Genomic DNA, 72,089 nt, shown 5'->3' on the forward strand with positions numbered 1-72,089 from the left:
TGAAAATCTCCACAATGGTTCTTGAGCGCAACTCAGTTAAAATATCTTTCAGTTAGAGATCATCCATGTTAGAATCTCACTTGGTTTCTAAGTTCAACGTAGTGTAAAAACTCAGTAGGTTAGAGATCAATCTGATTAAAATCTTGGTTCATTTTGTGGTTAGCCTGTGTAAAACATATTTTGGTTCGGAGGATATCGAACTCAAAACTACTTCTTGGTTTGAGACCAGCCTGTTCAAACTCTTTTCTAGGTTCAGAGACTAGCCGCTCTAATCCGTGTTTGCTGTTTGGTTTGGACACTAACCGATCTAGGCCATGTTTGTAGTTTGGTTAGAAGTTAGCCTGAAAACCTTATTTCCTTGTATAAGGGGGTTCATGGGCATATCCTTCTAAAAGCTCTCAAGTTTTAGTGGATATTCTAAACAACAAATCTTGGGGACAAGAGTAAGCCGCTTTAAGGTCAGACCTCTTCTCATCCCGAATTCAACCTTATGCTTCAAATTCATTTATCTAAATCGAGCATAGATAATTTCAGAGAACATTCAGAAGCAAGCAAGCCACGAAAAATAAAATTAAATGATGAACACGATCAATTAACAGCAGATAAGTTAGGGGAAAACATCAGAGAGTGAAGGACTACATTGTGGTAACTTGTTTGAGTTCAAATGGTGCTCAGAACTACCATGTCCTAATGGTGATCAGAAGTTGATGAAGCTCGATATGGTTAGAGAACTTCAGAAGGTCTCAGAGCTTGGGGATTATTGCAAAAGCTTCTGAGGATGCCGAAGATGCTAATAGAATCAAGAAATTGGGTTGAAATAAGCTGGAATTTAAAACACGATAGTTGAGTTTTTTGGGAAAATTTCAAGTTGCAACAGGGATTTCTTGGCTCAAAATCTTGGAAATGAATGCAGAAGCTTCCTCTATTTATAAGGAAAGTGTTTGGATCCAAATACGTGTGGAATGGTGCTGAATTTATGCAAAACAAATTTGATATGAGTGTGAGAAAAATGTGACTTGCAACTCATCAAAACTCAACCAAATGATGCATTTCAAAGGTCAATTAACTTCTGGAGACTTGGTTAAATATGTTTATGTCCAAAACACATGCTAATTTGGATAGGAATTGAGATTAGGGAAGTTCAAATTTCGGGCAATGGTAATTTCTTCAGTTCTAAGTCACCATGTTCAACCCAATGGGGCATCCTACTTAGAAGGCTTTTTGGTCCCATTCTTTTTGCAATGTGTTGACATCATAGCAAAGATTACAATGTGCCAAGAAAGGTTTCATTTGGATGATTGAGCACAAAGTTATGGCATGTTGAAGTTGGCATGAAAAACCGGTCATGTAACTTAGAAAAAATCAAGTGTTTAATCTCAGTAGGTTAGAGATCAATCTGATTAAAATCTTGGTTCATTTTGTGGTTAGCCTGTGTAAAACATATTTTGGTTCAGAGGATATCGAACTCAAAACTACTTCTTGGTTTGAGACCAGCCTGTTCAAACTCTTTTCTAGGTTCAGAGACTAGCCGCTCTAATCCGTGTTTGCTGTTTGGTTTGGACACTAACCGATCTAGGCCATGTTTGTAGTTTGGTTAGAAGTTAGCCTGAAAACCTTATTTCCTTGTATAAGGGGGTTCATGGGCATATCCTTCTAAAAGCTCTCAAGTTTTAGTGGATATTCTAAACAACAAATCTTGGGGACAAGAGTAAGCCGCTTTAAGGTCAGACCTCTTCTCATCCCGAATTCAACCTTATGCTTCAAATTCATTTATCTAAATCGAGCATAGATAATTTCAGAGAACATTCAGAAGCAAGCAAGCCACGAAAAATAAAATTAAATGATGAACACGATCAATTAACAGCAGATAAGTTAGGGGAAAACATCAGAGAGTGAAGGACTACATTGTGGTAACTTGTTTGAGTTCAAATGGTGCTCAGAACTACCATGTCCTAATGGTGATCAGAAGTTGATGAAGCTCGATATGGTTAGAGAACTTCAGAAGGTCTCAGAGCTTGGGGATTATTGCAAAAGCTTCTGAGGATGCCGAAGATGCTAATAGAATCAAGAAATTGGGTTGAAATAAGCTGGAATTTAAAACACGATAGTTGAGTTTTTTGGGAAAATTTCAAGTTGCAACAGGGATTTCTTGGCTCAAAATCTTGGAAATGAATGCAGAAGCTTCCTCTATTTATAAGGAAAGTGTTTGGATCCAAATACGTGTGGAATGGTGCTGAATTTATGCAAAACAAATTTGATATGAGTGTGAGAAAAATGTGACTTGCAACTCATCAAAACTCAACCAAATGATGCATTTCAAAGGTCAATTAACTTCTGGAGACTTGGTTAAATATGTTTATGTCCAAAACACATGCTAATTTGGATAGGAATTGAGATTAGGGAAGTTCAAATTTCGGGCAATGGTAATTTCTTCAGTTCTAAGTCACCATGTTCAACCCAATGGGGCATCCTACTTAGAAGGCTTTTTGGTCCCATTCTTTTTGCAATGTGTTGACATCATAGCAAAGATTACAATGTGCCAAGAAAGGTTTCATTTGGATGATTGAGCACAAAGTTATGGCATGTTGAAGTTGGCATGAAAAACCGGTCATGTAACTTAGAAAAAATCAAGTGTTTAATCTCAGTAGGTTAGAGATCAATCTGATTAAAATCTTGGTTCATTTTGTGGTTAGCCTGTGTAAAACATATTTTGGTTCGGAGGATATCGAACTCAAAACTACTTCTTGGTTTGAGACCAGCCTGTTCAAACTCTTTTCTAGGTTCAGAGACTAGCCGCTCTAATCCGTGTTTGCTGTTTGGTTTGGACACTAACCGATCTAGGCCATGTTTGTAGTTTGGTTAGAAGTTAGCCTGAAAACCTTATTTCCTTGTATAAGGGGGTTCATGGGCATATCCTTCTAAAAGCTCTCAAGTTTTAGTGGATATTCTAAACAACAAATCTTGGGGACAAGAGTAAGCCGCTTTAAGGTCAGACCTCTTCTCATCCCGAATTCAACCTTATGCTTCAAATTCATTTATCTAAATCGAGCATAGATAATTTCAGAGAACATTCAGAAGCAAGCAAGCCACGAAAAATAAAATTAAATGATGAACACGATCAATTAACAGCAGATAAGTTAGGGGAAAACATCAGAGAGTGAAGGACTACATTGTGGTAACTTGTTTGAGTTCAAATGGTGCTCAGAACTACCATGTCCTAATGGTGATCAGAAGTTGATGAAGCTCGATATGGTTAGAGAACTTCAGAAGGTCTCAGAGCTAGGGGATTATTGCAAAAGCTTCTGAGGATGCCGAAGATGCTAATAGAATCAAGAAATTGGGTTGAAATAAGCTGGAATTTAAAACACGATAGTTGAGTTTTTTGGGAAAATTTCAAGTTGCAACAGGGATTTCTTGGCTCAAAATCTTGGAAATGAATGCAGAAGCTTCCTCTATTTATAAGGAAAGTGTTTGGATCCAAATACGTGTGGAATGGTGCTGAATTTATGCAAAACAAATTTGATATGAGTGTGAGAAAAATGTGACTTGCAACTCATCAAAACTCAACCAAATGATGCATTTCAAAGGTCAATTAACTTCTGGAGACTTGGTTAAATATGTTTATGTCCAAAACACATGCTAATTTGGATAGGAATTGAGATTAGGGAAGTTCAAATTTCGGGCAATGGTAATTTCTTCAGTTCTAAGTCACCATGTTCAACCCAATGGGGCATCCTACTTAGAAGGCTTTTTGGTCCCATTCTTTTTGCAATGTGTTGACATCATAGCAAAGATTACAATGTGCCAAGAAAGGTTTCATTTGGATGATTGAGCACAAAGTTATGGCATGTTGAAGTTGGCATGAAAAACCGGTCATGTAACTTAGAAAAAATCAAGTGTTTAATGGCTGAAAATGACCTGTAATGTTTCAATAAATTCCATGGCCTTCCAAGCATAATTTGACTTTGATCATTGAAGCAAACTTGGACAGGGCATCATAAATGACATTGTACAAAAAGAATCAGCCTTAAATGTTGAAAGTTGAAGAAGTTATGAATCTTGAAAGTTGAGAAAAAGTCACTTGAAAATAGGTCAAATTTCACTAAGTCCACAAATGACCTATAATGTCTCCAAACTTTTGATGATCCTCCAAGCATAATTTGCTCTTGTCATGTAAAGAGAAGTTGTAGAGAATGTTTAGAATAGTCATATGTATGTGTGTGTGTGTGTGTGGTGGACATATGAAAAATAAAGCATAATTGAGCGAATTTCCCGTATCTTATTTCCATTACTGGTCTCCCCTTATCTTAGTGAAGTCCGTGTGCATGGAAGTTCATGCTTTAAAGGTAATATGTGAGGAAGGTCATGTTAATATCATGGATATGCCATCTCTCTGGTCCCTATAGAATGAACGATGTATCTTTTTTTTCCTTTCAAGGTCGACGCACAAAACAACTTGTTCTTCGGGAAGGTTATGGTATTTGAGTTTCAAGTGTACGGGAGAGGATACAACTTCCAACGCTACTATGAATGGCCTACCAAGAATGCAGTTGTAGAGGCTTCTATGTGGAGTGACCAAAAACTGGATGTTCATCGATCAATGGTCTCTTTCCTCTCCTACAGATACTATCTACTCCATATATCCCTAGGGACAAGTGGTTGTCCCGTTAAATGCTTGCAGATCTGAGCCTTCGTATGGTATTATACTTCCTTTATCGAGGCCCATTTTTTCAAACAACGATGAATATAGGTTGTCACACGAACTTCCTCCATCTATCAAAATTTGAGAGACGAAGAATTATCCTATGGTGGCTGTGATTACCAGGGGAAACAACTCATTAGAAATGCCCTTACTTTCTCAGAGTCCTAGAACCCTAGCATAAGTCATCCATGGATCTTGGATGCTGAACTACCTTCATTTTTATAGATGAACATAATCACAATAATTTTCCTTTTGACCGTCCTTTTGAAGGGATATTTTCCCAGGGTGCCCAGCCAATAATGACAACGATATACATGTGTTTGCCTTTGTTGGTTTCTCTTTTTTCACTAGTAGGAATGGCTTCAGAAACTCGGTAGAAGGCTTTACTTTCGGAGACAAACTCTTCCTAGTCTTGCTTTCCACCCTTGAAATAGTCGAACAGTTGGCCCTTCTTAATTTGTGTTTCAATTGGATGCTTAAGCTAGACACAATTGTTTGTGTTATGGTCGTTTCCTCTGTAAAAGTGGCCTTACTTTGATTTATCTATCTGGGTAGACTCCGGGACAAGGAAAAGAGGTCAAATTCTTGCTTTTCGAAACCCAGTGTTAGCGCACTCTCAATAAATCTTATCCGAGGAAGCATTCAAAGGTGTGTACTTGTCATTCCGACTATATGTCCCTCTATCAACATCTTCTTTATGCTGATGGGATTCCTTCCCAGATGGGAGGTCGCAGCTCATGTCTGCGGCTAAGGTCGGGTTATCAAAGCGAGTATTCAACTTCTCTTCCAGTATTATGTACGACTGAGCTAGGTTCAATATATCGTGATTTGTTTGTACCTTCTTTTTTCCTAGTTTGTTTCCGAAAGGATGGTTACGAAGGAGGCCATTTTTGAAGATTCAACATTAAAGGGATTCCTCGGTTCCCACTACTTCTATCGCATAATGAGTGAACCGATTGATATACGACCATAGGTGAAGGTGTGAAAAACACAAGAAAGGGGGAGGGGGGTTGAATTGGGTTTTACAAGCAAAAGCTTTTTCCAAAATAAAAACACCACTAACAAGTTAATAACTAAGATATAAAATCACAATGATTTTTATCCTGGTTCGCTTGAACTCAAAGCTAATCCAGTCCACCCGCCAAGGTGATTTTCCCTTATACACAAGGACTTAATCCACTATAATCAACAAATTACGATAAACACAAAGAATAAACTTCTTTGTCTTCTCAAGGATCCAACTAAATCTTAGTCTCCTTAAAGACTCAAAAATAACAACTTTCTTTATCTTCTCAAGGATAACCTCCTTAAGGACTCAAACAAATAGTTTTAAGAATATTTATGTGAAGACAATCTTCCTACAAGATTTTGATGAAGACAACATATCAAGCTCTCCATAACAAAAGAATGGAAAAAGAAGATCATTTCAACATTGCTCAAGTTTTTCATGGATCTAGTAAAGGTATGTGGAATTCTTGACAATATACTCCTAGTGCTCAAAAGTTTTATCATACATTAAAATGATCATTCTAAATCTTTTCTATCATGATTATTTATTTTAAAATAATGTTTAAAAATTGCATGTTCAAAAGTTTTTTAACTTAGAATTTTTTCAATATTTTGGTCATGTCAATCGATTGATGCCTTGCTACAATCGATTGATCAAACTTTTTGTTTTAGAATTTTTAGTTTTTAAAGCAGGACCAATTGATTGATTGATGTATGTCAATCAATTGATCTTAGTGTATTTTTTCAATTTTTTGGTTATGTCAATCGATTGATGCTGGAAATATTTTGAAAAATCTAAAAAAATATTTCACCATTCTTTGCACCATTTCATTATAACTTTTCATGGTAAAAGCTTGCATATTTTCATGATCAATTCTCTGGTTTCCATTCTAACCATTGTCATGTTATGATTGAAGGGATGCATTCATACTATAAATAATCCTTATATTTTCATTATAAAATTCACCTCTTTCAAATCAATTTGCAAAATCTCTATACATTCATTTTCATCTATTTCTCATATTAAGATACTTTTGAAAAATAATTTTCATATCATTTTCTTCAAAAGTACTCTTGAGCACTTAGAGATTATTTTTGTTTTGAACTTTCATATTGAAAGAGAAGAAGATTCTAATCAATTGATTAAAGTATTATCCAATACAATTATTCATATATTCATTCAATTACTTTGTAAAATCCGAAGTACCAAGGATTGTTTGGTTTTAGGTGTATTGCTTATGATCCAGGATTGTTGGATATAAGTGTCAAGAAAAGGAAGGATTGTTTTCTTTTCTTGTGAGTTAAGTTTTCAAGAGGATTATTCTTGATTACTTAGTTAGAGGCTTGCTTTAGGAGATCTAACAATAATAAAATCTCTTACACATTGTAAGGGGACTGGAGTACTCTCAAGTTGTGAGGGGAACCAGTATAATTCCTGGTGTTCTTTACTTTCTGCTCTTTATCACTTTCAACATCATACCAATCCAGAAAAGAAAAGAACCTTATCCACCAAATCCAAATAAATTTCTAAAAGTCATAATTCACCCCCCCCCCCCTCTTAGGCTCACTCCTAACTTACAATTTAGTGTGTTACACGATGCTTCTACACAAGCAGATTTTTACATAAATGAATAACAAACACTTAAAGAAAACTGTATACATAGAATGATAGCCTTTCACAAAGAAAAATAGCTTGTTAAAATGCTTGTGCAAATCAGTGTTTTTTTCAAGTCTCCAATGCATGCTTATATAGTGTAAGCATGTGACTGTTGGAGGGCAAAATGGGGAAATCTCCTTTGAGCGGTTGTCCATTATTGGATGGGAAAGGAATGATACCATGTATTGTACTTTCTCCCACAAATTCAGCGATAAGTGTGATGTATAGTACTTCCTTTTCCCATGAAATCAGGTAGTGGAAAGGTTGTTCAATTTGTACCATTTACTATTTGATCACGTCCCCATTTTGATCTTATCTTCAAATTCATTGGCTTTTGATGAAAGATGATGGAAGCATGAAGTGAAGAAGTAGAGATCTGGATTCAGAAACTTCAGAACCTTGGATCAGAACCTTGACCGCGTCAGTAATCTGGCTTGAGGTATTCAGTATCTTCAGAATCTTCAGAGTCTTCAGAATCGTTAGTCAGAACCTTGATAACTTCAATGGTCTGTCTTAAGATATTTAGAATCTTCAGCTTCATAACACAACTTCAGAATATTGCCATTCTTCAGAAGTTAGGTGATCAGAGTCACATCCAGAAGCAAGAACTAAGAGAACATTGCAGCAACAACATAGCGTCTCCTCAGAAGCTTCTGATGGGTGAAATAACATTGAAGCAGAAAGAATATTGCAACTATAATATTGATGTCTTTCAGAACTTCTAATGGTACGCACAGAAGCGTATTTGGAACGCAAAGTTCAGAAATTGATGATGTTGCACATCATATTGTAGCACCTCAAATTTGCACCTCCCATTTGTACATACATTTTCATTTTAGGTCATTAACATTGCATTTCATTTGCATAGTCCATCATGTCATCAGTCAGACTGGTCAGGAGATTCAGTTGTGCAAGCAAGCAAGTGCGTTTTCCTTGAGAACAAAGCCCTAGGGTTGGTATAATGAGTTCACATAATTCAAGGATCATTTTGAGGTGGTTTGGTCAAGCATTGGATGTTCAAAGCTCATCAGTCAATGATCAATTCATCTGAAACCCTAGAAAGTCAACAGAAGTCAATTGTCAAATCAATCATGGATTTGAAGGTGGGAGATGGTTAGAGATGCCTCATTCATGTCCATACAAGTCTCATTTGAAATTTCAAACATCAACATTGAAGGATTTGAGGTCAGATCAAAAATTGCCAAAAATAGTAAGTGACCTGTAATTTGGAATTGCCAAAAATGGAAAGGTTTTCTCCTCAAGATTACATCATCAAGAAAGCTTCAAATGAAATTTTGTCCAACATGAAAGTTGTAGATATTTTTCTTCCCTTTCCAAAAAGTCCAAGATCATGAATTTATCATGTGTGGTTGAAAAGATATGGATCAATCATGGCCAAGGGTGACTTGAACTTCAAACATGCATAACTTTCAAACCAAAAGGCCAAATGGAGTGGTTCTTTTTTGTACATTCATGTCTTGACATACACTATCCAAATTATGCATCACAGGCCATGCATTCTCATCACATATTTTTTTGGTTTTTCATTTGAATTTTGGAGGGAATTTTCAAATTAAAAAATAATGCATTGTTTGAACATGGCAACACTTGCATTTGGCTCCAAAAAGCATTTCAAGTGAAATTCAAACAAAATTCGTGCACTGTTCCATTGGTTTGCATGCATAAGGGTGAAATTGCAAATTGGCCAAAACACTCCATTCTCACTAATCCACTTACCACATGCTTAAGTATGATTAAGGATTGGATTAACAGGACCTATATAAACCTAATCATAACAGATTTTAGCAAAAACACAATCAGAATTCAGATCTAGATCTAGAATCAAAACTTTTGCTCTCACTTTTTTCTTCAATTTTCTTAAACAATTCGCATTGCCTTTGGTTGATTCATGCCTCTGGAGAGTTCTTGAGCAAGATTGAAGCAAGATCCATAGCATTTCGTGCAGTTTTGTTCACATTTGAAGCTTGAGCTCAACAATGGTGGATTCCAATTTTTGAAGATTCGTGCGCATCCAAGCCTCAATTCTTCATCTAATCATTCACATAAGCATTTTGGAAGACTCTTGGATCATTGCAAAGGCTCGAATCCAGCTAATTCCAGCACTACTCTACAAGAGGTCATAAAATCAACTTTCATAATCTTGCTTTTCATTGCCATAATGTTATAGATCCTTGAATGCTGAGTATCATGAGCTTTGAATCAATTATTTTCGTGCCAAATTGAGTGAATACTGGCTGTTTAAAGTTTTGATGATGATTTTTCTTTCATTCGATTCATGCATGTTGTGATGTTTTTGGATGAAATGCGTGTTGATTCTTATTGTATGATGTTAGATCTACATGTTGCCATGCTTAATTCGTGATTCTGGACATGTTGAATTTTTCTGGAATTTGAGGATGAAGATCTTGAAGATCTTCATCGTGTTCATAGCTTGCTGCACTTTTCCTGTGAATTTTCTTGCAACCTTCATAAGCTTTGCTGCGAATTTACCTGCGTGTTCATGCGTTTACCTGCGGATTCCATTTGGCCATGCATGCACGTGTGTTTAGGGTTTGGACACCAAACGGTGTCGTTTCATTTGGCGCGCCAGCCACATTTAAACTGTTCCTCCATTCGATTCTGGCTGATGACATTAATTCAAATTGCCTTGCATTATTTTCTTTTCCCTCCATAATCATGTACATGATCCACATGCATTTTTTTAATTTTTCTTCATCTTATAAAATCCATATCAAATTGATAAATGATCCAAAAAATATGGGAATTTTTGCATTGGATTCTATTTTCTGTCTATTATTTTTTGGTTATTTTTTCACAAATTGTGCATGGCCGAAAATTAATTGGTGCTAGGGATTGTGAACATACATGATTTTTGTACCTTGCTTGCCATATGCTTTGTGAAATAATGGTTGTTTATCCAATGCTCATGAAATTTCACATGCTTAAACTAGACTTCATGCTGGACATTTCTGTGTTGAGTTTGCATTTTTGTCATTTGTGGTTGCTGAGATATGATCATGTGAATGTAGGTGTGACAATGTGTGTCACACCTTTGCTTGTCCAATTTGATTAATTTGTTTGCCATGCCAAATGAATTCCAAATGATGTGATTTTTTGTATGATGCTTGATATGGAGGTTGGGATTGATCATGAATATTCTTGGAGTTTTTGGATTCATTTCTGATTTGTTTGAGATTTTTCATTCTGGATGGTCATTTGTGCACTTTTGAATGGTCTTGAATTTCAATCATTTGTGAAATGCTTGTGCTGTATCATATGGATGTGAAATTTTGCACATTGTTTCTAGGCATGTTTAAGTTTGCTTTGGCTTTGATTTGAGGTCTTTACCTTGTGCCATTTCTGTTTTAGGCTTGTGATAAGTTGGTGTAACATTTGGTGTCCTATTTGAGCTTGTTTTGATTGTCTTTCCTTATACAATTTGATTACCCTTCCTAATGTTGCTAAAATGCCTTGATTTTTGGTGTGTTGATCATGTTGTATGTTCTGTTTAGCCATGATTTTTCTTGAGATTAATTGAATCATTTTTGAATTAATGTGCATTTGTTCATTCTGTTGTCTCAATGTGCTTTAAACTTGCATACCTTGCCATGATTGGTTTGTGAAATGAATTTGGTGCATGCTAATGACATGAGACCTTTTGGATTGTGTTCTTAATTGATTGAGGTTGATTCATGTTGAAATTCATGTTCTGTTTTGAATTTTTTCTCCCTCTTTGACCCTAGGCCTTGCCCTAGTGGTTTGTTGCTTATGTTTGAGCTTTGTTTTCAGGTTAAGAAGCACATGGCTATGATTGGATTGATTCACTTGCTTGAGTTGACTAATTGGTTAATGTTGACTAATCTTGAGTTGTTTTGTAGGTGGATATTAGCTCATTTGAGTTGAGCTTGTGCCTTGCACACTATTGCCTTGCTTGTTTGACTGTGTACTGTTGACTGTTGACTATTGATTGTCTGTTTGACTTTTTGACTTGTATACTGACTGAGTTAGATTGTTTTCAGGTACATAAGTTGCTTAAGTTCTTTTGAACTTGCTTTTAGCTTTGCTTGGTTGCTTAACCATTTGAGGTATAACTTTCTGACTGCATGTAGTCTGGAAGACCTGTCCTGTTACTTGGGCAGGCACCTGTCTGAAGTCCTCCTTAAGAGGCAACGCTTGTGTTTGTTTATCTTTGTCCCCTGTACATATCAAAGACCTCCTAAGTGAAGAGCCATTGGCAGATACAAGAGATGTATAGTCCATCTCCTGCTAATCAGTGTGTCATCCACTTTTCTCACACACCTTGTGTTGATGCATTGTGGATAATAGCCCAAGATCTTTGTTGAGTCAGTCATATATGGAGAAGAGTTCCAACTTTCTGAACTCCCACACTTTCATTTGTCTGAAGCTCTCCCAGGCCAGGGATAAGAGCTGTGAAGTCTTATCTTCACTTCCCATTTCATCTGCTTCACCCTAACTCTCAATGTTAGGGTTAAGAGCTAACATCACCCTGTTACAGTGGCTTGTTTGTCGAGGTTGACATGACCCCTTGACTAAAGCCTAACCCTGTGTGACCCCACCTTGTTTGTATATAGTGTGTGCTAATTGTGTGTATGCTTGCTCTTGTGCTTTGCCTGTGCTGCTTAGGATAGCTTGCTCCCTGTGCAAGTTAGCTAGAAACCTTAACCTAGGACCATGGTGAATTTGCATGATAACTATTAGGCTCGAGTTAGTCTCCCTTCTAGTTTGTCATTTCCCAGTCTCTGGCTAGGTTAGAAGTTCTTTCCCTGCGTAGGGGAACTACGTCGCCCTGATCCTCATACCAGATGAGGTACGTAGGCAGGAGATGAGCTGATCTCTCCGGGCGCCCTTTTCTTTTTCAACCCCTTTGTGCTTTGTTGGAGTCTGACGTAAGTCCAGCGATTGGCAATCGGTTTCCTTTGTGTGTGTTTGTTGGTTCGGAGTCTGATGCAAGTCCAGCGATTGGCATTCGGTCTCCAGGTTTGCCTGTTTGTGTGGAGTCTGACGTAAGTCCAGCGATTGGCAGTCGGTTTCCTGTGTTGGTTTTGTTTGGCGTGCGTGAGCCGAGCTACGAGTGCTCTGATTCTTCTTTAGTCCGAGAAGATACGTATGCATAGGATGCGACATCCTAGCGAGCACGTTTCCCCCGTCCGAACTACGCTGACTCTGATGTCTGTGCTTGACAGACTACGTAGGCCCAAGATGCGATCTCCTGCCGAGTCAGTTTCTTTTGTTTTCTGTGTCTCTTTTCCGCCAGTGTTTGATGTCTGAGCAGTTTCTAGCAACCTTTATCCTTCCTTTTGTGCGTGGATCCCGTCGAGTACGACGGATGCGTAGGGGTGCTAATACCTTCCCTTCGCATAACCGACTCCTGATCCCATCTCTCTTTGGTCGCGAGACCATGTCTTTTCCAGGTTTACTTCGAGCGTTTCCTTTCCCTCCTTTGGGATAAATAACGCACGGTGGCGGCTCTGTTGTTTTCGTTTCCCGCCGGTTTTTCGCGTAATGCGACACATATGATCAGAATCATAACTGGTTGTTAAAGCTACACAATAACAAACCATTAGGGTACGAAAATTGTTCTCACACAAATACAATATTGTTATAATCAAAACTCAAGGTATAAATGCTGAGCCAAATCTTGTTCGAACAATCTTCCCCTTTTTTATGATGACAAAATGTGTATTTTAATGAACAATTTTGTACATGATAATCACAAAAGAATACATCTTACTGAAGCACAAAGCTCTGCCTGAGATGTATAATCCTATAAAGATAAAATCAGAATGAAAGAATACTTTTCTGATTTACCTTTTGAAGTACCGAAGCGAATATTCAGTCAGAATCTGATTTATCTTTAAAAGTTAGTTGATGTTGTCCGGAGCACGGGTTGATAACATCATCATTCTGATAAGATTTACTTCAGGATCTTTTCTTCTTTGAAGGATAAGGTTTTCAGAAACTTGACTTTTCAGAAGCATGATTTTCAGAAGTAGCACATTCAGAACCATTCTGATTCTTGAGAAATAATCCTATAAAAACACTTAACAAACTTTTCTCAAAGTATTTGTTAGCAGAAGCACTTAAGCAATGTTAGGTTTTTACTTAAGGAATTTAGATATCAAAATAAACACTTAATTCTTCCCTTTTAGAACGTTATGGTTTCTCCCCCTTTGTCATCAATCAAAAAGATAAAAGACAAAAATAAAATAAACAGAAACAAACATTTTTCATTAATAGAGTGCCAACAGGAAGTGTAGACTATAATGAAAAGAAGCAAAAGAAAATTTTAAGAAAGTTAAAGTAAATAAAATCTAGGGGTTCTGGGAATGAGGTGGAGGAGGAGGAAGTCTTGACAAAATCAACTGAAACATAAGATCTTGCTCATCTAGACGCTCGTTGACCTTTGCATTATCACTCTTGATCTGCTCGATTATTCTCAGAAGAGAAATCAGAATAGGCTGAGAAGCAGAAGCTTCTGAGACGATGATTTGATTAGGAGTTTCTTCCATAACAGAGTTTTGAGGTTCTGGAGCAGCAGGTTCTGGAGCAGATTCAATGTGTTGAACATTTTCTGTTTCCGGAGCAGCTTCTTCTTCTTCCATAGCTTCTGGAGAGGCTTCCTTGATCTCTGGCGTAGGAAGGCATGATTGGTAAATTATCAGCTTCCACAATTTCATTAAGGGAACGAACCCATAATGAAATTTTCTTTCAGCAAGAGTGTACCCAAGATCCTTCGTCTTGGAAATCTCGGAGTTCATCCAACTTCTATAAGCTTCCCAGGCTGAATCACTTGCAACACGATTGGAAGAAGAACGACTGACAGTCATTGATTTCTCCAACTGACTTTTAGATTCAGATTCAAAATCTGTCAGAGCCTTACCAAAGTCAGGGGAGGACTTTGTTAGTAGTTTTTGGTATTTTATTGTGAGGATGATTCTGGAATCATCAAAGTCAGGACAAAAAATAGAAGGATGTGTTGGTTAAATAATGGGAGGTGATTCTGGTGAGGTGATTTATGGTTCAAAGTCAAACATTCCTTCAGGAGTGTCGTCAGAAACATGTCTGTCAGAAACACTTCTTGGAGGAAATGTTCTAGGTGTTGTAAAGTTTGGATTAGTTGGTTGGGGAGAATTAACATTAGGTGGTGGTGAGATGGGTGAAATTTGTAACTGTGGATGAGATAATGGTGGTGGTATCTCTTATTATTCTAAAACAGGAGCAGAAACTAAAGGAGTTTCTGTGATTGGACTTTTTTGTAACTGGAGTTTCTATTATGGGATTTGATATTGGTGGTGGAATTTATATGATTGGGGTTGATATTTGTGGGTTTGATTCTGGTGTTGGAATTGGAATTGATTAAGAAATAGTGGATTGAGATGGAGGAGGATTGGTAAGATTCTAGAAGAGATTGAATCAAAATTTAAAGAAGTGTTATCATAAGGAAGCTTACCAGAAACTCTTGAATATTGGACGATCCCAGAAGTATCCTTCAGAATCATTACCTTCTGGCACTCACTTAGAGGCACCTCATCTTCGTCCTGAAAGATGACAATATTCTTCTTCTTCTGAGCCCTAGAAGATCCTTCGCCTCTGAACTCCTTCTTTCTCTTTCCATGGACATCGGGGTAAGTTTCTAGAAGGTTAAACGGATCCACCAGAGTTTCAATTCCATCCTTCAGACATCTTTCTAAGTAAGCCATCAGAACCTGTAGAGGGTTAATTTTGGTGAATAAAGGAAATTTATCAAGGGAATTTCTTGTACCACATATATCATCCTTAGTCAGCATGACATTTGGTCTTTGAAATCTGGAGATAAGATCATACTCTTTAGATTCTTCCCCCATAAGACTTTACCAGCATTCTTCACTAGCTCTTTTGTCAAACCACTGACCAGAAGGTCATCCACCAGACTGCTTTCCACCAAAATATCTGAAATCAATCTACCATTGGGAATGAATTTTCTTCTAGCCTTCTTGGATGATCCACCAGTTCTAGATTCTCTAATAGAATATCTTATGAACTTAAATAAAAGTGACTGAAGTCCCAGCTTGACACCCTTTTCCAGAAGAAATAACATGATTTTTTGACGAGTGTTGATGTAGTCAGAACTATTTGTACTTGGCATGTGGTTGATGTAACCCAAAATGATCTTTAACCAAACCCTTAGGTTCCTTGTTAAGTCCTTATCACTAGGACCCTTTTCATCAGTGAAATTGGTTTCTTCCTTAAGGATGACAGGAGAAATATCAACATCTCTCTGAGCAGTGATGGTTGCACTATGAACCCTCTTTCCTTTACCATCATGACCAATAAGGTCCGCTATGGACTTCTTAGTCATGACTGTCTTCCTATTCATGACATAAGAAGTTATGGTTTCCTTCTCAGTAGTTACATGAACCCAAAAGTGCTTTACTAACACAGGGTAAACCGGGTCTGTGAGTCTCTCGAAGAAGGTGTTCCATCCTTGAACATTCAATGTTTCAGTGAAATCAAAACTGTTATCCTTTAGGTTTTTTAAATCAACGATGGTTTCACACATCGCTGTTAACTCATTAACTGGAGTGTGAAGGGTTAACTCAAGAATTCCTTCTAACATATTGTTGCTTTCGGTTGACATTGAAGATTGTTTTTGTTCAGCCATTTGATTTGAAGAAGATGAAGATGAAGAATAGTTGTAGAGAGAGAGAGAGAGAGAGAGATAGAGATAGAGAGAGAGAGAGAGAAAGAGGTTATTTAAAGTTTGACAACTTGAAAGTGTGGGAGAATTGTGCGCGTAGTGTGAAAATGTGAGTGAAGTGAGTTTAAATAGAAAATTTTGCAATGATGACAAAAAGGAGTGTGCAGTCACAGAGGGAGTGTAAAGGTTTAGACCTAATTCCAAGAATTGTTAAACCCAATGTGTCACACTTTTATCACACATGCTCAGAAAGTGGGACAATTGTCGCCATTAAGAACCACATGAAATCAAATGACAAGATAACCATTTAATGTAGCAACTGTTCAGAATCAGGAAGACAAATCGGTAAGATTTCTTCTGATCAAAACCTTTATGATTCATGAAAACTTCCTTACTTCTGAAAGCTCATGTTCAGAGTCATAAAGAAAACAATCTCTGAATCTAATCCATAGTTCTGAAGACTTTTACATTCTGAAAAACATCTTTTCATTCTGGATATAATTTTATAAATAAGTTTTCTAGAATGAACACGAATCTATCTTTATCAAGGGGTTTTGTAAAGATATCAACCCATTGATGGTCTGTATTGTAACACCTCAAAATTTGCCCTCCTCTCTTGGGACTAGCATTATCATTGTACATATCATTTTTAGGTCATTAGGCATTGCATATTGCATATCATGTGGTTACATTGTGCAAGTCATCCTCTCAAGTCTTGTTCAGAAGATGAGGAAGTCAAAGTGCAAGCCTAGGGTTTATTGACTGATCATTGGCCATCTGAGGATTGGGCTATGAATTAGGGTTTTGTGATTCTCAAAGGAGATTGAAGCTCATTCCTTGAGATTAGGGTTTTGACCACTGGTCAACCCTAATCAGTTGCATTGGGCCAGTCAGGGCATAATCAGGAGATGGGGTCTATGATGGCTATGGGGTTCATTATTTGATTATATGGAGATTATTGAGGCTAGGGTTTCACCCTTGAGCCATTTCAGTTGAAGATTGGGGCTCAGTTTGATCTATGCATTGCCAGATTCATCTGTCAGATGAAAAAGTCAACTGTGGTCAACTGTACATGGTTTGATGGATTTGGAGGTGGAAATGAGTTGGATACACTTCATTCATGTTGGAACAAGTGTTATATGACATCTCAAAGCTTAAGAATCAAGAAAATCAAGTCAGGACAAAAACTGCCAAAAATAGAAAGTGACTTGTAATGGAAGTTTCCAAAAATGGAAAGTTTTTGACCTCAAGACCACGTGTCCAAGGAAGCTTCAAATGAAAATTTGTTCAACATGAAAGTTGTAGATCTTGTTCTCACCTTTCCAAAAAGTCCAAGAACTTGAAAATCCCATGTATGGTTGGAAAATTATGGCTCAGTGAATTTCAGAAATGACCCATAATCAGGAGGCCATAATGTCCACATGGAGTGTCCAAATTGGAAGTTCTTTATATGCACAAACTCCATTTGACATGTACTTTCATGGTGCATAATTGGATTTCTTCAAAAATGGTCAATGCAAAAAGTCAAATTTCAACTGGACAGTTAAATGAACCAGGGGCAAAATTGTCCAACTTGTGAAATAATTGGAATTTTTGAGTGGGGATTTTTGCAACACCTCATAAATGGTATTTGAAACTTGTTGGAATCATCATTACATGCCTAGGCCTTGTGGTTTGGAATTTGACTTGTAAAATGAAATGGCAAAATTGGATGCATAACCATTCACATGTGATTTTCCAAAATACACATCCAATGAGAGTGAAACAAGTTGCAATAGCTCATGACAGGTATTTGGAAGTTGTATGAGCTGTCAAAGAGGTGGCAATGAGCTGGCTTATGAAATTCCATTTTTGCCCTCACTTGAAAATTAACATTTTCACTAACAAATGCAATTTGGTTAATTAGCATGGTTAATCATGGTTTAAGCACACATATATATTCCTAATCACATGATAATCATAACAGAAATACACATTCACCAAATCAGATCAAAAAACTCTCCCAATTCTCAAAAATTCTTCAAGAACACAAAACCAAAAAATTCATCAAACTTCCTCAATTCTTGCTCAATTTTCGAAGTTCTTCTTGCTGCAAACTCCTCTCATCATCATCTTCATCTGTTTTGGAACATTGGATGGAAAGGAGCTGTGAATCGTGACTGTCCAGTTTGAATGCATCAATGGTGGATCAAAGTTTCGAGCACTAGGAGCAACATCAACTGAATTCAAGTACTCTACTCACCTTCCACAAGCTTCTACTCTATCTGTTTGAGGCTTACACGTGCAAAAAACTCCAGTTCTAACATTGCCATAGCAGGTATTCCAAAATTCGAATGTCACGATTTGCTCGATTGTTATATGCTTTGTATAGTGCGCTTCATGTAGATCATCGTGGTACTGTTGGTTTTAGGAATGGATAACTGTAGGCTGAGATATCTTGATTCAAAGTTTCGATGCAAAACCCTAACTCGATTGATCCGTGAGATAGAGGAACATTTAGGTTAAAATAGGTTGATATTCGGATTGTGTGTTCTTAGACGAGTTCAACGGTTATCCATTTGTTCATTTTTGTTAAGATTGATGGATCATGTGTTCTTCGTGTGCCTGGGTTGGAGAAGACGAAATTCTGGGAAATTTGAGTGTTAGATCTTTAGTTTCATTTGAAAATTCAAATTTGGCGTTTCCCTCCCCCGCGCCAATTAATTACCAGAATGCCATTACTAATTCATTTTAATCATTTTAATTGTTAAAAAATTCATAACACCTTAGAAAATTCACCAAAAATCATAGAAAATTCAGAAAAATATGAGAATTGTTTTTTTGACTTCCTTGTTGACTGTAGATGTTTTTTGACCTATTGGTCAAAGTTGTGCATGGTGGAAATTGTGTTTGACTTAGGGTTCTTTCACATGTATGTAAATTTGATACACTTTGCCATTTTGTTCATGAAATTCTCATAGTTGCAAATAAATTCTTGAAATTTTTTGTGATGATTGTGGACTGGTTGATGCTTATTTACATGTAAATTTCATGAATTTTTGATTCCTGGTCATTGAGATACAAATTTTTGAACTTAGGTGTGACAATGTGTGTCACACCTCATTATGTCAACTTGCTGGATTTTTTTTAGTGACTTATACTTGTTGGATTAATGTGAAACTTTGCATGATGATTGATTAACATGTTAGGATGCTATGTGATTTTTTGTGGAATTTTATGTGGCATTTTCAATTTGATTGCTATTTTTCATATCTATTGGTCAATTGTGCAAGCTTGTGTGACATAGGTTGGTAGATTTAATGTGAAATGCTCATATGGTATTGAATGACCATGAAATTTGATATGCTGGTAATAGACACATGATAGAACATCCCTGTTTTGGTCCCATTCATTTCTTTATTGTTTTCATTGAGTTATGAATTTTTGAAGTGGAAGCATGTGTTGATGTTGTGATTTGGAGCATGTAATTGTGTCTGTTTTTCTTGATTTTCATTGACATAGTTCCTTTTGTCCAAATGAGCTAAAATTTGACATGCTAGACCTTGAATATCCCCTGTTTAGGTTTAAATTATTTGAGGATTTTTGGAATTGTTTTGATATGGATTTGAATGTAATAGTTCTGTTTGGATGTTTGATGTTTCATTTGAACTAGTTTGGATTGTTTTGTGCATAAAAGGAACATGATGAATGATATGGACATGGGACTAATTGTGTTGGCTTTTGTTTGACATTAATTTGACTTTGGTTGGATATCCCTTGCTGTTTAGGAATTTTTCTTGCCTTTGGACCCTAGGCTTGGCCTAGTGGTCTAGTTTCTAACATTTGATTGAGTTTTCAGGATGAAAAGGTGCAATGCTTATGGAGAATGATCCAAGTCAATTCAATTGATGTTGTTTGATGTTTGTAGACTAACACAACTTTGTTTTGTAGGTTGTGAAGTTTGAGTTTGAGCTCATAGCTTGCCTTTGTTGTGCATTAGTTTGTATAGTCTGACTGATTAATACTTGCTGTTTATTTTTGTCTGTCTGAGTACTAACTGTGTTTGACTGTTTCCAGGTACTTTTAGTTGCTCAGTTCCTTGTGAAATTTTGCTTTGCTTTGCTTAAGAAACTTGCATTAAGGTATAACTTCCTAACTTCATGTAGTCTGGAGACCCGGTCTGTTATTTGGCCGGGCAAATAAATGTCTGAAGTCCTCCTTAAGAGGCGATGATTGTGATTGTTTAATATTGTGCCTAAGCAGGTAAAGTCCTTAATCAAGGCAATTGGTGGAAGGTAGGGATATGCAATCTATCCCCCACTATTCAGTTGAGTCTTCTCCTTGCTCCCATTACATGGTTGTAGCATTGAGATCACAAGCCCAAGATCTTGTGCAGTGCACATTGTGTCAGAGTCTCTGAGTATAGAAGGGTTCCCCCATTCTGGACCCATGCTCATTTGTCAGAAGCTCTCCCTGGTCAGGGATAAGAGCTGTGAGGTCTGATCCTCACTTCACCTTTTCATCTGCTTCACCTTAGCCTCGTAATGGCAAGGTTAAGAGAAAACACAGCCCGTACAGATGACTTGCTGAGGCAGTCAAACCTATTGTGTGAGCCCACTTGTTTGGTTATAGTGCGTGCTATGTGGATATCTGTTTGAGATGCTTGTTCTCATTTGATGTATGCTTATATTTTGTATGCTTGTATGCTTGCTTCTTTTCTGGATAGGAGTAGTTTGCTTATGCAAGTAGGATAGAAAACTGAACTTAGGGTAACGATGCATGACAACACTAGGCTCGAGTCCAGCTCCCTGGTAGTGTGTCTTCCCCTGGTTTCTGGCTAGTAATTCAGTCCCTTGAGGGGGAACTACATCGCCCTGATCCTTGTTCCAGACAAGGTATGTAGGCAGGAGGTCGTGCGAGACCTCTCCGGGCACTTTCTTTTCTTTTGTGTGTGTTTGTTTGTTATCTGATTGTGTGTTTTGGTTCGGATGCCGACGTAAGCCCAGTGATTGGCTGTCGGGCTCCATGTTTGCCGTTTTGATTGTGTTTTGGTTCGGATGCTGACGTAATTCCATCGAGTGGTTGTTGGGCTCCATGTTTGCCATCTGTTTGTGTGTTTTGTGTTGTTTGGCGTGCGTAAGCCGAACTACAGTGGCTCTGATTCTCGTTCCAGACGAGATATGTAGGCATAGGATGCGATGTCCTATCGAGCTCCCTTCTGTTAACCCCACCTGCGTTCCCTATGTGTGTGTGTGATGTTTAGCAACCTTTTCTTTATTTTAGAACGTGGATCCCGTCGAGTACGACGGACGTGAGGGGTGCTAATACCTTCCCCTTGCGTAACCGACTCCCTTACCCTTTCTCTTTGGTCGCAAGACCATGCTTTTTCCAGGTTTCTCTGAGCGTTTCCTTTCCCTATTTTGGGATAAATAACGCGCAGTGGCGGCTCTGTGTTGTGATTTATATGAGCTCCGCCGGTTGTTTTTTCGCAGGATGCGACAGCTGGCGACTTTGCTGGGGACAACGCCGATGTAGACCTGTGCTGGTCCATCTTCCCTAAGCGAGTCCTTCCTAGCGTTCTAGGATAGTTTAGGTTGCTTGTCTTGCTTTATTTATGGCATTTATTATCCTAACCAGTGTATATATTTGCATTAAATATTTGCATGCATCATACTATCATGTTGCCGTCCTCTGTGCAGGTGGTTCTTCTGTTTGGGGTGGGGGTTCCGAGTGGGGCTAAAACCCAGGCCCGAGTATACACCTAGGATTAGTGTGGTCTCGCGTTCCTCATTTGCTTTATCAGCATATTGTTGCAACGTGACATACCACAAGCCAGACGAGGTTCATTTGATAGTGCTTTCCTCTGTGGGGTACTCCACTTTGGTTGAGTTACTTCATCTGAACTGTTGACTCTGGTGACCGATCATTTCCCGGATCTTTGGTTTAGACGATCTTAAGGGAGCTACAATGGCACACCCGAAAGGGCAAACCCATTGAGTATCTCCGCCCGATTGTCGAGACTATTATCCGCCTTAGGATGACCTGATTAGAATTTACCTGTGAGGGGAGGGTGATTCTGTCAGATGCATAATCAGATGGGCTCAGATGGTGACTTTTGTTCCGTGGGTCTTATTTATAAGTCGGATTTATGGCCGTTTATTTCAGAGACACCGGAGTGCTGTCCGTGATTTATCAGTGGGGATCCGTTTATTTCAGGATTCCCCGGGCCGAGATATTTATCAGTGGGGATCCGTTTATTTCAGGATTCCCCGGGCCGATTCAGAGGGTTGTGAATGTCTGCTCAGAGATTGATGGTGATGATGATGATGTATCCTTCTTCCGTTTATTTCGGAACCCGTGGGTCTGATTGATGATTGTACACTCCTCAGATGGTTATGATCAGTTCAGAGACCAGATTTAGTGCAGATGATCAGATGGCTTGGAGGATGGCAACGCATTGCATTCATTCATCAACATCATTACATTTTGCATTAATTGCATCTAACACATGTTTACCCATATGCAGGGACATTTTTGATCGAGATCCTGGTTGAGAGATTTGTTTGCTCAGAGATGAGGACCGGTTTGAAGCCCGATGTTGTCTACAGTTTCTTCGATCCTGAGATTGGTGTGCTGAAGGAGATGATAGCATTGATTACTCCCGACCATGTGGGGATGTTCAGAGAGGCATATGGTAGTATCCTGAAGATGGCTTTCAGACTCAGTGATAGTGACAGAAGCGCCATTCATACTCTTCTCCAGTTTTATGACCCGGGGCTGAGGTGTTTCGTATTTCCAGATTATCTGTTGGGACCTCTGATGGAGGACTATGCTAGCATCCTGGGTATTCAGATCCGTGATCAGATTCCTTTCCACGTCACTAGATCAGAGCCAGATGTCCTTGGAATTTCACGTACTCTTTATTTGAGTCCGGAAATGGTCAAGGAAGGATTGAAGGAAAAGGGGAAGCTACCAGGGTTTCATTTGAGTTTCTTGGAGGCTAATGCCAAGGAACATGTTGCTATGGGTAACTGGAAGACTGTTTGTGCTCTGATTGCTGTGAGCATTTATGGGATTGTTCTGTTTCCTAATCAGAAGAATTTTGTGGACCATAATGCTATCAAATTGTTCATGCAGAGAAACCCTATTCCTACTCTGGTCGGAGATGTTTACTACTCGGTGCATAACGGGAATGAGAAGAGGCGTGGTGGCTTGATCAGATGCTGTTCTCAGTTGCTCTTCCGATGGTTTATGGGGTATTTGCCTTCTCGAGGTGCCTTTGTTCAGATCGATCCCAGTGTCAAGTGGTCCTTCAGGTTGATGGGTTTGCGGGCTGATGATATTGCTTGGACTCATAATGGTTTGGCTGGAAGAGATTTTATATGCAGTTGTGGGAGTTTACCTAATGTGCCTTTGGTGGGAGTTCAGGGTTGCATTAATTACAACCCAATGCTTCTCAGGAGACAGATGGGGTTTGCTGTAGAGGATCCTCCTCTCGGGCGAGAGATTCAGGAGTCCTTCTATTTCCCGATTGATGGTAACCAAACCAAGCTGAGGCAGGTATTGGATGAGTGGCGAGATATTCAGAGGAAGGGTAAGGTTCCTTATGGTAAGGTCAATAGTCGGTATTTTCCTTTGTTTGATGACTGGTTGCGGAAGAGGATTGAGGTTACATTTCTACCATTTCCGGGAGGTGATCCTGTGTGTCCTATGATTGAGGGTCCAAGTGCTTCTGTCAGCATGGAGGAATTCCTTGAGATGAAAAGGGCTAGAGATCAGTTACTTACAGAGAAAGTGGAATTGGAGATAAGTGTTGCTCGGTTTCAGGCAGCTAATCAGGAAATCAAAACAAAGATGGAAGAGCAAGACAAGCGACATGCCTTGGCAGCCAAGCGCTTTGAGATGGATACAGTTTACTATGGGAAGATCAGCCAAGCTTTAGCATCATCCAACCGGGAGCACGACATCACTAAGGATAAGCTGTTCAGAGCGTCGAAGGTTATTGAGGATGAGAAGAGAAGGCAAATCGTGGTGAAGGATCAGAGAGACGACAGAGTCCGAGGTCTCATTGCTGAGTGGGAGGCAAAGCTGAAGGTTAAGGAGTCAGAGAATCTGAAGATCACCGCTGAGAGAGATCACTACATGGAAGAAAGAGACCACTACTTCAGGCAGATGAAGATTCATCAGAAAGAAGTGGGGAGATTGCAGCAGGAGAACACCGAGCTCAGGTTCGCCGCAGAGTTCGCGAGGATGGAAGATGAGATAGGGCCATCTGTGGGACCCTCATCGGGCTAGATCTTTCATTTGTGTTGGATTACCGTCAGGCTTGTTGACGGAATTCACTTGTCTGTATTTCTTTCCCTATGTTGGAGGATTGTATTTGATTTTGTCTGGTTGATGTATGACTATGGCACTGTTTGTGCATTTTGGTTATGTGATGGTGATTTTTCATTCAGTGATTGGTTTTCAAGCTTTATTTGCTTTGCCGTATGCACTCACACAAGCACACACATGGTTGGGGGTATCATGCTAAATCACATATCTCCGATCTGCACGATGGAATCAAATGTTGAATATCAGAATATTGATGCCGGATTATTATCTGTCTCAGTGATGCCAGGATCGAGAGACGAAGTGTCCTTCATATGGATAGACACTGCATTCATGCATAATCATAATAACTGTGCTTTATTTTGCAGGTGTTTGTTACTAACGTGCTTGATTGTTACAGGAATCATTGCTCGCGCTCGAAGAACAGTACCTTTGCACTCAACACGCCCTCACAGATATTACACCAGAAGAAATACTCCCAGACTCATGGAGCTTCCCAGTGCAGATATGCTTGAGCTAAAGGATAAAATGAATGAGCTGATCAACATAATGCAAGGCTTCGCAGTTGGTCAGAAGGCTCTGGCAGATAAAGTTGAGAAGCTCGAGCGGGCTTCTGCAGCAAACAGTGGGGTAAACCTGGATGGAGTCTCCAACCAGGGGCAAGGATCCCGAGACGGTGGAAAGAGGACGACTGTGGGTCTCGTGAATAATGCTGGCGGTCTTGGTGGTGCTGGTGGCCAACCGGGTCAGAATATGAAAGATAATTTTGTGCCTCCGTTTTATGGGTTCGACGAAGATCAGGAGGAAGACAGGGAGGCTGACCAGTTCTCGATGCAGAACGAGCCGTTTGTGCCGTATAATGCTCCACCTCAGAATAAGGAGATTCAGCTGCTGGCTGAGAAAATTAAGGTGCTCGAGAGTTATGCCACTCCCGGAGTGGTGAATATGTCTAACATGGGGCTGGTAGAGGGGATCGTTATTCCGCAGAAATTCAAAGCCCCTGCTTTTGACCGATACAACGGGAGTTCTTGCCCAGAGACTCACCTTCAAGCATTCGTCCGCAAGATCTCTGCGTATACGACGGATCAGAAATTGTGGATGTATTTTTTCCAGGACAGCCTGTCTGGAGGCTCCCTGGAGTGGTACACTAAGTTGAAATCGTCTGATATAAAGAGCTGGCAGGATCTTGGGGACGCTTTCTTCAAGCAGTACCAGTTCAATGCTGATATGGCCCCGAGTCGTACCCAGCTGCAGGGTATGTCTCAGAAGAACAATGAGGGGTTTAAAGAGTATGCTCAAAGATGGAGAGAACTGGCTGCGAGGGTGCAACCTCCTCTGGTGGATCGTGAAATGTCTGACTTGTTTATGGGGACCCTGCAGGGGCCGTTTGCGGAAAGGATGGTGGGTTGTCCTGTCACCAACTTTTCTGATATTGTGGTGGCCGGTGAAAGGATTGAGAGCTGGTTAAAGCTTGGTAAAATTCAGGGTGCTGTTTCTTCTTCGTCGTCTGGGTCGAAGAAGCCATTCGGTAATGGTGGCCAGAGGAAAAAAGAGGGCGATACCAGCGCCGTGTATGCTCAACGTGGACCCAGTAGGGATCGTTACTTCCAGCACACTGCTGCAGTAACTATTCCTGCTGAACATCAGCCTGCACCGCAACAACAGCAGCAACAGCAACAGAGACAACCCTTCCAGCAGAGGCCTCAAAGGGCTGGTTATCAGATGAGAGGTAAAGCAGTGGACAGACAATTTGATAGGCCTCCGGTGACCTATTCCTTCCTGTTTAAGAAATTGACAGATTTGGGGCTTGTGCAGACAAGGACCCTGGCACCTTTGAGACCTGATCAAAGGCCAGCCAGCTATGACGAGAATGCAAAGTGTGAATTCCACTCGGGTGCGCCCGGGCATAACATTGAAAACTGTAAAGCTTTTAAGCACACAGTTCAAGACCTGGTGGATTCAAAGGCAATCAACTTCGCACCATCTCCCAATGTAAATGCTAATCCCATGCCTGCGCATGGTCAGAGGGGGGTGAATGCAATCTCCGAGGAGAATAGAGTTGGGTTGTCTGATGTTGATCAGCTGAGGACGCCTCTGACTGAGGTCAAGAGGTAGTTGTTAAAGAATGGGGTTTATCCGGGCTGCGGCTACGAGTGTGCTGAGTGCACTACTTCTGTGAATGGTTGTGAGCTTCTGCGGAAGTGTGTCCAAGGGCTGATGGACGAAGGGGTTATCTTGGTTGAGAGGGCTGACAAGGAAGCGAAGGAAGAGGTCTCCACCATAACCATTTATTACGACCCGGTGGATTTGTCTAACCTTGTGGAGGAGGCTCCAGTTACCATCACGGTACCTGGGCCGATTCCCTATGACAAAGATGATGCCGTGCCGTGGCATTATGGTGGGGAGGTGTACTATAATGGGGAGAAGTGGGAAGAGCAATCTGCAAGTGAAACCACCGTGCTAAAGGTGGATAATGCCGGTCCCAGCGGTTTCACTCGCAGCGGTAGGCTGTTTGCTCCTGATGCATTGAGAAGAGGGGAGGAAGAAAAAGATAAAAAAGAAAAGGCCGAGGCTTTAGCCAGGGCAAAGGGAAAGTCTGTGGTGGATAATGGTGGTACTCCTGTGGTGACACCGGCGCCTGCGGGGTCGGACAACAAATTTGATGATGAAGCTGAAGAGTTCTTAAGAATCATCAAAAAGTCGGAGTATAAACTGGTTGATCACTTGCAGCAAACTCCGTCCAAGATCTCGATTCTTTCATTGTTGCTGAGCTCAGAAGGGCATAGGGAGGCCTTATTGAAAATTCTGAAAAAGGCTTATGTTCCTCAGGAGATCACCATCAATCAGCTGGAGACGGTCGTATCCAATGTGCATGCTAGCCATGGGTTGGGCTTTACGGATATGGACCTGACAGTGGACGGCAGGAACCACAACAGGGCACTACACATAGCTATGGAGTGTAAAGGAGCCGTGCTTTCGCATGTGCTGGTTGATACCGGCTCCTCCTTAAATGTGTTGCCAAAGAAGGCCCTGGCTAAGCTAAACTGTGATGGGTTGATTTTGACCCCGACTGATTTGATTGTGCGGGCATTTGATGGGTCAAAACGAGCCGTATTTGGGGAAGTTGAACTGCCGGTGAAGATTGGACCTGAGGTGTTCAAGTCGACTTTCTATGTCATGGACATTCAGCCGGCATACAGTTGCCTGTTGGGTCGCCCATGGATCCACGCTGCGGGAGCAGTCACATCGACTTTGCACCAGAAGTTAAAGTATATCTGGGAGGGCCAAGTCGTTACCGTCTGCGGAGAGGAGGACATTTTTGTCAGCCACCTGTCTTCGTTCAAATACGTGGAGATGGATGGTGAAATCTGGGAGACGCCTAGCCAGGCTTTCGAAACCGTTAAGGTGGAGAATGCTCTGTTCGCAAAGCAGGAAGAAGAGAAACCATCCATCGCTTCCTACAAGCAGGCTGCTGAGGTAGTCAAGAATGGAGAAGCTCCTGGCTGGGGGAGAATGATGATGGTCCCCGAGAAGAAAGATCGTTTTGGGGTTGGATATCAACCGGGCCGAGGCTCCGGACGAGGAAGAGGACGTCGTACGTCAGTAACCTTCACAAGCGCCGGAATGCTGGATCCGGATCACATCTGCATGATGAGTGAAGATGCTGATAGTGACTGCGACATCGACCAATGGATAAAGCCGTGCGTACCAGGGATGGAAATCCAGAACTGGAAGGCCGAAGAAATCATCCGGGTCACTCTCCTCGAAGAGTAATATTTTTCTTGTTTTCTTTCTTATTTGCATGAAAGCCATGCGTGTTGCCCGACACGTAATGGTCCATTGTAAGGGCCGCCTCATGTTTAAATTTGCAAGATTTTTGCATCATTAATAAAGGATGTTTTTCAGTTAAAAGCGGTGTTCCTTGTTTTTCATTTATTTTTGCAGTTTAAAATAATAAAAACAAAATAAAAATGGCAATGTTTTCATTTTTCTTTTTCAATTTCTCACACCGGTTCTAAAGCAATACATGAATCAACATTCATGCAGATGCGATTCCTCTCCGGATCTTATTGATAACAATCCTGTTACACCCTTGTATGACTTCGACAATCCGATCTATCTTGCTGAAGAAGAAGACGAAGAAGATTGTGAACTGCCAGGGGAATTAGTCAGGTTGTTAAAACAAGAGGAGAAGGTGATTCAGCCGCACGAGGAACATATTGAAGTGGTGAATCTGGGTACCGACGAGATGAAGAAAGAAGTGAAAATCGGGGCTGCTTTGGAGGAAAGTGTCAAGAGCAGAATGGTAGTATTGTTGAAAGAGTATGTCGACATCTTTGCCTGGTCTTATCAAGATATGCCAGGGTTGGATACCGATATTGTCGTGCACAAGCTACCGTTGAGAACAGATTGTCCTTCAGTGAAGCAGAAGTTGCGCAGAACTCGACCTGACATGGCGATGAAGATTAAAGAAGAAGTGCAAAAGCAGTGGGATGCTGGTTTCCTTGCTGTCACTAATTATCCGCCATGGGTTGCGAACATCGTGCCAGTCCCGAAGAAGGATGGGAAAGTGAGAATGTGTGTGGACTACCGGGATCTGAATAGAGCTAGTCCGAAAGATGATTTTCCGCTACCTCACATTGATGTATTGGTAGATAATACAGCTCAGTTCTCGGTGTTTTCCTTCATGGATGGCTTTTCTGGCTATAATCAAATCAAAATGTCGCCAGATGATATGGAGAAAACAACGTTCATCACACCGTGGGGTACCTTTTGTTACAAGGTGATGCCATTCGGTCTCAAGAACGCCGGTGCTACTTATCAAAGGGCCATGGTGACTTTGTTTCATGATATGATTCATCATGAAATAGAATGCTATGTTGATGACATGATAGCAAAGTCCCAAACAGAAGAGGGGCATTTGGTTGATCTGGCCAAGTTGTTTGACCGGCTGAGACAGTTCAGACTGAGGTTGAATCCGAATAAGTGCACGTTCGGAGTGCGGTCCGGTAAATTGCTGGGGTTTATTGTAAGCGAGAAAGGAATCGAGGTTGATCCTGCAAAAGTAAAAGCAATAAAAGAAATGCCTGAACCGAGAACGGAGAAGGAGGTTCGTGGTTTCTTAGGTAGATTGAACTACATTTCACGGTTCATATCTCATCTAACAGCTACGTGTGAACCAATATTCAAGTTGTTAAGAAAAGATCAAACGGTCAGGTGGAATGATGATTGCCAAGCGGCATTTGAAAAGATAAAAGAATATTTGCAGGAGCCTCCGATTCTGATGCCTCCTGTGGAGGGAAGACCATTAATTCTGTACCTGACAGTCCTCAAGGGGTCTATGGGGTGCGTATTGGGGCAGCATGACGAGTCTGGTCGAAAAGAGCATGCCATATACTACCTTAGCAAAAATTTTACCGACTGTGAAACAAGATATTCACTGCTTGAGAAAACTTGCTGTGCTTTGGTCTGGGCTGCTCGCCGACTAAGGCAGTACATGCTGGTTCATACCACTTTATTGATTTCCAAGATGGATCCGATCAAGTACATTTTTGAAAAGCCAGCATTGACCGGACGGGTTGCGAGATGGCAAATGATTTTGACGGAATATGATATTCAGTACACCCCTCAAAAGGCAATTAAGGGGAGTGTATTGTCTGATTACCTCGCCCAGCAACCCATTGATGATTATCAACCGATGAAGTTTGAATTCCCTGATGAGGACATCATGTTTCTCAAATCGAAAGATTGCGAGGAACCAATCCCGGAGGAGGGGCCTGACCCTGAATCCGAATGGATTCTGATGTTTGATGGGGCCGTTAACGTGAATGGAAGCGGTGTTGGTGCTGTTTTGGTTACGCCGAAAGGATCCCATATTCCTTTTGCTGCCCGGCTAACATTTGAATGCACCAACAACGTAGCTGAATATGAAGCTTGTATATTGGGGATTGAGGAGGCGATTGATTTGAGAATCAAGAACCTTGTCATATATGGAGATTCAGCTCTGGTGATAAATCAGGTTAACGGGAAATGGTATACGCATCAATCTCATTTGGTTCCGTATCGAGATTATACGAGGAGGTTGTTGACGTTTTTCACCAAGGTGAAGATGCATCATGTGCCCAGAGAGGAGAATCCTTTGGCAGATGCTTTGGCTACTCTGGCTGCCTTGATTAAGGTGCAGAGGTGGAATCAGTTCCCCAGTGTCGAAGTTGGACGTCTGGATAGGCCGGCTTATGTGTTTGCTGTTGATACAACACCTGATGATGAGAAGCCGTGGTATTTCGATATCAAGCGCTATCTTGAGACGCAGGAGTATCCTGAGGGAGCATCTAAGAAGGACCGGAAGACTCTGCGGAGGTTAGCCATGGTGTTCTACCTGAATAAGGATGGGGTTTTATATAAAAGAAATTTTGATTGGGTCTTGCTCAGATGTGTTGATGAGGCAGAAGCAAGCCAATTAATGAAAGAGGTTCACGAGGGATCGTTCGGTACCCATGCCAGTGGGAATGCAATGGTGAAGAAGCTGCTGAGAGCAGGTTATTATTGGATGACAATGGAGGCCCAATGTTTCAATTTCGTGCGGAAGTGTCATAAATGCCAGATTTATGCAGACAAGGTGCACGTGCCTCCAAATCCGTTGAGCTTGATGTCGTCTCCGTGGCCGTTTGCTATGTGGGGCATTGATATGATAGGAAAGATTGAGCCTACAGCTTCGAATGGGCACAGATTCATATTAGTGGCTATTGATTACTTCACCAAGTGGGTTGAAGCAGCCTCTTATACGAATGTGACGAAGCAGGTTGTTGCCAGATTTCTCAAGAGAGACATCATTTGCCGATATGGGGTTCCCGAGAGAATCGTTACTGATAATGGTTCTAATTTGAATAATAAGATGATGGCAGAGCTGTGCCGGGAATTCAAAATCGAGCATCACAATTCTTCTCCCTATCGTCCGAAGATGAATGGGGCGGTTGAGGCAGCTAACAAGAATATAAAGAAGATTGTGCAGAAAATGGTGGTAACCTACAAAGATTGGCATGAGATGTTGCCGTTCGCATTGCATGGGTATCGAACGTCGGTACGTACATCTACTGGGGCAACTCCTTTCTCATTGGTATATGGGATGGAGGCTGTGCTACCTGTTGAGGTTCAGATTCCCTCTTTGAGAGTCCTGATGGACGTGAAGTTGCAAGAGGCTGAATGGGTAAGGACCCGGTATGAAGAGTTGAGCCTAATTGAAGAAAAGAGGCTAGCAGCCATCTGTCATGGGCAGTTGTATCAGCAGAGGATGAAGCGTGCTTTTGACAAGAAGGTGCGACCTCGGGTATATCATGTAGGTGATATGGTGCTGAAAAGGATCCTTCCTCCTCAAAACGATCGTAGGGGCAAATGGACACCGAATTATGAAGGTCCATTCGTGGTCAAGAAGGTTTTCTCTGGCGGAGCCTTGTTGTTGACGACCATGGATGGTGAGGATTTTCCATCCCCTGTGAATGCGGACGCAGTTAAAAAATACTTCGTATAAAAAGACCCGCTGGACGAAAAGAATAAAATAGTCCAGGCAAAAAGGGGCATCCTGGCGAACCAAAAACAGAAGAAAGGTTCGGGCAAAAATTAGGGATAAAAATGAAAAAAACTGTACACCCGGCAGGTCGAAAACCTGAAAAGGCGACTTGGGCAAAAATGGGTATCCCGGTGGACTGAAAACCCGAAAGGGCGGTCCAGGCAAAAGAGGGATTGAAACGAACAACTGCGTCCAGCATGATCGTTTGCGCTTTGGTTAAAGCATCCTGGATAATACCCGGTAGGGATCAGTCATAATCGTCTTGTTCAGAAGGCAGAAAGCATGGAGAGTCTGAGGACATATGGGGTGTAACCGAGTTGGAACTCGATGAGATCACGGGTTTCACATTGCCATTAGGATAGATTTTCCTTTTGTGCGCAATTACCTCTTTTCAGGAATTGCTTCCTTTTGTATTGCTCCTTTGAGCCACACTTTTCCAATAAATAAAATGCATATTCAGTCAAATAATTTTGTTTTTGTTTTCATTACCGCTTTGATTGCAAAAACATCCGATTGTTTTGATAAAGAATATTGCATTTTAAGACATACAGGTTCCTTCCAATGCATGTTTATAAGATGGAAAGCTTGAAATCTTATTTGGAAGGTTGAGTGACCCAAGTGTTGAAATCTTGACACGCCTGGGGGCACGGTTTTATCTGACGATCTGTTTTGCAGGAACTGTTAGATATTTTCACTCACTTGCAGGTTGTGATGCGGAAGCTTTGTAATAGATCCCCAGAGAGTCCGACCAGGGACGAATGGATATGAAAGAATGACGAAGACGTTGAGACGTACGACGTTCCTTGATGATAATCAAGAAGACTCTTCAAAGTCGGAAGATTGGAAAGTATGTAATTCCCCGCAGAGCCCGATCAGGGACGAGTGCATGAAGAAAGGACGGAGAGACGACGAGACGTCCGATGACCCTTGAAATTAATCAAGAAGACTCTTCAAAATCGAGAAGTTGAAATTTCTGTATAATTCCAGGAGTACGTTCTCGTCGAGCGCGGAACGATTTGGAATACAAGATGATGGAGCAGAAAAGGTCCAGACGAGTCTGGGAATTCTCAAAAGTGGAAAGCCGATGCGAGTATTGGAGGTGGATACCATGGTTCGATGAGTCGACGAGTGTTCTGTACCTACTTTTCTCATGTCCCAGCTAGGTCCCCAAGCAGAATCATAGGACTAGCTCCCCAGCATATACAAGGTCTGTGGACTTCTCCAGCCGAGTCAGGATGGTTGTCCCCGGCGGGTTTACGATGGTGTTTCCTCAGCGGCCAGGTCTGAAGGTTGTTATCCCCGAGTGGAGCGGGTTTCAATGAAATATATCTCCAGCAGTGTTCATCCTACCAGTGGATTGAACAAAGTCCCGTAGCGGACGGATTTTTGCATCACCAGCTGAGTTGATTCTACCTATGGGTTGCGCGGGTTGTCCCCAGCGGAGTAGTATTCGTTTCTCTAGCAGGGTCAGGATGGTTGCCCAGCAGGTGATAGAGTGATGCATCCCCAGATGAGTCTGGAGATTGCTATTTCCCCAGCGGAGTATCTGTGAGCATTTCCCCAGTGAAGTCAGCAGGTATCTGTGAGGGTTTTCCCGAAGCGGAGTCAGGATTGATATCCCTAGCAAGTCAAGACTGTTGTATCCCCGCAGAGCGTTGGTGGTAATTATCCCCAGCGGTTTCTCGAGTGGATTGGGTGCAAAGGAGGTTCTTCCCCAGCAAGGGTTGCCTTATCCCTAGCAGCAGTTATTCCCCAGCATGGTGGAAATCGGAGCGGTGACGAGTTCCTCAGCGGAGTGTCTCGTACTCCCCAGAGGAGTCCCTTGAGGGGGATACTTTTTTATGCATTCATCATGAAAAAAATAACATGGCATATTGCATAGAAAAATAAATAATCGCGTAGCATTTCCATAAGTATGGAGCATTACGCAGAAAAAAAATCGATCATTCATCATTGCAAGCATAAGCTAGTCTCAAACCGTGGTTACTGTTCGAGAAGTGGTTTTGCCCAAAGGTGAAGAGGTGTTACTCCGAGGAGTTCAGCATCGTGATTGAATCGAAGATATTCCCCAGTAGTGCGATACTGGAGGAGTATTTGTTTTCCGTCAAGCCGAGATGGGAAATGTTTGGCGTTCAGCGCAATTCAAGCCGTGGTTACCGCTTGGAGTCTTTATTTCGCCTGAGGGTGAAGGTGTTACTCTGAGGAGTTTAGCATCATGACGTCAGATCAACAGTGTTCCCCAGTAGTGCGATATTGGAGGAAATTTTTCCGTCGAGCAGAGATGGAAATAAAATCAGAGGACGTTACGCGATCAGCGCGATTTCGGGGTTCAAATGGAGAAAAGGAAATGCTGAGGTATTTTCTGGGGTTCAAATGGAGATGGAGTTGAAGATTATATCCGGGATGAGGTCCTTAGGATTATCTTCTGTTCATGTGTCACCTTAGACTCAGGCTGAGGCCAATGGAGGTCGTTATAGGTGTCTTCGGAAGAAGAGATGCACATGTTACCTTCCTTTTGTGAAGGTGTACCCTCTGACATGTCGCCCTCAGAGTGGTTTGGTGTTATTTCCGACGTTGCCAGCGGAATTATCACGAGAGATTGGAGAAAAGGATATGCTGAGGCATTTTCCGGGGTTCAAATGGAGAAAAGAAGATGTTGAGGCATTTTCTGGAGACGGGGTTCAAACGGAGAAAAGGAGATGTTGCGGCATTTTCTGGAGAATGGGGTTCATATTGGCGATCGCGAGTTATCGTCAGGCGACTGGGGTTCAAACTGGAGATTGGGGTTCATTATTTTGGCAAAAAGGAGTGCTGCGGCATTTTCTGGGGTTCAAATGCAGAGATCCGAGGGTCGTTTGCGCAGAGAAAATTTCGGGGTTCAAGAAAATGAAAAAAAGAGCAGAGAAAAGTTTCGGGGTTCAAGAAAAAGTAAAAAAGGGAAAGGAATGATAATCCCGAGTGGATGTGTGGTGATCAGGCCATGGTTATCCCTGCGTTACCATTTATTTTGGTATCCAGGTCGACGATTTCAGAGTTTGTTTCTTCGCCGATTCTGACAGGCGTTGTTAATTATTTTTCCCATCAGAGTGCAAATTGTTCGTTTGTTCTTGGTATTCAATCACTCTTCATCCTGATCATCCGAAAGCCGAGGCTATTTCGTATCGACAGGTTCACAGTGGATTGAATAGGGGCAGCTGTAACACCTCAAAATTTGCCCTCCTCTCTTGGGACTAGCATTATCATTGTACATATCATTTTTAGGTCATTAGGCATTGCATATTGCATATCATGTGGTTACATTGTGCAAGTCATCCTCTCAAGTCTTGTTCAGAAGATGAGGAAGTCAAAGTGCAAGCCTAGGGTTTATTGACTGATCATTGGCCATCTGAGGATTGGGCTATGAATTAGGGTTTTGTGATTCTCAAAGGAGATTGAAGCTCATTCCTTGAGATTAGGGTTTTGACCACTGGTCAACCCTAATCAGTTGCATTGGGCCAGTCAGGGCATAATCAGGAGATGGGGTCTATGATGGCTATGGGGTTCATTATTTGATTATATGGAGATTATTGAGGCTAGGGTTTCACCCTTGAGCCATTTCAGTTGAAGATTGGGGCTCAGTTTGATCTATGCATTGCCAGATTCATCTGTCAGATGAAAAAGTCAACTATGGTCAACTGTACATGGTTTGATGGATTTGGAGGTGGAAATGAGTTGGATACACTTCATTCATGTTGGAACAAGTGTTATATGACATCTCAAAGCTTAAGAATCAAGAAAATCAAGTCAGGACAAAAACTGCCAAAAATAGAAAGTGACTTGTAATGGAAGTTTCCAAAAATGGAAAGTTTTTGACCTCAAGACCACGTGTCCAAGGAAGCTTCAAATGAAAATTTGTTCAACATGAAAGTTGTAGATCTTGTTCTCACCTTTCCAAAAAGTCCAAGAACTTGAAAATCCCATGTATGGTTGGAAAATTATGGCTCAGTGAATTTCAGAAATGACCCATAATCAGGAGGCCATAATGTCCACATGGAGTGTCCAAATTGGAAGTTCTTTATATGCACAAACTCCATTTGACATGTACTTTCATGGTGCATAATTGGATTTCTTCAAAAATGGTCAATGCAAAAAGTCAAATTTCAACTGGACAGTTAAATGAACCAGGGGCAAAATTGTCCAACTTGTGAAATAATTGGAATTTTTGAGTGGGGATTTTTGCAACACCTCATAAATGGTATTTGAAACTTGTTGGAATCATCATTACATGCCTAGGCCTTGTGGTTTGGAATTTGACTTGTAAAATGAAATGGCAAAATTGGATGCATAACCATTCACATGTGATTTTCCAAAATACACATCCAATGAGAGTGAAACAAGTTGCAATAGCTCATGACAGGTATTTGGAAGTTGTATGAGCTATCAAAGAGGTGGCAATGAGCTGGCTTATGAAATTCCATTTTTGCCCTCACTTGAAAATTAACATTTTCACTAACAAATGCAATTTGGTTAATTAGCATGGTTAATCATGGTTTAAGCACACATATATATTCCTAATCACATGATAATCATAACAGAAATACACATTCACCAAATCAGATCAAAAAACTCTCCCAATTCTCAAAAATTCTTCAAGAACACAAAACCAAAAAATTCATCAAACTTCCTCAATTCTTGCTCAATTTTCGAAGTTCTTCTTGCTGCAAACTCCTCTCATCATCATCTTCATCTGTTTTGGAACATTGGATGGAAAGGAGCTGTGAATCGTGACTGTCCAGTTTGAATGCATCAATGGTGGATCAAAGTTTCGAGCACTAGGAGCAACATCAACTGAATTCAAGTACTCTACTCACCTTCCACAAGCTTCTACTCTATCTGTTTGAGGCTTACACGTGCAAAAAACTCCAGTTCTAACATTGCCATAGCAGGTATTCCAAAATTCGAATGTCACGATTTGCTCGATTGTTATATGCTTTGTATAGTGCGCTTCATGTAGATCATCGTGGTACTGTTGGTTTTAGGAATGGATAACTGTAGGCTGAGATATCTTGATTCAAAGTTTCGATGCAAAACCCTAACTCGATCGATCCGTGAGATAGAGGAACATTTAGGTTAAAATAGGTTGATATTCGGATTGTGTGTTCTTAGACGAGTTCAACGGTTATCCATTTGTTCATTTTTGTTAAGATTGATGGATCATGTGTTCTTCGTGTGCCTGGGTTGGAGAAGACGAAATTCTGGGAAATTTGAGTGTTAGATCTTTAGTTTCATTTGAAAATTCAAATTTGGCGTTTCCCTCCCCCGCGCCAATTAATTACCAGAATGCCATTACTAATTCATTTTAATCATTTTAATTGTTAAAAAATTCATAACACCTTAGAAAATTCACCAAAAATCATAGAAAATTCAGAAAAATATGAGAATTGTTTTTTTGACTTCCTTGTTGATTGTAGATGTTTTTTGACCTATTGGTCAAAGTTGTGCATGGTGGAAATTGTGTTTGACTTAGGGTTCTTTCACATGTATGTAAATTTGATACACTTTGCCATTTTGTTCATGAAATTCTCATAGTTGCAAATAAATTCTTGAAATTTTTTGTGATGATTGTGGACTGGTTGATGCTTATTTACATGTAAATTTCATGAATTTTTGATTCCTGGTCATTGAGATACAAATTTTTGAACTTAGGTGTGACAATGTGTGTCACACCTCATTATGTCAACTTGCTGGATTTTTTTTAGTGACTTATACTTGTTGGATTAATGTGAAACTTTGCATGATGATTGACTAACATGTTAGGATGCTATGTTATTTTTTATGGAATTTTATGTGGCATTTTCAATTTGATTGATATTTTTCATCTCTGTTGGTCAATTGTGCAAGCTTGTGTGACATAGGTTGGTAGATTTAATGTGAAATGCTCATATGGTATTGAATGACCATGAAATTTGATATGCTGGTAATAGACACATGATAGAACATCCTTGTTTTGGTCCCATTCATTTCTTTATTGTTTTCATTGAGTTATGAATTTTTGAAGTGGAAGCATGTGTTGATGTTGTGATTTGGAGCATGTAACTGTGTCTGTTTTTCTTGATTTTCATTGATATAGTTCCTTTTGTCCAAATGAGCTAAAATTTGACATGCTAGACCTTGAATATCCCCTGTTTAGGTTTAAATTATTTGAGGATTTTTGGAATTGTTTTGATATGGATTTGAATGTAATAGTTCTGTTTGGATGTTTGATGTTTCATTTGAACTAGTTTGGATTGTTTTGTGCATAAAAGGAACATGATGAATGATATGGACATGGGACTAATTGTGTTGGCTTTTGTTTGACATTAATTTGACTTTGGTTGGATATCCCTTGCTGTTTAGGAATTTTTCTTGCCTTTGGACCCTAGGCTTGGCCTAGTGGTCTAGTTTCTAACATTTGATTGAGTTTTCAGGATGAAAAGGTGCAATGCTTATGGAGAATGATCCAAGTCAATTCAATTGATGTTGTTTGATGTTTGTAGACTAACACAACTTTGTTTTGTAGGTTGTGAAGTTTGGGCTTGAGCTCATAGCTTGCCTTTGTTGTGCATTAGTTTGTATAGTCTGACTGATTAATACTTGCTGTTTATTTTTGTCTGTCTGAGTACTAACTGTGTTTGACTGTTTCCAGGTACTTTTAGTTGCTCAGTTCCTTGTGAACTTTTGCTTTGCTTTGCTTAAGAAACTTGCATTAAGGTATAACTTCCTAACTTCATGTAGTCTGGAGACCCGGTCTGTTATTTGGCCGGGCAAATAAATGTCTGAAGTCCTCCTTAAGAGGCGATGATTGTGATTGTTTAATATTGTGCCTAAGCAGGTAAAGTCCTTAATCAAGGCAATTGGTGGAAGGTAGGGATATGCAATCTATCCCCCACTATTCAGTTGAGTCTTCTCCTTGCTCCCATTACATGGTTGTAGCATTGAGATCACAAGCCCAAGATCTTGTGCAGTGCACATTGTGTCAGAGTCTCTGAGTATAGAAGGGTTCCCCCATTCTGGACCTATGCTCATTTGTCAGAAGCTCTCCCTGGTCAGGGATAAGAGCTGTGAGGTCTGATCCTCACTTCACCTTTTCATCTGCTTCACCTTAGCCTCGTAATGGCAAGGTTAAGAGCAAACACAGCCCGTACAGATGACTTGCTGAGGCAGTCAAACCTATTGTGTGAGCCCACTTGTTTGGTTATAGTGCGTGCTATGTGGATATCTGTTTGAGATGCTTGTTCTCATTTGATGTATGCTTATATTTTGTATGCTTGTATGCTTGCTTCTTTCCTGGATAGGAGTAGTTTGCTTATGCAAGTAGGATAGAAAACTGAACTTAGGGTAACGATGCATGACAACACTAGGCTCGAGTCCAGCTCCCTGGTAGTGTGTCTTCCCCTGGTTTCTGGCTAGTAATTCAGTCCCTTGAGGGGGAACTACATCGCCCTGATCCTTGTTCCAGACAAGGTATGTAGGCAGGAGGTCGTGCGAGACCTCTCCGGGCACTTTCTTTTCTTTTGTGTGTGTTTGTTTGTTATCTGATTGTGTGTTTTGGTTCGGATGCCGACGTAAGCCCAGTGATTGGCTGTCGGGCTCCATGTTTGCCGTTTTGATTGTGTTTTGGTTCGGATGCTGACGTAATTCCATCGAGTGGTTGTTGGGCTCCATGTTTGCCATCTGTTTGTGTGTTTTGTGTTGTTTGGCGTGCGTAAGCCGAACTACAGTGGCTCTGATTCTCGTTCCAGACGAGATATGTAGGCATAGGATGCGATGTCCTATCGAGCTCCCTTCTGTTAACCCCACCTGCGTTCCCTATGTGTGTGTGTGATGTTTAGCAACCTTTTCTTTATTTTAGAACGTGGATCCCGTCGAGTACGACGGACGTGAGGGGTGCTAATACCTTCCCCTTGCGTAACCGACTCCCTTACCCTTTCTCTTTGGTCGCAAGACCATGCTTTTTCCAGGTTTCTCTGAGCGTTTCCTTTCCCTATTTTGGGATAAATAACGCGCAGTGGCGGCTCTGTGTTGTGATTTATATGAGCTCCGCCGGTTGTTTTTTCCCAGGATGCGACATGTATCAATAAATTTTAAGTGAAAAATTCCCTTATGAACATAGTCACGTAAAAAATGATATTTCATTTCAATATGTTTAGCCCTAGAATGCAAGATAGGATTCTTAGATAAACAGATAGCAGAAGTATTATCACAGAGAATAAGAATGTTACTCTAAGATATCTGATAATCTTCCAGCTGACTCTTCATCCAAAGTATCAAAGTGCTGCATCCAAAAGCTGCAATGTATTCAGCTTTAGCTATTGAGAGTGCAACTGTTGACTGTCTCTTGCTGAACCATGAGATCAAGTTATCTCCCAAAAATTGGCAACTTCCAGAAGTACTTTTCTTTCAATTCTATCTCCAGCATAGTCAGCATCATAATAGCTTACTAATTTATACTCGATTTTCTATAAAATAAACCAAGGTTAGTAGTACCTTTCAAATACCTAAAGGTTCTCTTAACAACAATTAAGTGAGTTTCCCTAGGATTTGATTGGAAGCGTGCATATAAGCAGACACTAAATAATATATCAGGTCTAGAAGCGATTAGATATAGAAGAGAACCTATCATACCTCTGAGTAGCTTTTGATTTACCTTACTGCTTACCTCTTCTTTCTCCAGAATGCATGTAGGATGCATTGGAGTCTTTGCTAGCTTGCATTTTGATAAGTTGAATTTCTTCATAAGTTCCTTTCTATATTTTATTTGATGAATATAAGTTCCTTCTGATCATTGATCAATCTGGATTCCCATAAAGAACTTAAGTTCTCCCATCAGACTCATTTTGAGTTCTGCCTGCATAGACTTAGCAAAATTCTTGCACAACGACACATTAGCAGAATAAAAAATAATATCATCAACATATATTTGCACAAGCATAATGTCATTCTTGATGGTTTTTCAAAATAGAGTTGTGTCCATTTTCCCTCTGGTAAAATCATTTTCCAACAGAAAGTTGCTTAGTATATCATACCAAGCTCTGGGAGCTTGCTTCATACCATACAATTTTTTTTTAATATAAAAACAAAATCAGGATTTTGAGAACTTTCAAAACCGGGAGGTTGATGCACATATACTTTTTCAGTAATATATCCATTCAGGAATGCATTCTTAAAATCCATCTGATAAAGGATGATGTTATGATTGACTGCAAAATAAATTAAAAGACGAATATACTCTAACCTGACAACTGGAGCAAAGGTTTCTGTATAGTCTATACCTTCTTGCTGATTATAACCTTGTGCTATCGGTCGAGCTTTGTTTCTGACAACTTCTCCTTTCTCATTCAACCTGTTTCTGAAGACCCATCCGGTTCCAATGACATGAAAACCTTTTGGTTTCTGAACAAGATCCCATACATCGTTTCTGGTGAATTAATTCAATTCTTCTCCCATAGCCATAATCCATTCATTATCCAGAAGAGCTTCATCAATAGATGTTAGTTCTATCAGAGACACCAAACCAAGAAGAGGTTACTCAGAAGGTCTGAATGAAGATCAGGTTTTGACTAGAGCATTCTTGTTTCCTATAATCAATTCTTCAGAATGAGAAGTTCTTAATCTGTTCTTCTTCTGATGAGTTGGATAAGCTATTTCTTCTGGTTGAGTCATTTCTTCAGATTCTTTGGTTTTTCCTTCTGAGTCTTTTTCTCCAAAGATAGAGTCTTTGGATTCTAAAAGATTGATCTTCAGATCTGCAAATTTCTCAACTAGCTTTGACTTTTCAAGGTCAAGCTTATCATTTAATTTAACATGAATTGATTCCTCAACAATTCATGTTTCTGTGTTAAAGATTATGTAGCCTTTAGAGCATTCAAAATATCCTAACAGTAAACACTTATGCACCTTAGAGTCAAACTTGCCAAGATTCTCTTTAGTGTTTAACATAAAACATTCACATCCAAAAGGATGAAAGTAAGAAATATTGGGCTTTTTGTTTTTCCACAATTCATAAGGAGTCTTACCCAAAATAGGTAGGATAGAAATCATGTTCTGAATATATCACATTGTGTTGACTACTTCTACCCAGAAATGCTTAGCCATATCAGTTTCTTGGATCATGGTGCAAGCCATTTCTTGCAAAGTCCTATTCTTCCTTTCTACAACTCCATTTTGTTGTGGAATTCTAGGACAGAAGAAATCATGGGAAATACCATTTGAATCAAAAAGATTTTCAAAATGTTTATTTTCAAATTCGCCACCATGATCACTTCTGACTTTGACTATTTTGCAATTCATTTCTATTTGCACTAGTGAGCAGAAGGTAGAAAACATATAATGTGACTCATCCTTGTGTTTCAAGAACTTTAGCCATGTCCATCGATTGTAGTCATCAACTATGACTAATACATACTTCTTTCCATTGAGAGAAGTAGTTTTCACCGGTCCAAACAAATCAATGTGCAGAAGTTCTAACGGTCTAGAGATAGAAACAACAATTTTTGCTTTGAAAGAAGTTTTAGAAAACTTGCCTTTCTGACATGCTTCACAAAGAGCGTCTGAAGCAAACTTCAGTTTGGGTAGACCTCTGACTAATTCAAGCTTATTTAGCTGAGAAATCCTTCTCATGCTAACATGGCCCAAACGTCTATGCTAGACCTATTGCTCCTTTTTAATAGACATTAAAGATTTTGAATTTTGATCTTCAAGCTCAGAAAGTCTAATTTTATAAATGTTGTTTTTCCTCTTTCCGTTAAAAAGGATTGTACCATCTTTATGACATATAGCCTTATTAGACATTTGCTTAAAGATGATATCATAACCATTGTCACTAAGTTGGCTAATAAACAATAGGTTATGCATCAGACCATCAAGTAAAAGAACATTAGTAATAGAAGGAAGTTTATCGTTACCAATGGTTCCAGAGCCAATGATCTTTCCTTGCTGGTTTCCTCTGAAACCAATGAAGCCTCCAGGCTTAAGCTCCAAATCCTTGAACATAGACCTTCTTCCCGTTATGTGTCGCGAGCATCCATTGTCCAGGTACCATGATTGGTGTCTCAACTGAACTGTTAAGGATATCTGCAACAAAAATTATTTTATCCTTAGGTACCCACTTTTTGGGTCCCCTTTTGTTAGTTTTCCTAGCGTTTCTTACAACTTTGGGTCTTTTAGTAGAAGGATAATCATGAGAGATTTATGTATGATACTTAGGTTTCAGAATATAGTTCTTATTCTTAGTATGCTTCTGTGTCTGTGCAGAAGTATCAAGCTCAGTGTCAGCAGGCACGAAATGCACATAGAGAGCTTTTGGTTTGACCTTTTGACTTTTGTCAGGTTTTATAGATTCTATACAACCCAAACCTTTCCTGCCATTTTTGATAACTCCGTAGATTAAGGAAGCCATTTTTCTTCTATCTATGCTTTTAGCCAGAAAGTACTAGAATGCTCTGTCATATCTGATGATGCAATTAGTACCAGAAGCTTATAAAGTTATTTCCTCCTCTAGTTTTGAAATTTTGCTTTTCAAAGCAGAGTTGTTACTTTCTAAAGAAAACACTTTTTTGTTTAGAGAGGAGATATCTTTCTCAAGCTCTTTCTGAGTTTCAGAAGCAGTTACTTAGATTTGTTTAAGGTCCTGGTATTTACTCTAAAGACTATGGTACTTTTCCAACACTTCATAGAGGCATAATTCAATATCAGAACGAGATAGATTAGAGAATACCTCTTCAAAATCGGAGTCGGATTCTGATTCTGATAATACATTGTCTTCTGGTTCCTTAGAGGTTATGGCATCCTCAGTAGTTTCCATCAGTGCAACATTGGCTTTTTCTTCGTCAGAATCTTCTTCTTCAGATTCTGAGTCATCCCAGGTAGCCATCAGCCCCTTCTTGACTTTGGAGAAGTTCTTCTTGGGCCTTCTGTCCTTCTTCATCTTAGGACAATCATTTTTGTAGTAGCCTGGCTCCTTGCACTTGAAGCAGATAACTTCTTTTCCAGAAGTTTTCTTCTTTTGCCCAGATGAAGATTTAAAGCGACCAACAGTCCTTCTGACTCTTTTAAATTTCCCTTAACCAATTTGCCTGTGTTTCCAGAGTCTGTTGGCTCTCTTTGAGATTAAAGATAACTCATCATCATCTTTTGAGTCTTCATCAGATCCTTCTGATTCTTCCTCAGCTTGATATGCTCTAGTTTTCTCAGGCTTGGATTCTAGAGCTACATATTCACCTCTCTTTTGAGGTTCATCTTCTTCTAGCTCAATTTCATGAATTCTTAATGAACTAATAAGTTCTTCAAGACTGAAGATGTTGAGATCCTTAGCCAGCTTCAAGGCAGTTACCATAGGTCTCCATTTTTTGGTAAGACTTCTGATAATTTTCTTGACATGATCAGCTGTAGAATACCCTTGAGAACATAGTTTCAACTTTTTCATCATCTTCCATTTTGAAAGCCTTATGTTTCTGGATTAAGGTCAAGGCCTTTGTCTCCTTTACTTGAGCATTTCCCTCATGAGTCATTATTAGAGAGTCAAAGATGGATTTGGGAGAATCCATGTTTGTTATCTTCTCATACTCCATATAAGAGATATCATTAAGCAATATGGTTCTGGCCTTATGATGATTTTTGAAGTCTTTCTTCTGTTGATCAGACATAACACTTCTTGCTAAATATTTCCTTCAACATTTACTGGGTGAACATATCCATCGACTACGAGATCCCAGAGATCAACATCGTAACTAAGAAAGTAACTTTCTATTATTTCTTTCTAGTAGTCAAACTTCTCACAATCAAAGATATGAGGTTTTGCATTGTAATTATCTCTATAATTATTATTAACAACATTAGCAGCGTTAACAACACCTATTGTTTCTCACATAACTGGATTGGTACTGAACACTGTGAGGTGTTGATAAAGCTTTTTATCACAATCAGAATCGGAGCTCTTATGCCAATTGAAGGTGTGAAAACACAAGAAATGGGGGGGTTTGAATTGGGTTTTATAAGCAAAAGCTTTTTCCAAAACAAAAATACCACTAACAAGTTAATAACTAAGAGATAAAATCACAATGATTTTTATCACGGTTCGCTTGAACTCAAAGCTAATCTAGTCCATCCACCAAGGTGATTTTGCCCTATACAGAAGGACTTAATCCACTATAATGAACATATTACGATAAACACAAAGAATAACCTTCTTTGTCTTTTCAAGGATCCAACTAAACTTTAGTCTCCTTAAGTACTCATCAAGAACAACTTTTTTTGTCTTCTCAAGGATAACCTCCTTAAGGACTCAAAAAAATAGTTTGAAGAATATTTAGTGTGTTACAAGATGCTTCTACATAAGCAGATTTTTACACAAATGAATAACAAACACTTAAAGAAAACTGTATACAAAGAATGATAACTTTTGACAAAGAAAAATAGCTTGTCAAAATGCCAGTGTAAATCAGAGTTTACTTCAAGTCTCCAATGCATGCTTATATAGTGTAAGCATGTGACCGTTGGAGGGCAAAGTTGGGGAAGCTCCTTTGAGCGCTGGTTCATTGTTGGATGGGAAAGGAATGATACCGTGTACTGTCCTTTCGCACACAAATTCAGTGATAGGTGTGATGTATAGTACTGTCCTTGCCCACACAATCAGGTAGTGGAAAGGTTATTAGATTTGTACCATGTACTATTTGATCACGTTCCTATTTTGATCTTATCTTCAAATTCATTGGCTTCTGATGAAAGATGATTGAAGCATGAAGTGAATAAGTAGAGAGATGGATTCAAAAACTTCAGAACCTCGGGTCAGAACCTTGACCGTGTCAGTAGTCTGGCTTGGGGTCTTCAGTATTCCTCTGAATATTCAGAGTCTTCAGAATCCTCAGTCAGAACCTTGATAACTTCAATTGTCTGTCTTGAGATCTTCAGAATCCTCAGCTTCATAACACAACTTCAAAAGCTTTCCATTCTTCAAAAGTTAGGTAATCAGAGTCACATCCAGAAGCAGGAACTGAGAGAATATTGCAGCAACAACATAGTGTCTCCTCAGAAGCTTCTGATGGGTGAAATAATACAGAAGCAGAAAGAACTTTGCAACAACAACATTGATGTTTTTTTAGAAGTTCTAACGGTAGGCGCAAAAGAGGATTTGGAACGCAAAGTTCAGAAACTGATGATGTTACACATCATATGATCAGAATCAGAACTGGTTTTTAAAGCTACACAATAACAAACCATTATGGTACTAAAATTGTTCTCACATAAATACGTTATTGTTATCATCAAAACTCAAGGTATAAATGCATAACCAAATATTATTCTAACAATAGGCTCTCATTCACTCTTTGAATGATATTGCTCACGACAACTATAGTAACCAGTTGTCTCTTCCGGATAATACAATGTGTGGTGAGTGTAACACCCTAAAATCCCACGACTCTTATTTACCTTGAAACATGCCAATAATACGTAGTTGAAACACAAAGGTATCACATATCTCTTTCAAAACAAACATGTTTCTCAAAAACATTTTCAAAAATACGCAACGGATAATTATCAAAACATGAATAATTGAATATCTCAAGATAAAATAGTTCAAACTCAAGCAAAAGAGAATTAGTCCCACAAATCTCAGAAAAACAATGCAACATTCAAATGATTTTGTCCCAATGTTACCTATCAGAGTGACACCACAAAACTAAATAGAACTCGGAAATTAAATAAAGAAGAAGACAACATGCACCATTCCTTAACACGACAGGTACTACTCACTACATATATGTGCAACATAGGCATAATAAGCCACACAATAACATAAAAGGGGTGAAAATAACTTTACAAATGTTAATAGTTAAGTTAAACAGCAGGATAGTTACAACAACATATAAAATCATTCTCACATATAGTTCACAAACAAAAACAATAATTATAATGCAAATGCATAATGCATCATACTCCTCCTTCAGTATGTATTTGGTACCGTATTTTTGGCATCAGAGGTGTGTCACTGATTTATCAATGTCTTCGGTTCCTCTCTAAACCATATTCCTCTCTGAACATGAGACTATAGTGGTTCCTCTCTAAACCTGAACTCACTAGACCAAAGTCTTACCTAACTCCAATATACATGTATGCATGAACATGGAACATAATTCACAAAATTCAAAACAACAGAAAATATACTCAAAACTCATACTCAAGATTTCTCTCTGAATCATAATTTCGCCAATAGGAAGCCAACACTGTAATTCCTCTTTGAATTACTCATCTCAAGATTCGTAATTCCTCTATGAATTACTCATCTCAATAATTATATCAATAATCATAAGTAGTTCAACAACAGAGTAAAAATATATTATTACTCAGCTACTCAATTAACTCATCAACTCAAATTGTTCATCAACTCAAAAAATTGCTCAAAACATATCAATTAAGTAATAATTAGTTTTTGTATGGTAACAACTCATCAAAAGGGTAAAAAACTCTCGTCTTTTACTCAACAGAGTTCTCAAGGTAAACTCTAAATAACTCTAAAACAATCTCTTCAATTCTAAAGTAACTCTGAATGACTCTAGAGTACTATAAAGTACTCAGTTGACAACTCTTGCATGATTGATGATGACTCAAATTAAACTCTGTTGACTCGCAGCCTGACTCTAGTAATAATCAAAACCATTATCTTTAAACTCATCAGAAATAACGAAAAGTCACTGAAATAACCAACTACTCAAAACTCAACCTTCTTGATTCGACTTGATCACTTACACGATCAAAACTCTAAAACAGAATGTATGACTTCAAAATAGCACCAAAACGTACAAACTTATGATAAAATTATTAAACTCTCTAGTTTGAAAGATCATTAAACTCTCTTTCTAACACAATTGACGACACCCAAAACAGACCTGCGAAACTCAAGTTATGCCTGAAACATGATGACCAACACATGATTGAAATTGACTATGCATCTTGTATAAAAACCAGATAACTTCTACTGTTATAGAATTCTTAGACTTAATTTCCCCATTTTAAAATAAGGATTATTGCATTAGCTTTCTAACGCAACTGACGACGCCTCAAACAGACTTATGAAACTCAAGTTATGCATGAAATAAGACGATAAATCCCATCTACCTGATATTTTCTACGTTTTTATCCATATTGAACAGATTCGAAACTCGTCTGTCTCTCCTCTTTGAGTTCTGATTATAGGAGAATAGCGATCCAAAACACGGCGGAATTTAAAAAAAAATCTCCTTTAGTGATCCTTACGAATGGACATGATCAGTGATATAATAGTTACATCTTGTGGCGATTGAAAACTTTGATGCAGATCTATGGAGCGATCACGACCATTGAACGGTGACAACGCCTCTACTCAGTCCACATGAACGGATTCCTTCAATCTTAGTGCTAGCTGCTACGAATGAAGGCTTTGAGTGAGTGAGAGAGAGAAACAAAATTACAACTACACAAATGCTTCTGCGCAAGGGTTCTATTTATTGAACCACTTATGTGGGCTGCAAGCTAAAAAGCACACTTAAGTGTATGTGGCTCATATCTTATAATATGCCAAAATCACTTAAGCGCATGGTACCTTACCATATTTCATATTCTACTTAAGTACATTGTACCTTACGATGTTCTACAATTCACTTAAGTGAATCGTACCTTACGGTGTTCCTTAGTTACTATATCTCTTATCAATCCGTCCTTTTGTGTGTGACCCTGTAGGTTTTCGTGGCATTGACAATTATATTAAATCACGTATTTAACATAATAAAAAGTGAGCGGTATCTAGCAACACATCACTGCTACCCAAGACACGAAAATGTCATATGATCTGACAAATCCTTTTGTGATAATACTTATGTGTACAATTATCCTTTTTCCCTTATGTCTATATTGAACATAAGGCATAGACCGTGTCATCCTTGTCCAATTCAATATTGGGCCCGTAGACATTTATCCTATTACGCAGGATGAAAAAATTCCATCTAGGTCACTCATGTCCCTTAGCATGCTTCGTGGAGTACCCATCAACTGTCTTTATGGTCATCTAGTTACGGATAACGTTTGATCAGCAATAAGGCACTCGACTCTACATCTAGGGTCCATAGTGGTTTCATGTCGAAGGGTGGTATACACCATTATCACCATGAGAATAACTTATGACACTTTGCATAATATTCTATATAGTATTCTCATAGCGGGTCAATCCAGTATAAATATTACTCTTAATATTCATACCCATGTTTAAAACTTGATAACTCCTTATCCATGATCCATGAGATGTGATCATCAGTCTATATACATAATAACCTTAATGCTTTAATGTTATCCCATTTCACAATAAAGCTCGACTACGTATACTTTAAGAATAGTGTCCTTATGTTTAATGGGATCTCATTATTAAGTCACACTTGATACATTAAACAGACTAGCTATTCTAGGGGCTTTATTAAACAAACATAATAAATAAAAAGCCTTTTATTATTAATAAATAATTCAATACAAATACCAAAAGTATTGACCTCTAGGGCTTACACCAACAATCTCCCACTAGCCCTAGGGCAAATCATGCATACCCCTAATGCCCATAGATCTAGTATGGCCATCATGCTTCTACTGCGCAAGAGGCTTTGTCAGTGGGTCAACAATATTATCAAGTGTAGGTACTCTGCATATTTTCACATCTCCTCTATCTATTATCTCTCAAATGAGGTGATAACGCCTAAGTATGTGTTTGCATCGTTGGTGAGATCTAGGCTCCTTAGCTTGTGCGATAGCACCATTGTTATCACAATAGAGATCAATGTAATCCACAATGCTAGGAACTATGCCAAGTTCACTAATGAACTTTTTGATCTAAACAACTTCCTTTGCTGCACTTGAGGCAGCAATATACTCGGTGTCGATTGTAGAATCAACAAATGTGTCTTGCTTTGAACTTTTCCAGCTCACAGCGCCACCGTTTAAGCAAAACACATAACCAGATTGCGATCTAAAGTCATCCTTATCTGTCTGGAAGCTAGCATCGGTGTATACAATTACAACAAGCTCTTCCTGACCTCCATATATCAAGAATGAGTTCTTAGTCCTTCTCAAATACTTAAGTATATTCTTGACAGCTACTCAATGAGCATCATCAGGATCAGATTGGTACCTACTCGTTGCACTTAAAGCATACGAGACATCTGGTCGAGTACATAACATGGCATACATGATAGATCCTATTGCAGATGCATATGGAATCTTATTCATGCGATCCCTTTCTTCCTTAGTTGAAGGGGATTGTGTTTTTGATAGACACAAGCCATGTTGCGTAGGTATGAATCCGTTCTTGGAATCATGCATATTAAAGCGTCTCAACACTTTGTCAATGTATGTACTCTGACTTAGGCCAAGCAGTTTTTGTGACCTATCTCTATAGATCCTGATTCCTAATATATAGGCTGTTTCACCCAGGTCCTTCATAGAAAAGCATTTCCCCAACCAAGACTTTACTTGTTGTAGGGTAGGGACATCATTTCCAATGAGTAATATGTCATCTACATATAATACCAGGAAGACGATCATGCTCCCACTAACCTTCTTGTAGACACAAGGCTCATCTTCATTCTTGATGAATCCATATTGTTTTACTGTTTCATCAAAACGAAGATTCCAGCTTCTGGAAGCTTGCTTCAATCCATAGATTGATCTTTGTAACTTACATATCTTTTGGACTTCTTCTGGTATATCAAATCCTTCAGGTTGTGTCATGTACACATCCTCAAGAAGATTCCCATTAAGGAAAGCAGTTTTGATATCCATCTGCCATATTTCATAATCATGATATGCAGCGATAGCAAGTAAAATCCGAACAGATTTAAGCATTGCAGCTGGTGAAAAGGTTTCATCATAGTCAACCCCATGAATTTGTTTATATCCTTTTGCAACCAGTCTTGCCTTATAGGTATGTATCTTACCATCCATTCCAGTTTTCTTTTTGAAGACCCACTAGCATCCTATAGGGTTAACTCCTATAGGAGGCTCTACCAAGGTCCAAACCTGGTTTGTGTACATGGAATCCATTTCAGATTTCATGGCTTCTAGCCACTTCTCAGACTCGGGACCAGTTATGGCCTCTTGGTAGGTCACAGGCTCATCTTGATCCATGGGTAATACATCACCTTGATCAGTTATGAGATATCCATATCTCTCAGGTAGGTAATGTATCCTGCTTGACCTATGCTGGTCTTGTTCTACTTGATCAGGTTGCTCTTCCACAACTACTTGTGTTTCCTGCTCTAATTCCTCCATAGGTGTATCAATGCTTTGTGATTCTTGAATTTCTTCAAGCTCTACTTTCCTCCCACTGATTCCTTTGGAAATAAAATCCTTTTCTAGGAAAACTCCAGTTCGAGCGACAAACACTTTGCCCTCAGAAGGATTGTAGAAGTAATACCCTCTTGTTTCTTTAGGATACCCCAAAAATAAGCATTTGTCAGATTTGGGCTCAAGCTTAGCTGAAATTTGTCGTTTCACATAAACTTCGCAACCCCAAATCTTCATGTAAGACATATGTGGTTTCTTACCACTCCATATCTCATATGGTGTCTTCTCGACCTTTTTCGATGGAACACGGTTAAGTGTGTAAGCTGATGTCAATAGTGCATGTCCCCGGAAGGAGTTTGGAAGATCAGCGTGACTTATCATGGATCGGACCATGTATAACAAGGTTCGATTTCTTATCTCAGATACACCGTTCCATTGGGGTGTTCCAGGAGGAGTAAGTTACAATAGGATCCCACACTTTTTCAGATGGTCATCAAACTCTAGGCTTAAATACTTACCACCTCGATCTGATCGAAGAGTTTTAATATTCTTACCTAGTTGGTTTTGTACTTCATTCTTGAATTCCTTGAACTTTTCAAAGGACTCTGATCTGTGTTTCCTTAAATACACATAACCATATCTACTGAAATCATCAGTAAATGTGATGAAGTACTGAAAACCTCCTCTGGCTGGTATGTTCAGTGGTCCACATACATCAGTATGTATGAGGGCCAAAATATCATTAGCTCTTTCACCTTTTCATGTGAATGGAGACTTTGTCATCTTTCCAATTTAAACAAGATCTGCATGTCTCATATGATTCGTAATCAAAAGAGTCCAAGAGTCCATCTTTATGGAGTTTGGAAATGCGTTTTTCATTTATGTGGCCTAATCGACAATGCCAAAGATAAGTTGGATTTAACTCATTAGGTTTCATCCTTTTAGTATTAATGTTATAAATAGGCATTTCAAGATCAAGGACATATAGTCCATTGTTCATTTGTGCAGTAGCATAGAATATATCATTCAAATAAATTGAGAAACAATTGTTCTTTATTATAAATGAAAAACCAAACTTGTCCAAACAAGAAACGTAAATAATATTCCTGCTAATTGCAGGTACATAATAACAGTTCTCTAACTGAATTATTAAACCACTAGGTAAATTCAATACATAAGTTCCTATGGCTAAAGCAGCAACCTTTGATCCATTGCCAACTCGTAGGTCAACTTCACCTTTTGCCAAGTCCCTACTCCTTTTTAGCCCTTGCACGTTGGTACAAATGTGAGAACCGCATCCAGTATCTAATACCCATGATGCAGAAGTAGATAAATTAATTTCAATAACAAAAATACCTGAAGTTGAAGTATTTACTATATTCTTCTTATCTTCCAAGTACTTTGGGCAGTTTCTCTTCCAGTGTCCGGTCTTACCGCAGTGGAAGTGGGTGCCTTCCTTTGCTATGCCTCCACTAGGCTTCAAAGCAGGAGCAGTGGGTTTGGGTTTGGCAACTTCCTTACCTTTCCTTTTATCAGCCTGCTTGGTGGGTCTTTTGTTCTGTCTCTTTCCATTTTCGATCATCAGAATGGACTTCCCTTTTCACTTCAGATTCTGCTCAGCAGTTCTTAACATGGCTAGCAGTTTAGGAAGAGATTTGTCCATATCATTCATATTGAAATTAAGGACAAATTGACTGAATCTATCTAGAAACGATTGCAAGATCAAATCAGTCGCAAGTTCCTTTCCGAGGGGAAAACCCAACCTCTCAAGGTTCTCCACATACCCAATCATCTCGAGCACATGGGGACCTACAGGGGCTCCCTCAGCTAACTTGCCTTGAAAAAGGGCTTTTGAAACTTCAAACCTTTCATTCCTTGCTTGCTCTTGATAGAGCATCTTCAGGTGTTCGATCATATCGAACGCTGCCATGTTCTCATGTTGCTTTTGCAACTCTGAGTTCATGGTAGCTAGCATGAGGCAAGCAGTTTCATTGGCATCATCGACATGCTTCTTATAAGCATATCTTTTTGCCTTAGGTTCAGAACTAGGAGGTTCCTCTTCAGGAACAGGTTTCTCCAAGATATACAACTTTCTATCATGTTTGAGGATAATCCTCAGATTTCGGTGCCAATCCAGAAAATTTGTCCCAGACAATTTTTCCTTGTCAAGGATTGATCGTAAAATGTTGTAAAAGGTGTTTGTTGTCATGGTAATCTACATGAAAATAATGAAAATATAAGTACCAATAACATATTTAATTAGGCTTTTAATTAAATATGCTCCCACTATTTTACTCAAAACAAATGACCCTCACCGTTTGATTCGGAAAATCCCGTTGGAAGATTTTCTAGTGGGTCGAGATCCATATTTCACTTTGTTTTAAGTCCGCATAGGCGGATTACACAAAACTAGGTTATTTAGGTAGGAACTCCTTCCAATTGTATCTAATACAACTCTCAAATATTTTAGTTGGGTGAATAACTCCTTATTCCAATCCATCACATGGATCATTTCCAACTCTTGCTTCTAAACATATATAATCTTATTATAATTTGTTTAGTTAAGTTTGACCCATTATTTTAGCAATTGGATATTACAATTATCCCATCGCACCTTACTAATGTAGAATATGTACCTCGCATAGGCGAAACCTACATTATTCGATACTAGTCTTGATGAGTGCTAAAACTTAGAAAGCATAAACTTAATATTTGATTTGAGGAAATTTGCAATTATTCTGATCTCACCGGCTTATTTATCATATAAATCGTCTCTCACATGCATCAACATACACTCACATGCATCAACATACATAATGAAACAGTTATGGCCCCTAGCGCAATTGTTCTCCCAAGCCAATGAGAGAACCTAAGCTAACCTAATAACGATCTAAGTTTCTCCAAACAAGATCTTCAAGGTTGTCCTCCTTTGATATTGTATTCTTCTCTTTCTTCGTAACATTACATTACATAAAAGAAACTTGTTTTACATACGAGGGAGTGAGATGAGAAAAGAAGTTACATTAAGAGATTAAAAGAGAGGCACGACATGCAGGTCGTATTTTAAAATCCCAAAACAAAATAAAGGAAAACTAAGGCCATAACCGATCACCACAAGATAATAATAATAAACACATTATAATTATTAATTTAAATTCTATTAATTAATTAAAACCAAATTAAATTTCGGCGACCGATCACACTACACATAGTTAGCCGGGGGTCCGCTGCCCGGTCAGCGGACGATGGTTCCGACGCAAAATTTTAATGAACAATTCATTTGAAATTAACGTCGTTTTTCGCATCAACACTTGATACTTTAAAGCACAACTCTTGCGCAGTCACAACCCTAATTGCATAACTTTTTGACATCACAATCCTTGTGCCGTCATGAACCCTAATGCACCAATTTCAGACCGTCAAACACACCTCGATTGTTAATTCAGTATGATTGATCAACATGTCATTACTTCACCATACTAATGTCGGATCAAGAAGCAAATGACCATTGATCGCTCAAAGGAAAACAATCATTAAGTGTTTGAATGAATGAAATAGAAACAGTATATCATATATACCGCATTTTGCATCAGGATTACTTATATCATATATATAACTTGATCGATCTCAATAGCGTAACCTATGGACGATTGTTGTATCGTTGCTTCACCATACTAATGTCGGATTCCAAAGCATAGTCAACATCAATCATCCAAATCGTACACACATGATGCCAAATTTAATTACTCGTTTATTCTTTGATTCATTCTGTCTTTTAACCGTATTAATATAGAAAATACAGAAAATAAACAGCTATCAGATGCATGGTTTCGTAAGTGGCTCTGATACCACTGTAGGAGAAGAGCGATCCAAAATGCAGCGAAATTTAAAAAAAAACTCTTCTTTAGTGATCCTTACGAATAGGCATGATCAGTGATAGAATCGTTACCTCTTGTGGCGATTGAAAACTTTGATGCAGATCTACAGAGCGATCACGAACATTGAACGGTGACAACGCCTCGACTCATTCCACACGAACGGATTCCTTCAATCTCAGTGCTAGCTGCTACGAATTAAGGCTTTGAGTGTGTGTGTGTGTGTGTGTGTGTGTGTGTGTGTGTGTGTGTGAGAGAGAGAGAGAGAGAGAGAGAGAGAGAGAGAGAGAAACGAAATTACAACTGCACAAATGCTTCTACGCAAAGGTTCTATTTATAGAACCACTTGTGTGGGCTGCAAGCTAAAAATCCCACTTAAGTGTATGTGACCCATATCTTATAATATGCCGAAATCACTTAAGCGCGTGGTACCTTACCATATTTCGTATTCTACTTAAGTACACTGTACCTTACGATGTTCTATAATTCACTTAAGTCCACCGTACCTTACAGTGTTCCTTAGTTACTCTATCTCTCATCAATCCATCCTTTTGTGTGTGACCCTGTAGGTTTTCGCGGCATTGAAAATTATATTAAATCACGTATTTAACATAATAAATATTGAGCGGTATCTAGCAACACATCACTGATACCCAAGACACGACAATGTCATGTGATCTGACAAATCCTTTTGTGATAATACTTATGTGTACAATTACCCTTTTGCCCTTATGTCTATATTGAACACAAGGCATATACCGTGTTATCCTTGTCCAGTTCAATATTGGGCCCGCAGACATTTATCCTGTTACGCAGGATGGGCAAATTCTATCTAGGTCACTCATGTCCCTCAGCATGCTTCGTGGAGTACCCATCAACTGCCTTTATGGTGATCCAGCTACGAACAATGTTTGATCAGCAATAAGGCACTCGACTCTACATCTAGGGTCCATAGTGGTTTCAGGTCGAAGGGTGGTATACACCATTATCACCATGAGAATAACTTATGACACTTTGCTTAACATTCTATATAGTATTCTCATAGCGGGTCAATCCAGTATAAATATTACTCTTAATATTCATACCTATGTTTAAGACTTGATAACTCTTTATCCATGATCCATGAGATGTGATCATCAGTCTATATACATAATAGTCTTAATGCTTTAATGTTATACCATTTCGCAATAAAGCTCGACTACAGATACTTTAAGAATAGTGTCCTTATGTTTAATGAGATCTCATGATTAAGTCACACTTGATACATTAAATGGGCTAGCTATTCTAGGGACTTTATTAGACAAACATAATAAAGAAAAAACCTTTTATTATTAATAAATAATTCGATACAAGTACCAAAAGTATTGGCCTCTAGGGCTTACACCAACACTAATCGCCCAAAAAAATACATAGATTAGACTCCAAACAAGTATATACCTTGATTCAATTATTATTAAGAAAGTTCACTCCAAAGGGCACAAACACGAATCATCATACAACACAAGGCAAGGCAAAAATCCCAAAATAAATAGGTATTCCTAACTTTATACAAGGTATTCAAGAATATGGAAGAGGGGTTCAAGGAAAACTCTTTTACCCACAAATATACTGACAACTATTCACAGATATACAAAATAAATAAGAGGATTGAGATCCCTCACTATAATATTGTCTAAACACTCATATGTAAAGAATTTCCCCCCTTACCTTAAGGTTTGAAGATCGTTGAACTTTTCTTGGCTTTGCGATTTTTCCTTGCTCTATGAATCCTCCTAGATCTGTCGCTCTCTTCTGCCTTTTTTCTCAATTCCTCAATTTTCACGATTTCACAATTCTAATTCTCAATTTATCTATTTATTCACCATTGTTCTCCTTAACACCCATCCATTCTCTTAACACTCTCACTAACTCTATTTTTTCTCTAAAAATCTAATTATATATTAATTAACAAAATAATAATTTTATTAAATAATTATTTTCATTTTAATTCAAGAATTATCTAATTAAATTAAAATAGCACAATTATCTATTTATTCTAATAAACTTAATTCTCAAATAATTAATAACTCTAATTATTTTAATAATATTTTTAAAATAATTATTTTATTTTTAATTCAAATTGTTCTCTAATTAATTTAAAATAATATAATTATCTAATTATCCTAATAAAGCATATAAAACATTTAAATAAGTATAATAAATTAATATAAATTCAATTAAAATAAATAACTAAAGTTGGGGTGTTACAGTGAGCCGATCGTAAAAATTTGGTATGATTCAATGCAATCGTCGGGGAGATAATTGAACCACAGTCTAGCTGGTCCGACCAGTGTTATTGCTAGTAGCTTGCATTTGGAAGCTTCATAAGCATTGTAGTAGTTGAGACGATCATTGACGAGTTGGATGTGCTCGTCGGGGTCTCCTTTTTCATTATATTATTCCAGTTGGGAGGCTTTTGCATTCACTTAGGGATCTTGCTTTGTAAGATTCGGGCACATAAGGGATACTTAGGCTGCACCCTGGCCGATTGATGTTCGCCGCGATCTGGGGATATAGTACGACTGCCTTTGTCTTCGCCCAGGTTCTGGAGAGGAGAATTGTGTTTTCTGCCTTTTGAACGCTCTTTCGACTTTTGGACTTTGCTTCCCCTTACAGCGGTCGACTCAAGACCAATGGAATGATTTCTTCTAGATACAACCTCTTGGGTCATGTTTGCTCGTGGCTAAGCGTGGTGGAGGATTTATTCTAAACGAAGGAACCTTTCCTCCATCTCCTTGGAGTTCTATTACTGAGTAATGTTATAAATACCGTTGAGTAATGCATTCGCGCCTTGAGTGCCTAGGTTCACTTCAAGAATATTGAAACTGGGCAATAACTTAGGTTGCTCAATAGGAATATGAGTTGGAATTCCAAACTAGGGTGCTTGGACAATCCTTGTCCCCGGAGGATGAAAAATTAAATATGGACACAGAGGAACCTCAATTCCATGATTCATTTCGCTTGGAGGAGGATGAGTCATGTTTCGTTGATTGAAAGTTGTTTGTGTTGCGCCAACAACAACTAGAGCGACTTTAGGTGCGGTGGCGGAACAATTAACCTTTGATCCCATAATTTCCAAAGATCGAAGAGGTCAGAGATATGAAAATCCAAAGAACTGAAGAATCAGTGAGTTGTAATCGGCGTAAAGTTCGAATCAATCAAACACAACTAAATTTTATGCTCGATTTGCTAGACCTCCGTTTAGAGGTTAAAGAAAACTTCACTCCAAAAAATTCAACGCAGAGATAGAGTCGTAGAGAACACGATAATCAAGAGACGTTTTCCACAGATGAAGCCATTGTTCCGTTATGGAATTAGAAATAGAAAGAGACGTGGAAGCTACGACGAAGTAGAGCTTTCGATGCGGCGGAGAGGGGGTGTACTTGCAAGGTTAGCACTGAGATGCTCAAGTCAGTATGTGAAAGAGTATATAGTATTCAAATTATGTTTGAAACTATTACCTGATTTATTGTCATTCTCTATATATAAGGGAGAGAAATGACGACCTCGCTATCTTTTAGACGTGAAATGCGAAAGATTGTTAGATGTGTCTAAGGTGTAACTTCCTTATAGCAAGGTGTAGGATAATTATTTGATTAAGAGAAGATTCAAAAAACTTATTTGTGTAACCAGTCAAGGAGATTTGGTCATCTCATCTCTCCCTATTTCAATTAAATTTTAATTCACTATTTTGGCTAAGCAAATGTTTCAAACTCGCAACCTTTCCTTTGATCGTCTCGTCCTCCCTATTTCATTTTTCTTTTGAATTTTAACAACGTAGACCTTATCCTTATTGAGATAGGCAACCTCTTTTCCACCTCTATGTATCCTATAATAGTAACATTAAATAAAATGATAAATATATTATAAAAAAATAATTTCTAATGTAATAGACGAGCCATATGTATTTTTTAGTGTATGTGGACATTAACTAACATCATTATTCTCTACATCTATGATATAAGCTCATTACACAAATTAAAAAACTTAATTTACAATTTATGAAAAAGAAAAATTATGAAACTTTTTAAATTAAATTATTATTGATTAATAATATTAAAATTGAAAAAATAACAGTGATAATAATAATTTAATTGATATACACGAATATTACAAAAATATTTCACACAATCAATTAAATATAAATGTTAAATATTTAAAAATATTTAATTTTTATTTTAATAATTTATAAAATAATACAAACAAATAATTATAATGACGTGATAATGTAAATTTTTTAACATTATCACATCATAACTATTTGTTATGAAATATATTTCTTTAGAAAAAAGTAAAATTGATATTATACTGATATTCCCAAATAACATATCAAATGATACTTTTTTCCCCTCATAATATTAATATTGATACATTTGTGCGTATAGTTGTACTATACGTCTCTACTCAATTTGCGGGTATAAAATACTTGAAGAGAATATTATACTCCGCGAAAGACCAATTACTAATGTTCTAATATGGTCAAGTTTTCAACAAAAACATAAAACTTGTTCTAAGTCATGAGTTGTCATAGTGATAGAATTGTGGTGTTTTTTTTTTTTTCATTGTCAACTTATTAGTTTCAAAAATCTTTTAGAACAACTAATCATCCATGTGATACGTTCAATTCACGCAATTTAATATCATGACTACAATTTTAATAACAACATACAAATAAAAAAAATTAATTACATTCAACTTAGAGTTTAGAAAAACTATAACTGTCATTTGAAGATAGAGACTGGTTTTTTATTTCATTTGACGATAGCTACGGATAAACACTTGCGTGTGCTGTCAAAAGATAAACATTTGTGCACAGAAGATAGTGACAAAAACCTTTATATATTCTTTTGACAATGGTCTTATTATTATTATTATTGATACCAAGTCAATTACAAAGAGAAATGTAAAAAAGAAAAAAGAAAAAAGAAAAAAGAAAAAAAAGAAAACTGAATAACCAGATGATTGTAATTACGTGAATAAGTACAATAAAATTATTTACTTTTGATAAATGAAAACACATTACTAGTGTGATTGATATTTATATCTAACACCAACTTGTTGCGTTAACTAAACTTAACACCCCGATTGAAAATTTTAAAAAAAATGCTGAAAAAACAATTACAAAAGATAACATGAAATTGCTTAATCATCCATTTTTTTTAATATGAGAAGGGTATGTGATTGGGCTATTCTTACCTATTTGTTCTCGATAAATATTATTTGGAGAAATCTTTTTCAAGTTTAGTCAGAATAGATCACAATCTTCCTATTAACTTAGGAGGTATTAATTGCCGTCCTTTCTTTTATGGAAAAAATTTCCTCTTATAAGAGGTATTAATTGTCGTCCTTTCTTTTATGGAAAAAATTTCCTCTTATACTGCTTGACTCATCAATGATCTTTAAAGGCAATGCCTCTTCACATTTCTTATTAAAATCACTTCGAATAACGTCTGTCGTCCTCTATAATTATTAGATAACGCATTTTCCATCAATGTCTATAACTCCCATGCAATCATGGGGACATTTCGTAATCGTCTCTTTTGACCATCCATATGGTATCCTAGCACTGAAGTCGGATCCGACTTGTCCATCTGTCAATGTTAACACGAGGTCGGCTCCGCCGTGCTTGCTTTGTATCTAAGTGGTTCCTAACTGGATCCTGACGTGTGTAAGGCTATGGGTGTCTGACCTACTTGTGTTCACATACTCGGTTTTCCAAGAACTCGGCCTCGGAGAATTTCAGAATGTACATAAGCCCCCCAATCACGAGATCCTATCGGATCGAAGTGTTTGGACAAGATAATCTCGGAATTCCTTCTTCCTTAAGTTAGTCTCCTATTCGGCGAGTTACTGGATGTCAGTCATCTTAATGATGATAAATCTTTCTCTCTCCTAGTCCTGATGACTTTTATGAGAACTCTCACTTGTCATCATTACTCTTCTTTGGTACATATTCCTGACCGTTGCAAATTTACTTTAAATAAAAAGAGACTTGTTCTTTCACTTTACTCTTTTTACCACAGCTAGTGAACTCCCTAAGTGTTGCTGTCAAGTTTCTACCTTATCAGTCGCTCGATTTTTCTACAATCTCAAGCCCCATGTATCATTTTCATTCCCTTTTTACTCTCATGTTGCTCTTTTATTATGACTTTAATATGAGATTACAATCAATCGGGATAATGCTCGATTTCCCTTAGTGCTCATGATAGAGACAAAATTTGGAATTATTGTATGAGAGAGTGTGATGGTCATTTGAGTCGAATGGATTTTGACCGGATGATTAGAGAGGTTTATGGTTAAATCCCTTCTCCTATTAGTAACATTGACTCGGAGTCTTCGTCCTCGGGTTCTTTGGGCATTCAGATGGAGGCAACATGATCTTTGATAGACAAATAAGTTCTAAGTTACAACCATAGTGTCATTGACGATAGCTACATTTCGAAGTTTCATTCTAATACCCTAGTCTCTTTCACCGGGAATGAGGAAGATGTTATACTAGAACCTTGTATGGTTGGTGAGAGGTCTGTATTACTCGGCCCAAAGGAGTATCTGATGAGTACTTCTATTTTTATTCAGGAGTAATTGAGGATTTTAAAATCCGCATCCCGTTTACTGACTTTGAGTCTGATCTCCTTAAAAACCTAAATATAGACCCTTCTCAATTACGTCCAAATGGTTGGGTTTTTATTAAGAATTTTGAAATCCTTTGTGACGCAATGGACATAAATCCTAACTTAGGTTTGTTTTTCTCATTTTTTGAGTTGAATGGAGCGAAAAGGAGGTTGGGTTTCCCTCAACGGGATTCCAGGGAAGAGCTTCTTATAAGCTTACATTACCAATTATAAGGGTTTTAAGGACAAATTCCAGTGAAGAGATGTCCCCCAGGTTATGTATGCGATGGACGGGACCTATCAATTCCCAATTTACTAGTCAGATAGTCCATTGTCGGTCTTCGGCTTCGACTATGACAAGTTGAACACTCCAGAAGTCCGGTCTTTGGCCTTTTTAGATGCCTTCCGGATAATGAAAGTTAAGAATTTACTACAGATGGCTGAAGACCCTGAACAAACTTTTAATTTCTTGGGTAATGCTTGTATGTGCTTATTTATTTCTTTTTAATAACCTTATAAATCTTCATGTTTCTTGATTTCTTCTTTGGTCTTCTCTTTTCAGCGAACATGACAAACCTCAAGCTTTCCGAACAAAAGAAGTTGATGGTTGAAGCCAGAGCAAGGCGTGGGGATCAATCTGCTTCTGAAAATAATCTGACGGGTATTCAAACTCGGACGCTAAAAGGGAAGGAGATAAATGCTTCCAAGGCAACCACCGTTGTTTCAGAGCCCCATTCTACATTCGTTCCTCCTCCTGGGAATTCTAAGTCGGGTTCTCCAAAGAAAATGAATACCCTGTATAGCGGTAAAAGTTTTGAGTTTAAGCTATTGATTAACTTAACTCACAAAGCAAGAGGCGTCACCGCGCTTTTATTATTTCCAAAGGAAAAGAGAAAAAGTACGAACAAAACCCAAAGAAGTTTTAAAACAAAACTAATAAAAAGATATAAGGGTCCGGGGGTTGGTTATGCAAAGGGAAAATATTAACACCCTAAACATCTATAGTACTATATAGGAACCTTTTTGAAAATTTGTGCATTTTGACTTTAAAATGGTGTTGTTTGCAAATGATTGGGGAGATGAGGAAAGAAATGTTTTTTTTATAATTTTTGTATTTGCCAAGACTTTTGGAGTCTCATGCCTACGTACCAACAAAGTGCAATGGAGGATCAAAACCTCGTAGTTCATGGTAAAAATAACAAAATATGTTTGTTTTAATTCATTTTTTTATGAAAAGATATTTTGTCATTTTAAGAAGAACACTCAACTAACCATCCACAAGTATGAGAACTTTGCATCACCACAGAGAATGGCTCCAAATTGGATAAAAAGATCAACAAGTATGTCACTATCTCTCTTAGATTGAAAAAAAATTATAATCAATACTATAGAGATATGAAAATTATATCTCAACTATGGAAATGACTCATGTCTGAACTTTGAGAAAAGTTTTAAAAGAAAAAGTGCACAAAGGTCACAAAATAATTTGAATGAGTTCATGAATTTTTTAAGTCTTTTGAAATTGGTCTGAATATGCTTAAGATGGATTAACATTCATTAAGAAAAGATTTTGAAAATCACTTGAAAAAAGTCAAGGTTTATTAAGAAAGTGGTTCAAGTTTGAAAACAAGAAGATTTTGAAAAAAGAGAGAAGATTTTGAAAATTAAAGAAGGAGAGAAGAAGAAGAGACTATCCTAGAACATAAAGTAAAATCTAGGGAGGAAAGATCTAACTAAGAGATAACAATCTTTATGACCTAAGTCAAGCAAGAATTCCATTCTTTGGTATAAGCCTCAAGCAAGCCAAATGACCAAAGAATAGATCATGTATAAGATGAAATCAAAGTAACCAAACCAAGTCTTTACAAATAGGTCCAAAGTCAAAGGTTCCAGATGGATCCTAAGGTCTCAAGTCATAAACTCCTAATGAAAGGGTAAAGATCTTAGTCCTAAGTCCATATCTCCACAATAATACTAAGGATATTAACCATAAATCCATGAATCAAGAGAATCAATTCCTTTTTAGGTCTTTCCTTTATTAATGTCTTTTACAAGTAAATGAAAGTCCAAATGGACAAAGAACACATAACATAAGCACAAATAATATGACATGTGATGTTAAAAATAAAGCATAAAGTAAATAACAAAAGAGTAAAGAGCATAAGATAAATGGTATTAAAGTAAAGTCAATGTAAAATAGGTTAGTAAAGGTTAGTGATCAAAGTGAAAGATGGTTTTGTCATCTTTTGGATAACACTCAACTATTCACTCACAAGTATAAGAATATGGACCTCTACACCACTTATGAGAAGGGCTCAAACTTGGATAAAATCAACAAGTATGCCACTAACTCTCATAAATGAAAAGGACGCAATATTTTCACACAATACCATGAGGAGTAGGATACTTACAATCTCACTTATGAAAATGACTTACTTTCAAGACAACTTTAGCGCTATGTTAAGCAATCATAATTGGACTTATGTAGAAGTTACAACTATCTGAGGTCGATCAATAATAATGTTTGTGTTAATACATGCTAGAGATATGATATGTAAATCATTCTCCTAAACCCATGTCACACAAAAAGAAAAGAGGATGGATCAAGCACAAAGGCTAGGAGTATGGTCCATTACTTCAATCCATACTTCATAGTACTTAGGACAAACTTATACATCAATCTAAAGTACCTTAAATGATTCATGATCAATTAGGAGGTAGATTTCAAATGATGAAAATTCATCAAGTACCAATCCATACATCATGAACAAGATGGACACAAGTCATCCAATTGATCAAGAGGAAAAGAAAGAGATGAAGAAGAAGAATATAAGAGAGATCACACCCAAATTGGACCAAACGTTTGATCAAGTCATCATCAAAATCATTCATCCATTTTGGTGGATTAGGGTTTTCACCCCCATTAACACCAATGAACATAGTTTGATGAGACCTATGATCAAAACAATTATGATCCAAGACCAACAAAATGAAGGAGAATTGCCATCCAAGGCGCAGCGGAATATAAAAATTTCTCCTTTAATGATCCTTACGAATGAGCATGATCAGTGATAGAATCGTTACCTCTTGTGGAGATTCAAACCTTTGGTGCAGATCTCTGACAATGATCAACCTTTGATACAGATCCACGGGGCGATCACGAACGTTGAACGATGACAACGTCTCTACTCAGTCCACACGAACGGATTCCTTCAATCGCAATGCTAGCTGTTTGTGAGTGAAGGCTTTGAGTGAGAGAGAGAGAGATACGAAATTCCAACTCTTCAGTTGTGTTGTCTGGAGTGTGAATGCTTCTACCCAAGGGGTTCTATTTATAGAACCACTTGTGTGGGCTTCAAGCCAAAAAGCCCACTTAAGTGCATTTTGGCCCATATCTTAGAATATGCCAAAATCACTTAAGTATTTGGTACTTTACCATATTTCGTATTCTTCTTAAGTACACCGTACCTTACGATGTTCCTTAATTATTCTATCTCTCATCAATCCGTCCTTTGTGTGTGACCCTATAGGTTTTCGCGGCATTGGCAATTATATTAAATCATGCATTTAACATAATAAACAGTGAGCGGTATCTAGCAACACATCACTGCTACCCAAGTCACGAAAATGTCATGTGATCTGACAAAACCTTCTGTGATAATAATTATGTGTATAATTACCCCTTTGCCCTTATGTCTATATTGAACACAAGGTATAGACCATGTCACCCTTGTCCAGTTCAATATTGGGCCCATAGACATTTATCCTGTTAAGCAGGATTGGCAAATTCCATCTAGGACACTCATGTCCCTCAGCATGCTTCGTGGAGTACCTATCAACTGCCTTTATGGTTATCCAGTTACGGACAACGTTGGATCAGCAATAAAGCACTCGACTCTACATCTAGGATCCATAGTGGTTTCAGGTCGAAGAGTGGTATACACTATTATCACCATGAGAATAACTTATGACACTTTGCATAACTTTCTATATAGTATTCTCATAGCGGGTCAATCCAGTATGAATATTACTCTTAATATTCATACCTATGTTTAAGACTTGATAACTCTTTATCCATGATCCATGAGACGTGATCATCAGTCTACAAACATAATAGTCTCCATGCTTTAATGTTATCCCATTTCATAATAAAGCTTGACTACGGACACTTTAAGAATAGTGTCCTTATGTTTAATGTGATCTCATGATTAAGTCATACTTGATACATTAAATGGACTATCTATTCCAGGGACTTTATTAAACAAACATAATAAAGAAAAATGCCTTTGATTATTAATAAATAATTCGATACAAGTATCAAAAGTATTGGCCTCTAGGGCTTACACCAACACAAAAGTCAACAAAGGTCAAACAAATATGAAGTGCAATAAAAATGAAATAAAATGCATGAAAAATATTTTTTAAATGTATTTAAAAATGGAAATAAAAGGGAAAATCCATAAAGTCCTTCAAAATACCAAATAATAGCTATGAAAATTGTGAGAGGTTGGAAATAAAATGAGAAGCATATAATGAATTATTTATAATTTAAAAATGCATAAAAGTATTTTTAAACCAATTAAAACAAAGGAAAAAAGATAAATTCCATGAAAATTAGAAAATCAATAAAATAAGATAAGGAAAAATATAAATCAGATGAAGAAAAATAAAAGAGAATTTTAGAAATTATTTTGGGTTTTTTTGGATGTAAAATGAATTTTCTATGAATTTTAAAAGAAACTGCGATTAAAAATAAAAATAGAAAAAAGAAATAAAATCATAAAAAACAAGAAGCGTTGGATCTGACCTCATTAATTGACGTGGCAGATCCAACAATCCTCAAGCTAGGACGCACGATGGAATTTAACAAAAAAGAAACACGGGATCTAATTCAAATTTGACAAATCAGAACATTTCAATTGTCCAACGTGTCTGGCCAAACTCAGAAGACTTGAAATACTTCGGTCATCTTCCCTGATGATCCCTTATCGAAGCTTCATCGTTTGGTAAAATCAGAACACGAGACCACCACCAATGTGATAGCCTCCTCGTCACAAATTCAACCTCGTGCTCCAAATTCATTTATCTAAACTGAGCATGGGGAATTTCAGAGAAGTTTCAGAAACAAGCAAACCACGAAAAATAAAATTAAATGTTGAACATGATCAATCAACACCAGATAAGTTAGGGGAAAGCATCAGAGAATGAAGAACTACATTATGGTACCTTGTTTGAGTACAAATGGTGCTCAAAACTACTTTGTCCAAATGATGGTCAGAAGTTGATGAATTTCGATTTGGTCTGGTCATTTCAGATGGTCTCAGAGCTTGGGAATTTTTGCAAAAGCTTCAGAGGAGGCCGAAGATGCTAAGGGAATCAAGAAATTGGATTGAAACAAACTGAAATTTAAAATACTGTAGTTGAATTTTTCTAGAAATTTTCAGATTGAACCAGGGGTTTCTTGGCTCTCAAAAGCTTAGAAATGAACGCAGTAGCTTCCTCTATTTATAGGGAATTTTTTTGAATCCAAATACGCATGGAATCAACCTTAATTCGTGCAAAACGAATTTGATCATGAATTTAGAGAAGTATGACTTGGAATCCATCAAAACTCAGGCAAATGATGCCTTTCAAGGGTCAATTAACATCTTGAGACTTGTTAAAACATATTTAGGTCCAAAATGTGTGGTAATTTGGCTTGTAATTGAGAATTAGTGAAGTTCAAATTTGGACCATGGTGATTTCTTCAGTTCCAAGTCACCATGTTCAACTCAATGGGGCATCTTGGTCAGAAGACTTTTTGATCCCATTCTTTTTGCAATGTGTTGACATCATAACAAATATTAAAATGTTCCAAGAAAGGTTGAATTTGGATTCTTGAGCACAAATTTATGTCATGTTGAAGTTGGCACGAAAAACTGGTCATGTAACTTAGAAAATTCTAAGTCTCAAATGCCTAAAAATGACTTATAATGTCTTAATGAATTCCATGGCCTTCCAAGCTTAATTTGGATTTGATCCTTGAAGAAAACTTGTAGAGCGAATCACAAATGATATTTTACAAAAATAATAAGCCTCAAATGTTGAAAATTTAAGAAGTTTTAATCCTTGAAAGTTGAGAAAAAGTCACTTGAAAATAGGTCAAATTTCACTAAGTCCACAAATAACCTATAATGTCCCCAAACTTTTGATGATCCTCTAAACATAATTGGCTCTAGTCATATAAAGAGAAGTTGTATAGGATATTGAGAAGAGTCATATTCAAGAAGAATTATTCAAAAATGTTGATAATTAAAGGAGTTATGATCCTTTGATCTTTGACTTCAAATGCTGACTTTTTGGTCAAACCTCTTGGAATAAACTTGTGCACCTGGACTTTTCTTGCATTTCAAAGTACATGGATAATAAACTTTGCTACCTTGATGAAGATGTCCTTTAATATATCTTGATTAATTTTCTCAAATTTTTATGGTAGCTTGTTGAAGAAGGCATGGAAATAAACACATGAACCTTTGAATTTTCTTGAGAAGTTAGCAACAAAAATTTGAGATACTCTAGATCAAAATGAGATTGCAAGATGCTTGAAAACCTTTAAGATCATGCCTTGAAATATAGCCTCTTAAGAATCAATGGTTGAGCATATTTTGCTGAGGAAACATGCTTGATGTTCTTGATGGGAAACCTTACCTTGCACAATAAACTTAAAAGAAACAAGACATATTTTTGCTATTTTGATTCATGGTTAGATGAGCAGTGAAGATATAAACACAAAAGTAAAACACCAACAAGGAGGTGCTTGATGATCCCTAATAAAGGCAAACCCAAATATTAGAGGGAGAAGACCAAGATGTGATCTTGTTTATATGCAAGGATACATATGATATGTAGGATCTTAGGGTTAAAAATTAGGGTATGACACATTGATGAGTGACGATGTCAGTCAATTCGACCTAACTTTGCTACCTTGATGAAGGATTCAGGTAGTAGTCATCAAACTAATCCATCTTCTGAGTTCAAGTTCTAGTCTAACAGCTTCGACGATTTGAGATATCTTTATGATCATCTGAATGCAACTGAAGATGTTGAGAAGGTAAAGTCAATAGTCGCTCAAAAATTGACCTAAAACCTTGGGTCGTACTTGATAAGATGTGAAGTCATGACTTAGAGTTTATTTGAAGTAGGTGATGCCTTCGAATAGAATGAGATTCATCTTACCAAAGACATAACCCATTGTAAGACCCAAATTTTGACCCTAAGATCCCTCATGGCATCATAACATTGCATTTACATTGCCTCGAGGATCATAAGCATCTTGGCTCCTTGGCCTTTGGGTAGGATCTCTTGAGAGTTTGATTTGAGATCACCAAGCATGCTTGAATTGTATATTATTGTTTTTCTCATTTCATTTACTAAACCAAAAGCACAAAAATATGTCACTAACATCTCTTGTTTGTAGCTTGAGCAGTCACAAGGTCAAAAGCTTCTAGGAGGCTCCTATGCCCATTGAAGTGGCCAGATGAAGATGAAAGCAAGCATGGCATTGGTTCCCAAAGCTCTCATCCATAAAATATGCCTCCCAAGTATCTTAATTCATCATTTTGATCAAAGCAAATCAAAGGGTTTGAGGTTTGTTTCCCAAGGAAACCCTAATTCATCTATTCATCAACTGTGCCTTGCTCTTGAAGCAACCTCAACCCATGGTCAGATACAATCAAGGGAAGTTCTTTAATTAATCATTTCATGCATATTTGAACTTATTTTAGTGTCCTAAATCATCAATTCATCAAGATATACGTTTTGGACTTGAGAAGTTGATCAGTCATTTCATCCGACTATTTTGAAATACACTGAGACCTAACTTTGGATGTGTTTGTCAAATGGAGATGACCCCAAGAGAAAAAATGTTCTTAAGAACCATATGAACAATGTTCATGTTCATCAAAATTTGATTTGAATCTTGGAAGGTCACCATCCATTCCAAGACATTATAGGTCATTTTGACTGAAACCCTAATTTTGGGTCAACTTCCCAAGGACATAACTCCTTCATTTTTCATGATTTTGAGGTAATATCAAATTAATTGGAAACCTTAAGATGTCTAATTCAAATGTTATGTTGAGAGAAATTGCAAAATCTCAAAAGAAATACATGTGATAATGCAAAATATTATAGGTCACTTTGGACCAAATGCATTGAAATGTGAAAAAGTCCAACTTCAAGTGCCCATAACTTATTCATCAAAAATATAAATGATGTCAAATTTAAGTCCAAATTGATTGTCTTGAAAAGATCTACAACTTTGATGTTGAAGATCTTGTTTATTGGAGCTTGTATCATTGAGACAGAAGGGCTTGAACTTTGGCCAATTTTGAAAATTCCACATATGCATGTTTTGCAACCTACACTTCAAGTTCAATTTTCATTAATTTCCAAGGCCCAAATGGAGTTTTGATCAACATGAAATTTGTTCCTTATGCAACAAGCTTTCTAACCATTACTCATAAGGTTGCATTTTAATTTTGGACATGGCATTTTCGAAGACTTCAATGTAATAGTGCATTTTGTGAAAATCATTTCAATTGCCATGCATGAGCTCATACAGTCCAATCTGCACGTCCATTCTCATTCCCTTTGACATAAGCCTGCAATTCCAAGTGGAATTGGGCCCTCCATGCGCCTGTACAGGCCCATGCATGGAGGCCCTTTCCATCCATGCACATGATTGATTCATGCATTCAGCATTGCTCAGCTATAAATACAAGGCCTTGGCTTCATAATTTCTCGACCTTAAGGCACCCCAATTGCTGCTGAACTCAAAACTCAACCCTCACTAAAGGAACTATTGCATTTCTCTTCTAATTTTTCAGATCTGAATTTTGATTTCATTGATCAATCTTCAGATCTCAAAGTTCCTAAACCTTCTCCACTTGATCCATAGTGCTAACTGTTTGCAAAAGAAGCCAAAGATCTTGACTCAAATCCTTGCAATTCAAAGGTTTACTTCAACTGTATTTTGCTTCGAACCAGCTTGTATAGTGTTCCATTTGCTTTGTTATTGTGTGATCTGAAGTCCTCTGCATAGAGGCAACATTATTGTGCATTCAATTTTTGAAAATCATGAAGTTCATATGAACACCACAGAATTTCTACCTCTGATTTCTCTCAATCTAGAGATCTAGAGTGGAATTGAGTGGTACAGGGGTGATGTACATCACCCCAGCTTTCGAATGATGCCTTGATCGTGCATTTTGGTTGCCTTTTGAATCTCTGCAAATTTGGATGTGGCCGGAGAAGACGGTGGCGCTGGCCACCGTCTGGTCTGCAGATTCAATCATATCCGTTCATTTACTTTTCCAGATTGAATCTCACGCGTCCCTTGTTATGACTTTTTTTAATGTTCCATGTGACTCGTTTGACCTTGGTGTTTGGTAGACGCGTTGTGGACCTCATGATTTGCCAACTCAATTAATGAGCTCAAATCCAATGGCTCACGCTTTTTCTCTTTTTCTAATTTCTGATTTTATTTTCTTTTATTTCTTTTAATTCCATTTTATTTCTAAAGTTCATATCTCTCTCATTATTGGTCCAAAAATTATGGGACCAATTTCATTCTTCTCCATTTAATTTCTACTTTCTAAAAATGATTTTTAATATTTTTTTTATTTTATCATTTGATATTTTTTAGTAATTTTCTCTTTTCTGGTTATTTTTAATTCATTTTAGATAGTTTTTGATATCCAAAAAATACAAAAATATTTTTCCAACCTCTTTGAATGATGATAGACCTATGAAAAATATTCTCATAAATTTATTAATTGATTTAAGATTTATTTGAGATTTTAGTTCAATTAGGTTATTTTTATGCATTTTTAATTGATTTAAAATAGTTTCTGACTTTTAAAAATACTGAAATTTTTTGTCAAACTTTGTTTGACCTTGTTGAACTTGGGATAATTCACTTGGACTTTTCAAAGTTGATTTGAAGTGAGTTTGAAGTTTGACCTTTCTTTATTATTTTAATTCATGTTTTATTTTAAATATTAAAAATGCCAAAAATATTTTATTTGTTTCTTGACTTCTAGTCTTCATTTTGCTTCTGTTTTCTATTGTTTGACCTTGATCTTCTCTATATTTGGTCAACACTTATTGATTATTACATACCATTTCCATTAATGCACTTTAATTCTTCTTCTCCTTCTTTTTCTTCTTCTTTTTCTTTTTGATCAATGAGTTAAAGATTGGTGGTTAGCATTGATACATGGAGGTTTAATCTTCCTTGATTTA

The sequence above is a fragment of the Lathyrus oleraceus genome, chromosome 2, assembly GCF_024323335.1.
Source record: "Lathyrus oleraceus cultivar Zhongwan6 chromosome 2, CAAS_Psat_ZW6_1.0, whole genome shotgun sequence".
In the NCBI taxonomy this organism is placed as follows: Eukaryota; Viridiplantae; Streptophyta; class Magnoliopsida; order Fabales; family Fabaceae; genus Lathyrus; species Lathyrus oleraceus.